Below are 72,089 nucleotides of genomic sequence, written 5' to 3'. Positions count from 1 at the left end.
TATTATTTATTATAGTTTTGGACTGTAGACTAGAACGGGAAAGAATTCCAAGGTTTTACAAATGGTTTTGAAATATATATAAATTTGAGGACCTTGAAACTTCATTAACCTTTTCTTCGATTTTGAAGTAAAAACTAGGGGTGTTCGCGGTCGGTTTGGATCGGTTTTTGGCTAAAAATTCATCCGATCCGAAAGTATAAATGTTTGCGGTTTGGATCGGTTTGGATGTTTCTAAAAAAAATCTGATCCGATCCGATCCAATTAAGTGCGGTTTGATTCGGTTTGGATTTGTGCGGTTTTTGGATTCTAATTCGGTTTGGATTTGTGCGGTTATTGGATTCTAATTCCATAAATGCATATTTATTTCATAATGGCGAATCAAATGCAAATCGTAATGCTTGAAAGACATCTCAACACAAATACCCTTACAACAATTAAGAAAAGTTTTACACTTTTTACAGAACTGGACTTAAGCCTTTCAGACTCGAACAGATCCATTTTTAACTGGAATTCCAGAAGCTAAACTCATTTGCATCAGTTCTGTTCCAGTGAAGATGTTAATGCAAATCCTGCCCTCACACATTTCTTCATTTACCCCCTTATCCTTACACATTAACGTGCTGTTAAATATTTCTGTTTTTACGACTACTGCGTTAGCATTTGAGTTTACTTTTGTTATCATCTACTTGGGAAACCAAAACATGGAAAGAGATGGTGCTTATGCAGATAAACTAGGTGAGGTGGCCCCTTGGTTGGTACTCGATTGATCGAACAAGAATCGCACGACAACACAAGTTATGTTATCTGCACTGCCCCTCTCGCATGCCTCTTGCATCAACCGCTTTGCCGCCTGCTCAGGATCCTGTATCGGCTTTATCATTGCAACAGCCTCCTGTGAAAAGAAAAAGCAATAGTTAGGAAAAGGAAAAACTAGGGCCCAACCACGTTCAAACAAGTGACCTCTTGATATGCAGTCAAATGCTCTACCACTAAGCTATAGACTGGGTTTGTTTCAAGCTTGTAAATTTAATATTATAATTAATTAGTTCAGTTCGGTTTGGATCTGTTCAGAATTTCCAAACCGAAACCAAACCGAACCGATCGGTTTTGTTTTTTTAAAAAAATAAACACACTAAATCGGTTTCAATTTTTTTCGATTATCAATTTTTTAGATCGATTTTCGATTATTTTTTAGATCAGATTATATTTGAACAACCCTAGTAAAAACACATGACTTTAAAATAGGGTTTTACGTCCTACTGCCAACATATTTTCTTTTCTTTTTTTATTATTTAACCCCAATTTTCTTTAACCCTGAATTCCCAAGTCATATTCCTCAAAATATACCGCCAACACCAAAAATCATAAGCAATATCTTCGAACCTCGCCTAGATTTCTGAAGAAAACCACAGAGTTCCTTTAACGGTAACCCTCGCCCTGGACATCTTCAACCGAACTTCTTGGCTCGCACCTCCTCGGATCAGTAACCGGTAAAGTTCTATCGTTACTATCCTTAAATCTTAATGTCCTTGGTTTGCTCGTCAATGTAGTTTTGGTAAAACACGACAAGGGATTTGAAAATAGTTCGACAGAACGTAGATCTGAGAAGTGTGGCCTCCGCCTTTGACTTGGATCCTCATGTCGATGCCGGCCAAACGGTGGCCGCTAATGAGGACTATTGGCTCGAAGGCATTGAATCGGAGGATTTCTGACTCGACAAGTTCGATGGGACAATCGTTGATCTTGATTAGGCCACGACCTCTCTTGTAGTAGATCATGATCATTGCCATCTGCTTTGGAACGAAGGATTGTACGGACTCACCATAGCTCCGTAGAGTTTTGCCAGAAATGAGGCGTTTACTCTTTGGTGAAACTGAATTAGAAAGATGGGCGTGGTTGAGAAATTAATATCAGGATTTGTTTTAGGGTTCTTCAAAATCTAAAACGGTGAGTTTTATTTATTAACATTTTCTTTTTCTTCAAGTTGCATCAGCAGGGGAATTCTTGAACCAAATTCGAGGACAGTGGAGCCCCTCTAATAGGTAGTCTTCATGATGCATTATTATTTTTCATTTTTTTCAAGAGAACTATTCCTTAGTGTTAAAACCCATTGAATCTTGGCACTATTCCTTAGTGTTAAAACCCATTGAATCTTGGCTAAGTCATTCACGCAGGATCAAGGTAATCCTCTTGTATGTATCCAAGCGTATTTTATTTTTATTATTTATTCATTTTTTCAAGAGTATTATCCCTTAGTGCTACTTGTTGACTATGACTGGTTTCATATTGATTACATGGTGGTCGGCGACAGTGATGACCAAGAAGCAGTGATGGGGCTATCTTTAAGTATTTTAGATAAAAGGGATCAAAATATAATGATTGTATAATTTTGTTCCTTGATTGTAATTTATAAAAATATGAACTTTTATTGTAATTTGAAAAAAGTATATGTTATTATTGTAATTTATAAAAAGTTTTACTTTTTTATAGTAATTTATGAAAAGTTCTGTTCTTTATTGTGATTTATGAAAAAAATTGTCTTTTATTTTAATTTGTAAAAAGTTTAAACTTGTATTTGTAATTTGTGAAAAGTTTTATCCTCTATTATAATTTATGAAAAGTGGCGTCCTAAATGTAATTTATGAAAAGTGAAGTCCTTTATAAAAATTCTTCATTTATTTTAATTTTAAAAAATGAAATTTTTCAATAAAGAAATTGTGATAATATTATTATGGTCATTTATACAATAAAAACAATATATTATTAGAGACGATATGAATAATTAGTGATATGATTTTATATTATTTGGTGACGTAATTATTGTCACTAAATATTAATTATAACATGACATTATTTATTAATGTCACTATATGTTTAACAATACATGACAAAAATATATAGATCGTCACATTTGACATTTAGTGACACACCTAGGGTGACGTTCGCTATGACATCAATTTTTGTGTCATAAAATACTAATAGTGACATAAATATAAGATTCAATGACAATATTGTAGATGCCACAAATAAACAATTTTTTTGTAGTGTACAAACGACTAGAAACCAATGAGGGCATATAAAAGGGGTCTTCAAACAGCCAAGAAAAGATAAGAAAGTTATTCCAATAATCAAAGAGCAAGTAGAGCCAAATTTGTATTCCTTTGTGTCTTTCTTACATATAACACTATTCCATTCATTGCATTTTTCATTCTAATGTTCCTGGGTGTGTGTGAGAGCTTCAATTTGCAAACATTCTATCTTTGTGAGGATATTCAAAGTTTTCTCATTTGTATTTACTTCTTAGGAAGGTTGAACAGTTAAGACTCTAGGGTATAAGTCTTAGTGTTGTGTAAGGTTACACCTTGTCCTAAAAGGTTATAACAAATTAGTGAATTTATTGAAATCCTTAGTTAAGAAGATAAGGTAGTGGATGTAGACTTCATTAAGAAAGTTGAATCACTCTAAAATCCTTGTATCAATTTCTTACTTCTTTCAAAAGCTTCCAACAATTTTTTAATTTTCCAATTCACCCCCTCTTGGCCATTTTCCTTGATCGATTGACTCAACAGACACTCTATCATCCATGGATGAGTAAAGACACTTTTCTATGCAATGAGGGTTAATCATGACAACCATTCTTAGTATGTTTAAAACTATGTTAAGAATATATATATATGTGTGTGTGTGTGTGTGTGTGTGTGTGTGTGTTTAAGTTATGCATCGATTGTTAACTACTCATGATGAACTTGGATTGATTGGAAATTTGTTCTTAGTGGGACTTTTGGATATGAAAGGCATGCCTAGGAAATAGTATTATATTTTTTATGAGTAAAAATGTAAGGGTAACGAGGTTAGGTTGGTCATTGAGCTTTTCTCCATGAAGTTATACAAGGTAAGGTTATTGTGTTGAGCTTTGCTCCAAAATGTGGAAGTTGGGACCTATGTGAGTCCAAAATAAAAATGATTTTTATGGAGTCCATTTATCCAATAATTAATTATGTTTCGAAAAAAAATGCCACTGATCTTATATGGAAACAAATGTGTGTGTTATGTGTGGACATTGCAAGCAAGGTAATTGTCCATGAGTGCTTGACTATATGTGATTGGTAGCGGTTAATATGTTGTATTTAAGCATGTTTATATTCTTTAATTTTTGTGAGATTATGGTGCATTAAATGAGCATTGAAGAATGACATTATGGTATGATCATTGAGGTAAAAACAAGTGAGGTTCAACGACATATAGGTTGTTTTCCTTTAGCGTTGACATATGCATCATATTTGAATGTTTGGTTATTAACTGAGCTTTATAGCTCACAACCATTATTTAACCTTTTTCAAATTGTTACTTATGGATTAATTTGAGAGGCAAGGAATTTGGTGGTGATCAAAGCAAGGAGGCCTTTGTAAAGTTATTTGAACTATGGTTTTAATTGGAGGCAACATGAGATCCTTAATTGGGATGTATGTTGACTTGCACTATTAACTCTTTGATAATGCTCAAGTGACCTTAAACAACCTATAATGAACTTTGATTTTTGAATAAATGATGAAATTATGAATTTTTATTTTAAATTATATGTTATGTAATAGGTTCAAGTACGCCTTGAGTGAACAAAAGATGATATATGCCCTTAACAAGTGTTTTGACAATTTAGACAAGTGATAATAAGTGAACATAACATGTTAGGCTTTAGGATGCATGAAACGAACAAAAGTGCCCAAAATGGTTATTTGACTTGTTTTTAAGTTTACTTTCTATGAAAAAATGACTTCGGATGTTAAATACTTGTATGTTATGTTAAATGATGTTATGAAGTATGCTACATATGTATTATGACATGTTCTAAGTGGTTTAAGTGTGTCCAAACATGTTTGTAGACCCTAGGATCTATTGTATGATCAATTGAATGCATGTTCTTGCACATTCATATATAAGTTTCTGTATTTTACAGAAAAAGAACTGATCTCTTCAGGCAAAAGATCGATTATTCCTCTAAAGGATCAATCCCTAGCTTATTTTTAGCTACTGCTTTGCAAAGGATCGTTCCCCCGTGAAAATATTTTGATACCTTTATTGTTTTCTCAATACAAATTGGTAAAATTACATTCATTAAAGACCTAAAGTGTTCCCTAAGTCCTTGGAGGGTCCCTAAACCTTAAAAAATATTAATTTTAGTTCAAAAACTTGATTTTGCAATTAAAGCTTGGTTTTAAGTTAGTTTTGGTTGAAATTTGTTCTTTCACTCTATAATAACAATAATTTGATAATGGAACCTTAACTTTCATGTTTTTGATTTATTTTCATATTTTGAAAAGTTTACATTTTAGTCCCTAAATTGAGCATGCTCAATTAGGTCCCTAAACAATGTCTGTTTAGTTTGAAATTTTGCATGTGAGTAATTAAAGGTTAGGAATGCATATTTTTATGTTTGAGTTCCGATTTTTACATGAATTTTATAATGACATGTGAAATGACTATTTTACCATACATAATTAATAACATTTATCTTGCAATGCATGATTGTATGATTTTCATAAACGTGATTATATTATATATCATTGTTGTGTATTGTATTATGAATGTTTATTATTAATTTGTTCCGCTTAGACGCATGATTAAGGTTTTCAACATGTCAGTCTTGATCGTAATCAAATGTGCACTCAGAATATCCAGGTCATCCTTCGTGGTCAGGTATATGGTGTTACAAATGTACATCATAATCATATTTTATAGATAAAGATAGACATCCACATAAATAAATATTCATAATACTCTCCTTTGGATGTCTATGAAGATAATGGGTCTCGTTAAAATCCTATTAAGATAAAAATCACGTGGGAAAAAATCTTAATGAGGGAAAAAGAGTACACATCTTCAATATGTGTAACAAGTTGTCTCGTTAAAAATCATACTAGGAAAATTCAGTGGGACAAAATCTTGATTAAGAGAAAAAGAGTTCAACATATTTACTCACTTTCATTATTGTATCACATAAGATCTTTGAGTTTTACAATTTAATATTGAATACATTTTTCAAATGTTCAAGTAACACAACATTGATGAATAGATTTTTCAAATTCCACTTGAACAAATTCATCGAATATTCATATTACTTTTCTTTTGAAGATCATGAGAGATGAAACTTTAGGGAAATATGTTTCTTTTATTGTATCATCTTTTCAATTGAGCTATATATTATGTATTATCTTTGTACAAGATAGTTGGCATCTTAACTTGTGGAAGTAAATCACATGTCTTCTGAATATGTTGGGTCAATAGTTTTATCTAAACATTTTTTTAGACTTACCTCATGTATAATAATTATTTCTAAATTATTTGTATATGCATCAAATAATGATGTGAAATCCAAAGATAATGATATTGTAATACTTAGATAGTGATTTTGAACCAATTTAGATATGATGCTTCTAGACCAATTAAAATATAATGGTTATAAATCAACTAAAATTTGGTACTTCAATACCAATGATTTTTTTTCTATTTTTTAAAGAAAAATATATGTATTCATATTTTGATAATCTTTTGATCATTATAGTATTCAATAGTTTTATTCATATCGAATCTCTTTAAGATCCTTTTAGGATGTTTCTATTGATAAAAGTTTATGTTTAAGTGCTCGATCTACAAGTCGAGGAAAAAATTGATTTCAATATTTGTATCTTAAATGTTTAAATATGATTCTACCGTGTGGTCGACGTGTCATCGAGCTGAATGTAATCAAACTCAACAATTTTTGTTGACAGATAACTTTTCTCTACTTAAACTATGCTGTAAATATGACATGCCCTTGAGCTGAATGGAATCGAACTCGAGGGTATTATTGACAGATAGCCCTTATCTCCTTGAGCTATGCTACAAATTTGATGTTCCTTTGAGATGAATGTAATCGAACTCGAAGGTCTTTGCTGACAGATAACAATTTCTTGCCTTGAGTCATGCTGTAAAATTAGATATGCCTTTGAGCTGAATGTAATCAAACTCGAAGGTCTTTTGTTGACAGATAACCCTTCTCACCTTGAGTTATGCTGTAAATTTGATGTGCCTTTGAGCTGAGTGAAATCAAACTCGAAGGACTTGGTTAACAGATAACCCTTCTCACCTTGAGTTATGCTGTAAATTGATATGCCTTTGAGCTGAGTGTAATCGAACTCAAAGGTCTTTTGTTGACAGATAGCCCTTCTCGCCTTGAGTTATGCTGTAAATTTGATGTGCCTTTGAGCTGAGTGTAATCGAACTTGAAGGTCTTTTGTTGATAGATAACCCTTCTCACTTTGAGCTATACTATAAATTTGATATGCCTTTGAGCTGAGTGTAATCGAACTCGAAGATTTTGGTTGACAGATAACCCTTCTCACCTTGAGTTATGTTGTAAATTGATATGCCTTTGAGCTGAGTGTAATCGAACTTGAAGGTCTTTTTTTGACAGATAACCCTTCTCACCTTGAGCTATGCTGTAAATTTGATTTGCCTTTGAGATGAGTGTAATTGAACTCGAAGGTCTTGGTTGACATATAACCCTTCTCACCTTGAGTTATGCTGTAAATTGATATGCCTTTGAGCTGAGTGTAATCGAACTCGAAGGTCTTTTGTTGATAGATAGCCCTTCTCACCTTGAGCTATGCTGCAAATAGAGAAAAAAATGGATTCCCTTTACAGGTCTAAGCCGGTCATAATTCTCAGGTGGTTCCCCTGAGCGGGTCTGATCTAGGTGAGATGATCTTTGACTGACTCCCCTTTACGGGAAATCCCACTGATAAATTCTGTCAGCCAGATATCTTCCGTTGTGGAATTGAAATCTGTCTTGAAAATGCTAACTGGAAACCTGCTACTCATTGTTGATTTGAGTTGAACTGGATTCGTTTTGAATTGGTTCTTGAACCCATCTAAAATTGATTCTGAGATCTGTCAATCTTTCAATATGTCAAGTCAGTTGAGGTGTAACTTCTCACTACTGAGTTAAGCAACCACCATCGATCTTTAAAGGAGCTTTTGAATTGAGTATCTGTCGTCTTGAAGTTGAAACTTGACTCTAAAGCTGCAAAAATTATGTATGCGAAAAATGATAAATGTGATGCTCTTAAGTATGCCTAAGATGCATGCAACATGAATTGGTTCTATTCTATGTTTTGGATGGAGCCTCATTCTGTCTGTCGGTCTTGTACTCGTAATTGATCATGCCCTATTTTCTTCTCGGGTTACAGCCTTTCACATTTGAGACTGTCTTGTTTGAAAATGTTTTTTCTCCTTTCTCTTATTTTAGAAGGAAACAAAAAGATATAAGAATTATGTAAAACATTGCTCCTTAATTCAGGCTTGCAATTGAATCAAATCATGAGTTCAAAGTATATCAAAGGAATCAATAGCTCTTTCATGCTTTCAGAGTTTTAGCTCTTTGACAAATGTCCAAAATTGATGAGTTGATTTTAGGTTGGCTTTCTATTTTCTAAGGTTTTGGCCACCAAAATGCCATTTCTTTCTCGACCCTTTTGAACATCGCAACATGCCCCTATTTCTTGGCTTAGCATTTTAATTAGATGCGGACAAAATGACGCAACTAGCATAATCAATTACTAGACCTCCTATTTCGGTCCTCTAAAATCTTTCATTTGTTCAAGCTTCGTAGGCTTTTCTAATAAAGGCAGTGCAGAAATATCGATCTAAAAATGAAATTCCTGAGTGCTCGTGTGAAATTGACTATAACAGGTGTTCATTAACTCCCTTAGTTAATCTTTTACATAAACTCCTTATTTAATTAGCCATTGTCTGCCTAGCTAGATTCATAAAGCCGGGGCGTTTAACCAATTGCTCTAGAGGGACAACTCAATATCATGGTATAGATTTTATAATCACCTTTATCAGGCTAGCTGAATCTTATCCATAAAGCCGGGGTGTTTAACCAATTGCTCTCAAGGGACAATTCAAGCTTTATTGTATCTATATAATATTATAATTTGGGTATACGGATCCAATTTCTTAAGTTTTTCAAGAAGAACCTGTTATAGTCTAAGTGTTGTTGAAAGTAAAAAATTTCATCTTTAGAGTTTAATTTCCAAGCAACTGACCTAGACTAGATTCACCTACTCGACTATTCCATCTGTAAAGATCATGATCATCACTGAACGTCTTAAACAAAAAGTATAATAATGTCATATGCAAAAGATGCCCCATGTTGTTCGCACCTACACACATCTAAATACCAAGCCTCATTTTTTATTCCCTTATGAGAGGAAAATGAGCGTATCTTCTTGGGTAAGGTCAAAGTCCTTGTTTTACCACTTTTAAATCATGTTACTTTGTCAAAGATCTATAACTCCAATCATTTACAGAGTTTTTAATTCAGTTGATATTCAAAGAATTTCAAGTTTGAAAATTTGATTCATTACTTGTCATCTTTAAAGTAACATAAATTTATATAAATTTCCTTACAAAAACTTGAGAAAAGATGAAAAAAAAATTCAAACAAATTGCCTCAAATAATGAAATGATCTTCCTCACTTAGATGCCCCCAAGTTGTTGAAGTCGATTAAGTTCTTGTTACGCATCTTCTGCACGATTCTCTTGAATGCGTAATAGTTCTCAATAGTGTGGTCTGGGACATCGTCGTGATATTTACAATGAGCATTCTCATCATACCACTTGGGGTATGGGGGCTTCATGGGTTCCACCGGATATGGTTACACTACGTGGGTGTCAAAAAGTTACTGGTAAAGCTCTTTGTAGGTCATGAGAATAGGGTCGAAATGTTCCTTTTCCTTTCTAGGTTCTCTGGAATCTTGTTTAGAAGTACCTGACGGTACAACTGTAGTTGATTTTGGGTTGGAGATTGTAATACCTTGGTTAATGTTGTTAATCTCTCTATACCTCTCCCTCATAGGAGGTTTCTTACTGGCCTCCTCATCCTTAATCTTGTCTTGCTTTATAGTCGACTCGATCATTTCTCCAGCCATAACTAAGTCTGAAAAGCTTCCTGATGTGATTGTAACCAAGTGTCTGAAGTATAGAGCCTTCAGGGTCTGTACAAAAAACTTCCGGGTTTCTTTCTCATCCAAGGGCGGATGAACTTGTATAGCCAAATCCCTCCATTTTTATGTGTATTGCCTGAAACTCTCGTTATGCTTCTTTTCCATGCTTTGTAGCATAACTCGATCTGGCCTCATGTCGTTGACATGCTTGTGTTGTTCCAGAAATGACTTGGATAAATCCTTCCAAGTCTTGATATGGGATCTACTTAGCTGATTATACCATCGAATGGCTGAGCCTGACAGACTCTCCTGGAAGTAGTGGATCAGGAGTTGATAGTTTCCTCCATATCCCGTCATTTTTCGGCAGAACATGGTGATGTGGGCGGATGTGTAGCTATTTCCATCAAACTTCTCGAATTTTAGGGACTTGAATTTCGGAGGAAGAACTAAGTCTGGGACTAGACTGAGTTCCGCAGCATCAACTCCATAGTAGTCATGGTCTCCTTTGACCACTTTCATTTGGTCCTCTAGTTGTTTGATTTTTTCCTCCATCTTTTTTGCCTTGTCGTCCTCTTTGTCTAAATCCAATATATGGTAATAACCCAGATTGTTCTCAAGGTTAGATACATCAGTTTGTATCTTTGCAGCAGACAAGGCCTTCGCTTTTGCAGCGGATGAGTCCCCTTGAAGTTCCAGTAAGATTCCAGGTGAGACAACCACCTGTGGGGTAGGTAGCATAATTACCTCTTTCGATAAACCTGCCCCAGGCACACTAGTCTGATGTAGGCCAACTAACTTGGCAACAATCTGATCAAGCAATGAATCTTGGCTCTTAGTGATTGTATCCAGAGTACTTCGACTACTCTGGTTTATTTTTTTCTTCCAACTCTCTTTGGAGCTTCAACTTGTTCTCCTCGATCTTAGCAATTTTGGCTTCCATTTTCTTCTTCTTGAAGCGGGTGTTATGTGGATGAGGTGTGTCCAATGCTTGAGGTGGTATGTCCAGTGTTCGTTCCTTTTGATGAGACATGCTTCTGTTAGTTAATGTAAATGTAAAGAAATGAAAATAACAAAATGTAAAATATGTTTAAATGAATAATGCATGCAATGTTCGAGGCATTGATCCAAAATTGTGTATGTTATTATAAATAATCCTTATTAGGGACAAAAGTGTTACGTCTTAGGAGATAAAAAACATTTTAAAGGTATAAACCTCGAACAACGTCTGACAGGTTGATTCATCTTTCGTATTTTTCTGTCACCGGTTGAATGCCCTGTCAAACCGTTCTGGCTTATCTGGCTAAACTGTGCAAGTGACGAGCTGCTTGCTCCAAAAAGTCTCGAATGACTGCATCTCCGGCTTTCACTCTCTGCTGAGCCTATTCCTAACAAAAGCATTATTGGAGCCCTTCATCAATAGGAATTATTCGACATTTATTTGTTTGTTTCTTGAATTCGTCAACAATGGTCTCCAAGTTAGCTAGGGTTTCTCCATCTTGTTCTTGTTGTCTTTGAAGGGACTCTCCAGGTCAGTAACCTTTTTCTTATCTGCCCCTGCAAATTTTGCCAACTCAAAAAGTTGACTTTTGGTGTGCTCGGTGTAAATCTCGGTCCCTTCTGAGCAAGACTTTTGTGTTTTTCACCTCTTGTATTATAACCCCTTTGACAATTAATGCTAATTATTTACATTTAACGAACACGTTTTTGGTGGATCAACACCTCTTTTAAATGATGCAAATGATAAAAATGAAATAGACCAAAAATGAAAATAGTTAGTGAGGTAAATCAAAACAATAATGAAAATGAAAATTCCTACCCCACATGCTTATTATTCATACTCGGACATGATCTCTATCTCGTAAGTTGATTTCGAACAAGTCCTAACCACATAAATTTCTAGTTCACATGCTTTGAACATAAAATAAGGCATGAAATGAATTGAAAATAGCCTAGGGTTTGAAATGAGGTTTTGGGGTGGGCTCTAATTCCCTGTAGTCTCCTAGTTTAGGTTCTAAAAAAAGATACTCAAGGTCTCCTTGCTGGTGCCCCCTTGGGCTTGTCAGACCCTTAGTACTAAGCCTATTACAAGCTTATGTGGACTAAGTTAGACTCGAGAGGAAATATTCCCTTATGCCCGCACGGTGAATAAATTCACACGAAGATATAAGGTATATGAATCTGAAGGTTACTTGCTAGGCCCGTACGGAGAATAAATTCTCACGAAGGTGTCGCTTTCACCCCCACTTAAAAAGGGTTTAGAGCTCGGGTATAGAGCATGAGATGAAAATTTTGAAAATCTGAAATCATTGAAAAAAATGTCAGTACAACTATTTATTTGGATCAAGCTATCGCGATCGTCTTTCGGTTGGGCCCGAAATTGGGTTTCGACTTGAATAATTGGGTTAGAGTCTCCACCGATCATTTTAAAAAATTTAGGTAGATCAGACACCATCTTACATGATCTGCGTTTTACCAGAAATGTGTCGGGTTCGGGAGTCGATTACGATCAAGGAAGGGTTAGCACCCTTGAACTGCCCTTTCGGTACCAATTAATTTGTCGGTTGTCTTAATTGCGAAAATTTAAATTGAAATTTAAAAAATACGATTCGAATTGCTTACCTTTGGTTGGTTGGAATTCCTCTAAAAAGTCAAAAATGTTAGGGAATATATATATATATATATATATATACTAAATAAATCAAAGGGAAAAAATCAAAAGAACAGAAAAGAAAAAATAATAAAAATAGATAAGTAAAGATAAATGAAATTGAGTAAACAAAATAATAAGAATAAAAAGAATAAAAAATGAAATAAAATAAGATAAAAATAATGAAAATGGGTAAATTCTTAAAAAAAGAAAAAATGTTAAAAAATACATAAAATAGAATTAAGGATTAAAATGAAATTATTATAAAATTAAAAGACGAAAATAAAAGAAAATAATTTACATTAGTGACAAAAACATAAAGTTTACAACTTACAGGGACTGGTGGCATAGTTTACCCGTGCGCGAAAATGCGTAGAAGACCCTTCCCCAAAATGGCGTCATTTGGGGAGGGGTATAAATATGCCGAAAATGGCCTAAAATTCTCATCCCTCCCCATTTGTTCACTTTGTCCTCTCTCTCTACAAATGAGAGAAAAATCTCTCCTCTCGCCTCTCTCTAAAGCTCTCCATCGATGGCTGAAATTTAGAAATTTACCCCAAATCGTATATCACTAAACCCTCAACCCGAATATGAGCCCCACTAGTCCAAAAAACCTATCAACCGTTCTAGATCTAGGAAAATACCTCTAAAAAATTTAGGAGAATCGGTGACCCTTCAACTTGTCAGTGGTAAGAACTTTCCCGAATCTAGATCGGGCCTCTTTCGATATTCTTGGAAGGCTTTGTTTTGGTTGCTTCTCTTGTGTTGTGGTTTTTCCTATAGTGTGGGTTCGACGTTCTTGTTCTCGTCGTTGGTTATCTTGTTGTGGTGGTGTTTTGGTTCTTGGTTCTCTGTGTTGATGTTGTGTATGGACTCTCTCCACTGTTCTTGGTTCGATCTTGATAGTTCTCGATGATGCTCGGTTTTCTCTCGTTGGTAGTGTTCTCTCGATGATGCTTAGTTGTCCTCTGTTCGACCTCACCGGGGGGGCTTTTTATAGCCCTGGTGTTGGCTATATCTGGTCCCGAAATAAGGGGCTCGTGGCCGTTGTGAGGTCGGTCATCCCGGGATGGGTTAGTCCCGGGATATTGGTCGGCCGTTTCGCCTGGTCTTCAACCGTTTGACTGGCGCGTGTTGTCACGTGAGCCCTTTGAACCCCGTCTATGCGACGCCCTTGCTGATATTATTTTATGGGTTCTCAAACCTTAAACTTTGACGAACTGGATCAGGCCCAAAACCGGCTTTATCTGACTGCCTTTGGACCTAATCACGAAAGAGAAAAAAGAAAGAAAAAATGAATAATAAATAATAGATACTAATAAAATAAATAAAATAAAATAAAATAATATATATATATATATTAAATCATTTTTTTAAAACTATATATTCTATATGTTTTTAAAATGTTTTCAAAAAACTATATTTTATATATGTTTTCAAAAAAAATTTAAAAACTATATAATATAGACATTTTCAAAAATCATTTTCTAAAGAAAGAAAAACAAATTAAAAAATTATACTATATTAATATATATAAATAAGAATAAATAAATAAAAAATAAATCCGAACGAAAAATGGGTTTCTACATATTCGTACCAAAACCATAAATTGTAAAATTTGATTATATATTGAATTCTTTGCTCGGCTGCTACGGGGAAAAGACTGCAAAGTAAAAACAGGTTTAAATTTTATGATTATTATTTGTGTTATATTTAAATTATAAATTTAATCCCTAAAAATATTATAAATTTAAACTTTATAAATTCTGTTAAATTGTCCCTTATAATATTTCTTAAAACCTTTGCTCCTAGCATTTACTTATGTTATTTGAGTTATTTCATATTTTAATATTATTTTTTAAAATAACCAATAAGATCATTAAAATATATTTATAATATAATTATTTAAATAAATTTCAAAAATATTTAATTAAAATTTTATGTATCATATTTTAATATAAATAAAAAACCGTTTAATCAAAAAGTGAAAATAAAATTATATAATCAATAATAATAAATATTAAACTAAATTATAAAATTCAAAACTAAATAAGAGTGGATTTAGGATTAAATAAAATAGTTTAAGAACTAAACTGAAAAAAAAACAACTTGACTATAATATATCTTATATTTATTACATAAAAATAAAAAATAGAATATTATAAATATTATTGCACATAGAACTAAAGTATTAAATTTAGAAAAATAAATAGAAGTTAATTTAGATATAAGAGAAAGAATTTAAGGAAAAATGAATAAAAATAATATTTAAATGACTTAAAATTTCATTTATTTATTTTACTAAAACCATGTATATTTTGTGTTACAAGTATCACTAATTGGATAAAAATATTTAACGAGGTTAGTAATATGAATTAGGGGTGCTTAATGAGTTAACAATTTGTAAGTAATTCGAATTCAATTCTTAAAGTTCGGTTAAAGCTTAACTTGAATTTGAGTTTCACTTGAAATCCTCGAGTTGAGTCTAGCAAAATTCAACTCGACTTGATAAGTTTGCGAATAATTCGTTAATTTTTTTTATATTTTTAGTAGTTATCTTAAAAAAGTATTCCATTCAAATAATTACTATCTTGGTACATTTTACCTATAGTTAGAAAAATAAGATAAAAATTTTGGTGAGTTTAATGAGCAACGAGTTTAACGAGTACGTTTCGAATAAATTTTAACGATGTTAACGAGTAAAGGGTCGAGCACAAGTCGAACACTGCCCAACTCATTTAATAAACACCTAATTTGAAGTGAAATGGTAACAAAATTAAACATTGAGAGGATAACGATTCCAATTCCCCCCCCCCCAAAAACAGATCTTTTAAGAAATAATTAAGTCATTTAAAAATAGTTTTTTAATAGAATAAAATGTTCGAAAAGGTAAATAGTTCATTAATTCATTTAAAAAATGCAATAATAAAAAGTGATTAAATTAAAATAAATAGATTAAATTCATAAGTTATACAGAGTAGATATAATGATCATAAGATTTAAACTATAATAGCTAAAATGTTTTGCATCTCAAAGCTCAGTTTATGCTCAACGCCTTTTCTTCTGCGAAATTGAAAATCCACAAACTAAGAATAGAGAACGTGCGACAGCCTTAATATATGATTAAGAAAAGATATTATCGGTTTTGTTATTATTTAAAAAAAAAAACCGGTAAAATTTTACGTAAAATATTATTATTTCTATCGATTTTGTTATTATTGGGCGTTTTACCAGTTTTGTTAACATATATAATAAAATGCTACCTAAAACATTATTTTTCTACCGGTTTAGTTATTATTGAAGATTTTATCAAAAATGTTAAAAAATAATAATGTTTTAGATAGAAATAATATTATTTTAAGTAATTTTTTTTTATCAATTTTATTAAAAATAATAATAAAACCGATAATATATTTTTTAATTGTATATTAAGATTGTGACACAGTATAACTAGCAAATCTACTTGACAAAAGAAGACCTGTAAAATGCAATCTTAGGTGTCCCATCAATAGGCATGTTACATAGGTGGTGTTTGTTTTCACTAGACATGTTATATAGGTGGTGTTTGTTTTTACTGTGCAACATCTTCAAACCACTTATATCTGCGTCGCGCATACCACGCGCAGACATTAGGCTTCGCAGACTATTTGTTTTTTAGAAGACAGAAGCTCTTCAAACGTCTGCGCGAGCTCTTCTTGGTGCAGACTTGGTTTTATGTCTTCAAAGGTTTTCAAACATCTTCAAGAACAATTATAAAATATAGTTATTTATTAAAATAATTTTAAATAATTTAATAAGGTTATTTATTTTAAAATAATTTATTATAAAATAATTTATTATAATTATTTTAAAATAATTTATTATAAAATAATTTATTTTAAAAATAATTATTATAAAAAATAGATTGATTTATTTTAAAATAATTTATTTTAAATAATTTATTAGTATGGATTGATTTATTTTTAAAATATGGATTGATTTATTTTAAATAATTTATTAGTATGGATTGATTTATTTTAAAATATAGATTGATTTATTTTAAATAATTTATTAGTATGGATTGATTTATTTTAAAATATAGATTGATTTATTATTGTAGTTGTATGGATTGATTTATTTTAAATAATTTATTAGTATGGATTGATTTATTTTAAAATATCGATTGATTATTTTAAATAATTTATTAGTATGGATTGATTTATTTTAAATAATTTATTTGTATGGATTGATTTATTTTAAAATATGGATTGATTTATTATTGTAGTTGTATGGATTGGTTTATTTTAAATAATTTATTAGTATAGATTGATTTATTTTAAAATATGAATTGATTTATTTTAAATAATTTATTAGTATGGACTGATTTATTTTAAATAATTTATTTGTATAGATTGATTTATTTTAAAATATGGATTGATTTATTATTTTAGTTGTATGGATTGATTTATTTTAAATAATTTATTAGTATGGATTAATTTATTTTAAAATATGGATTGATTTATTTTAAATAATTTATTATTGTAGTTGTATGGATTATTTAAATTTCAGTATTGTAAAACTAAAATTATTTAAATCTCAGTATTGCAAAACTCTTTTAAATTTAAAAAATCATACTCCACAATTTCAGATCTAAACGCACTCTCCATTTGAAAGACATATCAAGCACTGATATCTCATCAAGCCTTCAAAATGTCAGCTCTAATGAACATGGAACTTACAATCATGGGTTGAACTAATAAGAGTGTGATGGTAAGGGCATCTCCAACGCTGTAAAAATGTGGCCGATGTCTCTACTTTACTAAATTCATCTCCACTTTGAAGAGAAATGAAACTGCACGCCACCAAAAAAGATTTTTTTATGATTTTTAGTTTTAGTTTTTTATTTTATTTTGTTATTTTTTAATTTCTTTTTCTTTATTACATTATTTTCTATTATTTTCTCTTTTATATTTTTATGATAATTTCTACACAATAAAATAAAAATTAAACATAATATAATATATTCAAGTATATTAAATTACAAGATAGATAAAAATACATTAAAATTATATGAATAAACATACTAATTTTGCTCTACGAAATGCATTAATTGAGCATTTGTGGAATGAATATTCTAATTTAGAGGATTAAAATAAATAATTATACAACTTATGTTTTTCGCATTATTATTATTAATTGTAATTTTTTTATTTATTTGTATTTTCGCAATGTTATTTATGAATGTTTTATTTATGCTTTTTATCTTGATATTTTTTAGAAATGTATATGTTTTATTTTATATTTATAAAATCAATATTATAACAGTTAAATATTATGAATAAAGTAGAGTTGGTGGTAATGTAAAGATAAAGCTGAAGATGAATTACTGTTTTCTTTAAAATAGAGATAGAGATGAGGGCTGGAGATGGCCTAAAACTATATATATTTTAGATTTTCTTATATATTTTTTATTGAATACATATTTTCTTTTGAAATTTTATAATATTGTTTTTTTTTTAAACTTTAAAAATTTGTCTTTATAATATAAAATTATACTCCCATCCCCTACTTACATACCATCTTCACCATATAGTTTCTGCTGTTGTTGCTCAACTTCTTGAGAACCATCCACAACACGTAACAAGTATCCTGTCCGAATCGAAGAATATTCTCTTTTATGCCGGGAGTCATTCAATGGGTTCATGCAGTTGAATTTCACAAGACTGGTTTAAGTATATTACTGATTCATATGCAAAGGACCCAAATCCGAGGGACATGAAGACTGATACTTCCAACTTATTTCCAGAACAATGGTAAAGTCTACTTTACAAACTAAAAGCTTTTTATACATTCGCAATCACAATAGTTGTTTGATGAGTTCCGATGCTACTACGAATATGCTGCTAAACTTGAACAGCAAGTAATTAGATGGCATAACTAGTGATTAAGCAAACTTTTGTTCTTCTCTACATACTATTTACAACTGCAAAACAAAATTAAATTTCCCTGCTTACTCGGTCCTCACACTATTATTATTCACAAAACAACGACTAACCACTTATTACACACAGGCTTCCGTAATCAAATCCGTCCGGCGGATTCGCGTTGCAGCCAAAAAGTTTATTCATCCAGCATTCCATCCTCTGTTTGTTCCACTTCAGGATCATCTAGCTTACTAGCAGCAATCATTCTGTCTACCACAGAAACTCGCTCTTCACTACTTTCCTGCTTTGCCTGAAATTTCTCATCAACACTGGCTGAGTGACGGTCATTAGTTTCCCCTGAATTCTCTTCAGCTCCATGAGCAACCTGGGGAGAATCTTAATGAATCTGTCAATTCAGGTTTTCATTCATTGGCTCAGGGCCAAATAAACAGGAACAGATTTGATCACCTACCAAGATAGTCGACTCTTCAGCATTCTCCTGCTTTGATGCATCGACTTTTAGTGTCTCATCAACACCGCTTAATATAGCATCATTAGTTTCTTTTAGACTTTCATCCACTTTATAATAAACCTGTGGAAAATTTGAAAGAAATCTGTCAGTCCTCATTTCCCTTCAAAGGCACAAAGACCGTATAAAGAGGAAGAGATTTGATGACCATGATGCCATTCAAACTTCTAAAAGCTATAAGCCTAAGTGCACAATAATAAATATACACAATTATCCAATGCAAAGTATGTAAGTAAGATGTCCGGAAGAAAAGGCAACAAAAATTTCCATACCAGAATTGGATTGTTAGTGGGCTGTGATGGATATAAATGATATAATATAATCAGGACCAAGAAGAGACAATCATACCACACATGTGCGAGCTGGTGACAATACTTTGAAAGAATTAGGACGATTGTTGAAATTAGTTTCAGGCACACCCGGAATTCCTTCAGGAGATGTAAAATGATCCACATCGTGAGCCACCTACCAGAAAAATTAATTATAGCATAACCGGGAGATAAAACAATGCATTGATGAGAAAGAGAGGCTTTAGATGCTACTGCTTCATTAGTAGCCGGTATCAAGGTAGGCACACTGGTTACCAACTTACAGGACCACAGGCCACTCCTAGACCCAAGGAAACAATCAAAATTTTGATTTCAAGTCCCAAGAAAGTTCATGAAATTAGTAGCTGTAGAATTCCAATTATATTGGAAAAAATCAGGCCAGATAGCACTTTACTCTTATACTAATAGCAAAAGGCAAGAATAACTAGAATATCAGGAGTTCCTTACTCTTCCATGCCCACCAAATTCCCAAGCATCACTATCCAACGCAAGTCGATACTTCCCTGGCAAGTCACACCCCACTTTGTACCTGCATGTTTCACACAATAGTCACTCAGTTTTAAGGTGCAAGTAGTTACTTCCTGACATATATAGATAAGCAGACTAGTCTCCAGTAAATGAATCCTCGTACAAAAAAGCAAATAAATATATACATTTTCATGATTCAAGGCATACATACCCATCATACGTATTTTCTGGATGAAAGTTGAACACGAAAACAATATCTCCCCTCTCAAAGACGATAACCTAAAACAGGATATCAATATTGAATCCACCAAAACTGAAGTTAAAACATGGAAAAAGAAGGTTATAAGGCAGATAACTAAACAAGGGTGTAGTTTGGTTATCTCTATCCATTAGAGGCAAAAAGGATAAAGAAAAAAGTACACCAGCATGATGACATAACAGGAAGCCTTCCATTGTTTGAAACTCATAAAAGGAAATAATAATCCTGCTTTCTGGTCAATCAAGTATTTTGGTTTTCTGATAGCCATCGAAAATAAACAATTTATTATTTCTAAAATTTAAAATTTCAATCCTAACAAAGTCAAATAACTTTGGTTATCAACAATATGCATGTATTTTGCATCATGAATCAGATGAACTGCAGCAACAGTCTTACTCTAGTCAACAACTGCCATTGTATATTTACCTTGTTTTCTTCATCAGTGCAGCTCACTATCTGCTTTGTCGTTGAAAGGAATGGAAATTTATCATCAAGTGCATTCATAGCCCTATCAAATTCATTCATGAACTGCAAAGCCAAATGCAAAGGGAAAAGTATATGTAAAGATTGCATAGGAGGAGTACCACTCCTGAATGGAGAAAGATAACAATGTAAGACACAAAATGATTATTAGTGAAGAAACTTCAGCTTATAAAATGGATTATACAGATGCCTTCAAGGTTAAAAAGGAAGATGAGAAGTGCCTGTGTTTTCACAATGATCACCAGCTAACTGACAATGATCCATGTTCAACTAAAATGCTTGACCTCTCAACTTGGATTTTGATCCGACTCTTAGCGATGTTATGGTAATGAAAAGATAGTGAGAGATTTAAATGGTCTCTTGGCCTATAGTCACTAGCTTATGCCCCAACACTAAAAAGTTCAAATCTTAGCAAATGCTCCAGTTGCCCACTGGAATAATGCACAGAAACTTTAAGAAATTCAAAACAAGAGAAATGACCATGGACCTTGTATCGTAAGTGATCGGTATCCACCAGGTTCCACTGTCTTCTGCACTTTTCATAACTCCACCCATTGCCTTCTCTCGGAAAGTCAATCCATTCAGGATGTCCAAACTGTACAAACATACAGAAGAGATATCTAGTAAACTTATTTTTTAAAAGAGAAAGCAGACCATTATATTAGAACTGTGAGTTGTAAATAAGATAAGGTTGTTAGAGTTTGTTATTTCCTGTAGATAAATCTAGTTAGTTTAAATTATCCTTATCCTTAGTTTAAAAGATTAGGATTGTATAGTTATAGGACTCTTTTCAAGAGGAAAACTCTTCATACCGGAGTCTATTTAAAGGACTCGTTCTTGTAGAATTTTAAGTGAGAGAATATAAAAGAAAATGAATCTGTTTTTCATCAGATTCAACAAGAACATTGCTTTCCGGACAGGTATAGCCCATCATCTCTTTATTTTTTAGTGTCCTTTTGACTTAAATATCATGGGCAGATCTTCATCGGTTCATCCTAATTTCCTAGACTTAATATTATCTCCAATATCCACCCAAATAAAATATTGATGTACTGTTCAGTATAAAAAAGTTGAGCCAGAATGTTTACCTCATTTCCCATAAAATTAAGGTAGCCCTCTCCTCCTAATGCCATAGTGATAAAATGTATCATCTGCAAAAGAAAATTTTAAAATAAAGAAAAATGTTAGAAAGAGACAATGACAATAATGACTAAATAAATAAAATGATAAAAGCAGACGTAAAATATGATGGCTGAATAAAATAATCAAAGTTCTATCTTTGCAGTTTTTCAGAACAACACAGATCCATGGCTGCTGTAATTCATCAAGGCAATACATTATGGAAACTCAGAGAAAAGCCTCTAAGATTTGAGCTAGAACCAACCTTCTGAAGTGCAATCCCTCGCTCAATGGCCGGAGACGCATCTGTTAAACATGACATGCCAGAGTACATTTCTTTGTCCATCAGGAAAAATGCTATTGTCTTGTCACCTACAATAGACTGCTCCAAACAAGAATAATATCAGAGAAGAATGAAAATTGGAAAATATACAAACATTAAAAGGAAATGAAACATTAAGAAGTGCAAATATGGTGTCAGTTTCAGGTAAGGGGATCAGCTATGATTAACCATTTATGATTTATATCCCTTCGGGCTTTGCTAAGGGATAGAGGAGAAAAATAAGAGGTAGTAAGCATTTTATTACTCAAACCTTTCTTTATGTTATATATCTTTCTGTTATCATCAAAAATTGAGAAAAACAAAGTCCAAAGGAAAACAATTCTAGTGTCATAAATAAATGATTTAACTAAATTTAGAAATAGATTGGTGAGAAAAACAATTCCTTACTGTTTATACCTGATCATGACTTTCGGCATAGGATATACACTTCTCGGTGTATCTCCTATTTGTCAAGTTCCAGGATAAATCCTTCATTGACCACTCTTCATCATTCTTGTTCTTCAAGTAATCAATCCACTTGTCAGGGATGGCCATTGCTAGGCGGAAGTCAAAACCAATCCCCCCTTCAGAGACAGGCCTACCAAGTCCAGGCATACCAGAAACATCTTCAGCAATTACAGTGGCATCTGGCAAGATGCTACGTATCAGAGAATTGGCCAGCATTAAATAAACAACAGCATCAACATCAGTTGCCTCACTGAAATACTCTTTGTAATTCCCTGTGAATGCCATGTTGATTCCGTGGTGATGATACAACATGGAAGTAACTCCATCAAATCTAAATCCATCAAATTTGAACTCCTCAAGCCACCACCTCAAGTTCGAAAGAAGGAAGCGAAGGACTTCCCAATTACCATAATTAAACAGTCGACTATCCCATAACTTGTGGTAACCTCTTTCTCCGGTGTGAAAATACGATTCCTGTGAACTTTGGCCAACATCAAAGCCATTGAGTCCATCAGTGACATTGTTACTTGCATGGCTGTGAACAACATCCATTAAGACCCGTAGACCCATGCTGTGAGCTTTATCAATTAAATATTTGAGGTCCTCAGGAGTTCCAGATCTACTGCTTGCAGAAAAAAAGTTTGTAACATGGTATCCAAATGATGCATAGTAGGAATGCTCCATTACAGCCATCAATTGTACAGTATTATAGTTATTTGCCTTAATCCGGGGTAAAACTTCATCAGCAAATTCTCTGTATGAATTAATGCGTGGTTCTGAGCTACTCATTCCAACATGAACTTCATATATTTTTGGGGCTTTAGGTTTTGGAGGACGAGGATACTTAAACTCATACCTGCATTATAAATGAAGAGTACATTAAAAGGAACAATTTCTCAATCACATAGATTAAAATTAGAAAATCAGCAATATCAAAAGAACAAGGCAGCAAGCTTCCAACCTCAAGCAATATCAAACTGATTTTAGTAATATTTTCTAAATTCTGGGTTAAAAGAAAACACAAGTACTACAATAACCAAAACCCAAGTACTACAATAACCAAAACCCTTCACCACACAGTTGATTTTTCTTCTTCTTTTCCCTTTTTTTCTGGGCCTAAACACAACACTTCTATTGACTACTAACTATATATCTTTTATTTAAATGGAATCATGAATTTAAATATAAATCACATAAAATCTGAAGATATTGTACCTTTCTGAAGGTGGAGGATCCCAATGCACACCATCATATGGTGCTCCAAATGCGTTAGGGTCTACAGTGGCATACTTAATCCAAGCAGGAATCCTATCTACCCAAGCTCCATCACCATGCTTGAATCTGAACTTGACTCTCGAATTATGAGGAATAGCAGGTTTCCCCTCAGCATCCGGAATTTTTATACTCCAAACTCCAAATTGATTTTTTTCCATCTTGTGATTGGAACCATTCCATCCATTAAAATCTCCAACAACTTGAGCTTCCCTGAATGATGCAAAAGACTCTAGCTAGCAATCAAATATATATAAAATGCTAACAACAAAGTTAGCAACTTCGTGTTTCAGAACAAAGAACTTACTGAGCAGCAGGAGCCCACTCTCGGTAGACAATTCCATCATCTTCTTTGTTAAATCCAAATTTCAAATAACCTACAAAAGAAGGTAAAAGCCATATTTCATTTGAACATTCTCATATAAAACATTGATTTTAACACTCAGTAAGTAATTTCATCATGGAAATAGCCTTTGATAAAGGCAAATTAATAAGTGGATAGCAATGAAATGACCTTTTGCAAATTCCTCCAATCCTCCCTCATGCTTTTCAAAGAGAGTTTTCTGATCCACATATTTCTTAATTCTATATTGAAAGTGATCTTTAAATGGTCCGAGTGCAGTGTCAACATCCAAGATACCGATGTATTGTTCAGTGTCTTCCTCAGAGGTTGTCATCGTTGAAGTATCCTGAACCATAACAGCTGATATTGGGGAACCATAGCTAACCTGGGGAGGGGAAAGTAAAGCAGGAACGATTACTTAATCAACACCATAACACTTACAATTCCAAATTTGACAACAAAGATAGCCAAGGAATTCGATCAATTTTATATTTCATCGAGCGTGATTAGATTAGGATTAATATTCATAAAAGGAAAAAAGAACGCACATAAAACAAAAGAAATTGAAAGGAGAAATTGTACCCTTCGATGCACAGAGTTAGAGGGAAACACATGTCGCCGAAGCAAAATTTGGGATCCACGGTGGCATTCAGCGGCTAGTTGATGATTAGTCGTTGAACACTGTGGAAACGTAAACAAGTTAAACGGCCATGGAAGGAGTAGAAACGCCATGCAAATGGTCTAGTTTTGAAGAAATTTGAATAAAAAGAAGTAAAATTACCAGAGAGCGATTCTTGTTCGATGAAGGCGAGAAAGATCGAAAAGCAGAAGGCGTAGCGAGAAGACTCAACGAACCCAACATCTTTGCCAATCCAAGAGATTCAGCCTCTCAAGCTCAGCTCAGCTCAGCTCAGTTCCATTGCCTCTTTCAAGCAAATAATGGTTTCAACAGGGAGCAATTGATTGGCATTAGCGCCAGATCCCATATATATATATATATATTGTTGAATAAAATCTAGGCCGTTGGTTGTTAACGAAAAGTAAGCGAAATATGTTTTGTTCGGTCTAATATCCCCATCTAAATTCAGCAGAAAACAAGTGCTGCAGTTGAAATGATGATTGAGTTGCCTTGCCTTCAAAAAGAGATAAAGCATATACTAACACGTTGCAGCTCAGTTGCCCGTTAAAAATCCAGCGTATTATTTCCTAAAAGAAAATGAAAATTCATGAACCCCACCTCTCTTCTACTGCAGCATCATGAAGAACATGTGATTTGATTTATCACATACATGAATTCAATTTTCATGTATAGTGTTTTATATTTATTTGATTTATGGTAAAGTATATGCATGATCCTCAATTATATATATATATATATATATATATATATTACGTTATTTTGTTAAGTATTTTAATTATTAAAAATTATAAAATAATTTTTTGACTATAATATATTATTTTGTTGAGTTCTTTTATTATTAAAAATTACAAAATATTCATTTGATTATTTATATGTTCTAAACTCGTCATTTTTTATTTAAAAAATTGATGTTCGTTTGAGTTGGACGTTAACATACTAACTGGATATGATAAAATCATATTTTAATGATGTCTACTAACACTCTCGTTGCTTTCAAGCATTGGTTTGATAATATAATGATTCAAGCACTAGCTCAATGACATATTATAAACGGAGAATCGATCCACAAATATAGTTCAAACGATTTTAAGATCAAATTTTATCATATCACAGTCAATATATTAATATTCAGCTCAAACTAACGTCGACTTTTTTAATAGAAATGGATGATTTTAGAATATATAAATAGTCATCATACCATTTTATAACTTTTAATTAAGGGGACTCAACAAAAAGTAACTTTCTATAGTTAGATGACCATTTTATAGCTTTTAATAGTTGAAAGACTCAACAAAACAACACCCTATAATCGAAGATCATTTATGTACTTTACCCTTGATTTATTATGTACATAAATTCAATTTACATGTATTACAAGTGACAACGATTTATTTTGTGAAATAAAAAGAATGAAGCAATAAGAATAAAAATAATAATAAGATATCAGAATAAGGAGAGATAATTGTATTATTATCTCAGTCTGAGTTGTATATAATGATTTCTCTAAACTTCATATTTTTTAAGCATAAAGAGTAGATATCATATGGGACTCTAAATCTAATGGATATTAAAGTCATAATAATAAAGTATATTAAATCTTATCTTATAGATAAGATATCCACAAAAATAAATATTTATAACACTACAACAAAATAGGTTTGTAGCGACATTTTCATAGTAAACGCCGCCAACTTTAAACATATAGCGACGTTTTCAGGTAAAACGCCACAAAATGTGAACACTAGTGACATTTTTTGAAAAATGCCACGACAGACGCATACTTTTGTGGCTTTTTTTAAACAAACGTCGCAACAAACTCGTATTTTAAAGACATTTTCTAAACAAATGCTACAATAGGTATCATATATAGTGGTGTTTTTGTTAAACGCCGTGAAACACTCGCACTTTAGTGAAGTTTTTGTAAACAAACACTGCAATAAGTATTATATATAGTGGCGTTTGTATTTACAAACGGCTTCAAATTTGAGTCTTTTATCGTTCCAACACTTTAGCCATTTTTCATCTTTTTTCTTTACATGTATTCCTCTCCGTCGTTTACCCTTTATCCAATAAGTTGTTGTAGGTTACCGCAGTTGACGCCGTCATGGCTTTCACTGCCACTCCCATATAGTTCTCCTCACTGATCCGAGTCAGTGAATCCATCCTCTCCTCACTTGTTTTGGCGTTTATTTTCATATGTGGAAGTAATCCTCTGCGTATTAACTCAGTATCTCAGTGAGTCTGTTGCCCCCGCGAGCTTCCTCCCTTTCACGTTTTAGATCTGCTGATTCTTTGATGGATTTTGTTTTTGTTTATTTACTTGTTTTGAAGAATTAAAAGTTGGAGCTGATGGATATCGTAGGGAAGTCGAAGGAGCAAGCTTCGCTCCCCAAAGGTAAATGTTTTTCCTAGTTCCTCTGTTTTCCTGTCCTAATTTCTGTTTTATTTATGTTTAATTATTTGGTGAATTTTCATGATGTTTCGTCTGATTTCCCCTAAAATTCTCCTCTTTTTCCTTTTCTTTCGATTCTCTTATCATATGCTAAATTCATGAATTTGAAGAAATCATTAATTAATGCTTATCTAAGTAGGATTTGTTATTGGAATTTTAGAATTAATGCTTATCTAGTACAAGTAATTGAAATTGATTGTGTTTTACTTGTTTTTTTAGCTGCAAGGGGAAAGTCTGCTATGAAATAGCTATGATTTTTTTTATTTCATAATTTTCATATGAAAATCACAAGAAGAATCAAGTGGAACCATAGTGTTATTTTTTTTAGTAATGATTTGTATGTAACAAAAAAAAATGATTAGTTCTTTCGGTTGATATTTTGCTTTCTGAATTTGAAGAAGTTTGTACTCAGTAGGATTTATTATTGGAATTTTGAAATTAATGCTTATCTAGTATAATATAGCAATTTCGTTGCTCAATTCAAGTTTTGAACTATTTATGCCAACACATACTGTGAATGAGTTACCTTTAAAAGTTAATTAGGTTTTTATCCAAATTCAACTACCATAAGGTGAGAGTTTTAATTTCATGATGCTATACGAGTATGATCTGATTAATTGAAGAAATGTGTATCTTTAATGATGTGAATGATGATTTTGTGCTCAACCTATTTTTTTATGGTAGCTTTTTATTGTGAGGACTTTTAAATTCATGGGAGGGATGTCTATATGAACGTTTTTTGTTAAAGGTGTCAACTGATATTTCAGTTTTTCTTTAAAAATGTTGGTTGATTGTTCTACTTACAATCACCAAAAGATGTTATTATGTAGAGCTTCTGTGTAGGGGAGCATTATGTTGGTTGGGGGATGTGATGTCTTTGAGGATCGATGATAGAGTTTATTTAGAAAGGAGTGACTTCAATGCTACTCAAGACATTGTTAATTGCAAAATAGTGAATATATAAACAATTAAACAAAGAATGATAGATTTTTTGGTTTTATATGATGAACTTGAAGTTGCTTGGGCACTTACAAATATTGCTTCAGGTGTTTATTTTGAATTAGGTTTAAGACTTGCAATTTTGAGAATATTGTTGTTTTAACTAGTAATGGTGATAAAGAGCTTTGTAGTGATATGTTTGTATATATTTAGGCAGCGTGGGTATTACGGAATCTTGCTAGAGATTCCCCTAGATGTCATGATCTTATTCTCAATCATAGGGCCTTGATGCCGCTATTAGCACAGTTGAATGAACATTCGAAGTTGTCAATGTTGAGAAATGCGACCTGGACATTATCAAATTTCTGCAGGGGCAAGCCAAAGCCTCCATTTGATCAGGATTTCATCTTTTTCGTGAATTTTCATTTTGTACCCATATTTATGTTGCATCTTTAATTGAACTTTTAAATGTTGTATATCTATTGGCTAGGTGAGTCATGTTCTTCCTGCACTTGAGCGTCTCATTCATTCAAATGAAAGTCAAAGCGAGAGAAGCAACATATCAGACAAAATATGAAGAACTTCAAAATCAACTTGAAGCTATGAAGTAGATGATGCAACATAATCAAGCGAAGAATTCTTCATCCTAGATGATTTCTTATATTAATTCTTTGTTTATTCTAGTGAACAATGTTGAACTACGTTACATTTTAGTTGGATGTTTTTAAACTTTGATTTATTCATATTTTATGTATTTTTACATAATTGGGGGTCATAATTACATTTCAAGGTTGTTATTCTATATTGTTAGAGGTTAAATTTGGGTAATACAAAGTAGGAAAAAACATATTGGAAATCAGTTGTGTGATTAGTGGCGTTTTAGGATGGAAAATGTCACTATATACATAATCATTAGCGATGTTTGTGTCTAAAATGCCGATAAATAATCTGACTTTTTATGGCGTTTGTATCCAAAATGCTGCTAAATAGCATGACTTTTTACGGCGTTTGTCTCCAAAACGCTATTAAATAACCTGATTTTTTGTGACGTTTGCATCCAAAACGCAGCTAAATAACCAGACTTTTTACGGCTTTTGATAACATAAAACGCCACTAACAGTTGCGGAGTTTGTTTAGTCGGCATTTTTTGCGGTAATTTTTTGAGAGCAACGCTTCAAAACGCCATTAGAAACCTTTTATGCTGTAGTGACACCTCCTTGGATGTTTGTGAAAATAATGCGTATCGTTAAAACCTTATAAGATAAAAACTGTGTGGGTCTTAATGAAGGAAAAAAGTACACATATATTTAATATGCATAACATGTTGTCACATTAAAAATCTTACGAGTAAAATCTAGTGGGACAAAACATTTGTTAAGGAAAAAAGAGTATAACACGTATTTACTCTCCCTCATGTTAATATCACATAAGATCTTTGAGTATTACAATTCAATCTTGAATGCAATCTTCAAATGTTAAAGTAAACAATACATTAATGAATATATCTTTTCAAATAACCACTTAAACGAAATCGTCAAATATTTATATTACTTTCTTTTAAATATCATGAGAGAGGAAACTTTAAGGAAATATGTTTTCGTTGATGCATCCTCTTATGAATTTATCTAATTTAAGTACCCAATCTAAAGGTCGGGACAAAACTTGATTTCAAGATTCTTTTTCTCAAATATTTTGTTAGCACTTTCGATCAATCGAAATACACAAAGAATGAGTGAAGTGGCCTTTTAATAATTTTCATGTGGAAGCAACCAAAAAATAAAAAAAAAACTTTACACGACGATTTAGAGTGGTTTGACTTTATCAACCAAAGTCTACATCCGGTATTTTAGCATCCACACTAATGATTTCTCAAATCCACTAGATCTGCTAACCTTTGAGGATAATATGTAACCTTACAACAACACACAAGGTTTATACCTCAAAATCTTACTACACTCTCTCCACAATAGGAGTTACAAATTTATCAACAAAAAAAAAACCTCACAAAGACAAATATGTTTGCAACAAATAAGCTCTCACCCAAATCACACATGAGAAAATTAAAATAACGTAGCTCAAAAGTGTGTTACAAAGAATAGATTGAAAATTAAGCACAAAAGACTTCTTTGATATGGTTCTTGTTGACCTTAAGATGCTTTGACCTTCAATTTATATATTCTCTATCAATTCTAGTCGTTTGGAGTGGTTGAGGATCATTATAGCCGTTATCTACAACCAAAAACAACATTTAATGCACAAGGGTTTGATTATTTGGTGAAAGGGATCAATCATTTTTCAAATAATTCGTCTGTTGCAAGAAAATGATCAATCATTTAAGGGAATGGATCGATTCTTTTCATCGAAGCAACGTTCTTTTTTTCTCTCGAGGTAAATGTGCATGAATGTGAACTTGAAACATCAAATTATACAAATTTTCTTATTGATTAAATTAGTCCATAATTTGCACAACTAAAGTCCAAATCAAGTCACACAAACATACAATGGCTTTAAAAGTGCTACACATGCATATTTTTAATTTTGATACATTTAATCATCATATTCTTAAAATCAACATATATGATCAATATAAACCATGAAAAACATGATTTCACAAAAATAATCAAATATTGCAAATTTAAGGGTAAAATTATCAACATAAGCATATTGGGCCATAAATGTGCAACTCATGCAATAATAATTTCTCCTAACTAATTGCAATTAAACACTATGTGGGGACACTCAATCTTACATATAAACATATAAAAGAACATAATTAACATTAAATTACATTAAATTAAAATTGTTTACCACGTGGATCAATGTTGATTTGTTATGTCTCCCTCTCTTCAAGTGTCATTCCTTAGTGTGTTTAGAGCCTCCAAATTGCTTAACATTGATCACCATAGTTCTAACATGCCTACAATAGAAAATTGTACAAATTTTGGTACCAAAATCTTTTTAAGTCTATTGATATTAGTTTCAAACAATTTAGTTCCTTTAGGTAATCATGAGATAGAATATCCTTATTTTTGTAGCAATGTATCCTTTAGGGGCCAATATACTTTTAATCATTTTCCCTTTGAAAAATTTAAGGGAATTAACACATCTATCATAAAAGTTAACATATCCTTATTTTTAATATTTAGTGGGAGAATGTTTTTAATGCTCAAAATTAATAGCATTTCTAATGCTATTTAATTTTGGTTTAAATGACACTTTAATGCTGATGAATGAAATGACATTTTTACCCACACTATTTAACTTATAAATAATGGGTAAATCTTCTCATTTTCATATATCCAAGTAAATATTTGCTTTGAAACACTCTCCTTCTCCATGGTGTTTTCATGATGTTCCTAGTTCTAATTATGAGTTTTGAGAGAACAATAGTACCATCAAAATCCATTCTTCTTTTCAGGTGTACGAAATTTGGAGAGTCGTGCTAATCTCGAAGAGTTATTAGTTTATTGTAGTGATTACGTATATCAGGACGAATTTGCTTTTAAGGCAGTGGATTACTACGACACAATTATCATTCCTTTTAAATATTTTATTTAATATTTCCTGTTAATGCTCATGCTTCTTTTTGCGGTAGTCTATTTTTCCATCACGTTTAAGGAAACTAGTTCATAAGTTTTCCCTCTTTCTTCAGTAAAAAAAATACAACTATATTTTAAAAACCAAATTTCATTAAAATTGATCGATCACTTCCAAAATCATAATCACTTAGAATTGATTTTTGAAAATTAAATCGAGAATATCAAATTTCAATTGGTCAAACATGAACATAGAAATTTAAGATATTACGATCAGTTTTGGAGAACGAGATTCTCTTAAATTCTCGAATAAATTACCAATGATTCGTTAGTAGTATCAGCTCACTTCAACGAATTTATCGTCAGAAGAATACTAATAGACAATAGAAACACAGTGGAGGTGTTACAATGGAAAGGTTCCAAGAACAACTAAAATCATATGGACTCATCTATGGAACAACTAAAATCATATGGACTCATCTATGGGTTCTCCAACCATCCGTTAAAAATAAAATGAACCATTATGCTACTTGCTACCTTAAGCAATGACAAACAAATCACCACATTTGTACATAATTTCTCATAGTAAACTAACCTTCTATGTAATAATGCTATTTTTTAAAGATCGTTGATGAGAAAGACCAACCTTTTACATACAATTTAAATATTTAGAATAATATACTTATAATAATTGATAATATGATGATTTAAAAATTGATTTAAATCTATATTAATCTCGTTATCCTCACATGGTTGAGATATCTGGAGTTCTAGCAAAACTAGAACTGAATATAGGCGAGGAAGAGGTTTTGGAGACAATGGATGGTTTGGATAATAAATATCTTTCGAACTCTATTTTGAAGGAACATTTCTAATGTGTAGTGTGGTAAACTTTCAATTAATGAGAGCCACTCTCGCAAATGATTGGCACCTCATTTGCGGTATTGGGACAACGGATCTTGGTGAAAAACGAATTTTATTTCGGTTGTTCACAATGGAAGATGCAGATAGATTAAAGGCAGGAGGGCCATGGAACTTTAATAATCATTTGCTAATTATGCATCGTTTGGTTGAAGGGTAAGACCCTCGCTTAGTACCATTATTCTTTTCAAACTTCTAAGTCCGAGTTCATGATGTGCCCTTGGGAAAAATGAATGAGAAGATGGCTAGAGCTTTGGGACCTCTGATCATGTCCGTTTTGAATACGAGAAGCTAACTCTATTATGCTTTTTATGTGGGAAACTAGGTCATGCAAAAAGCTTCTGCCCCATTAGGGCATAACACAGGGAAAAAGACATCCTGTTAAGATGGGACTTATCGATCAGAGTCCCGTCGTTTAGGGCGGTCCCTCAGGCTGGCATCTGGCTTAAGGAGACTAGTCTGGAGAGTGATAAGTTTCCTATTTTTGCTCAAAGTGAAAAATCTGGAAGTGATCAAATTAAGGAGGATTCTGCTCCTAAGATAGGGGAGCTGAAATCCTCTATTCAAAGGCCCAAATTGAGCGGACAACACCGAATATTAAAATTAATATTCAAAACGAGAATTTTAAATCAAATGTTTGGATTGATTTTCGTGGGCCAAGAAAATCACCTAGCTCAAAGGTGGCTATGTGTGACTGTGATAATATAATGGGTCAAGATGATGAGGAAAGCCCGGAAATGAATGCACCAAGTAAGAAACGACCCATGTACTTATCCTCAGGCATAGGATGTACAAGCTCTTTTTGTTTCTACTGATGATGTCCAAGAATCTGTTTAGCTTCTAAACCTCACTCCATTGGCAAGCCTTGTTAAGCAGGCCAACCAAGAGCAATGAAAATCTTTAGTTAAAATATTCGGGGTTTAGGACAACCTCGAGCGATGAGGCATCTCAAACATGCTATTAGATACGTAAACCCATCTATAGTTTTTCTGATTGAGACAAAACTACAGAATTATAGGATAGAAAAGTGAGAAAAAGTTGTGATTTTTTGAACGGTATTGAGGTAGCAGCGGTGGGAAGAAGTGGGGGACTCTGCTTAGCTTGGAAGCATCACTGTAAAATTTCTCTTAATTCTTTCTCCCAAATACACATTGATGTAATCTTTGAAGAAAACCTAGAAGGAAATTGTTAGCATTTGACAGCTTTTTATGGGGACCATGATAAAAGGCGTAAAGAAGCCGCGTGGGATCTGTTACGGCATTTGGATTCTGATCAGTCCACTCCATGGCTAGTGATGGGAGATTTCAATGAGATTTTGTTCTCATGAGAAGCAAGAGGGCTTACTTAGAAAAGAAAGACAAATGGAAGCCTTTTGCTTTGTTCTTTCGGATTGTGCATTAGAAGACTTGGGTTATAATGACAACCGGTTCACTTGGGAAAGGGGAAATTTTGCAACTACAAATATCAGTGAGAGGCTGGATAGAGGGGTCACAATCGATCATTATTAGGATTTATTCCTTCATTTTTGCCTCGATCATTTGGCGCATTATTTTCGATCACTGTCTCCTATTTTATGAAAATACAACATCTTTGGAATCTAAGAACAGAAATTTCAATCATTTTTTATTTGAAGCAGTGTGGCTTATTGAAAATTCTTGCAAGACATAAGTCAAACAGTTGTTGGATAGAGCAAGGGGATTATCTTCTGAAAAACTGAAGTCTGTTAGCCTATGACTCGAAACGTGGTTCCGATGTTTAAGGTGTGAGAAGAAGATCACAAAGAAGACTTAAAGAGTAGTGGAGGATGCACTAAGGCCCCGTAGGGGTCAAGTGCATCTCTATTATTTTGGAAACGTGGTTAAATTTAACTTAATGTTTTAAAGAAAAAAAAAAATTACAATTTTTACATACCCATTATTTTTAAGAAAATAAAATTAAAATTTTGGACCTCCATTTTTAAATTTCTGGATCAGCCACCTTTAAAGAATCGTTTGGATTATCTAAATTCTACCCAGGCCTTTGATGATATTTTTGGAGAAATTATCGACACAAAAAATATCCTTAAATTGCGAGGCAGATCGTGAGGAACTGTTTTGGGAATAGCGTGCAAGGGAAAACTGGTGAAAGCATGGTGATCACAATACTGGTTTCTTCCATAGTTTTTTTCCCAATGAAGATGGCGAAATTGTATAAAAGGGGTCAATGATAATCAAGGAACATATTTGAAATGAACAAAGAATTAACGAAGAAAACTTTGTGTATTGCAAACACTTATTTCAAAAATCTATTTTGCTCTCAAGGCATCAACGAAGAAAACTCCATCCTGGGTAATGTGGGAGTGCGTGTCATCCCAGAAATGAACAAAGAATTAACTGGGGATATTACTCATGAGGAGGTGACTATTGTAATCAAGTCAATGAACCCTCTTAAAACCTCGGGACCCGATAGTCTTGGTGCGGACTTCTACCAAAAGTTCTGGCACATTGTGGGGAATGAAGTTATTGGTTTCTATTCACAAATTTTGAATGGAGAGTTGCAAATTGAAGATTGAAGACACTAGTTTTTATTTCATTTGCTTTATTTATTATTATTATTTTGTTTTATTATTATATTATATTATTATTAAATAATTAATTAATTTTAATACATTGCAGGCCCAAAACCTGGAGCCCAATTACAAATCAACTCAGCCCAGTTTACATGCCCAGGCCCAATCAGATACAAGCCCAACCCGGATCTAACTAAATCCTAAATCAAATTTAGGTTTTGTATCATCTCTTGCCCCAGCCGCCAGCGTCACAGCCGTTGGATCTAGCTATGATCCAACGATCCAGAACCCTCCAGAAGGAAACCCTAGGGTTATGATAACCCTAGGGCCACGTCCCAGCCGCCTCTCCAGCTTCCAGACGTTCCAGCTGCCAGATGGTCCAACCAGTCGCTGCCGACGCTATTGTGTCCACGACGCCAGCCTCACCGAGCTTTCTAGAATCCAGCTGCCTCACCAAATCAATGCTCTATGGTGAGTCACCGCTATAGCTTGGTGACTCACCGAAGACCGCCTTATTATACGGTCTGACGAGAGCCTCTTCGAGGCCTATAAAACCGAACCTGCAAAAACAAAAAAAAAGGACAGCAAAAAAGAGAACAGAAAAGCAACAAGAACACAGCAACCAACAGCAAACATCAACAATCGAAAATAAAAACAGAGAAAAAAAAGAACTTACCCCCGAGATACCAAACGTCACCGAAAACTTTTGTAAACCGAGGTAAACCTTCGGCTTTTGTTTAGATCTACATCTATTGAAAGAGTTTTAGGGAAAAAAGAAACTAGATTTGGGTTTAGGGGAAACAAAGATCGATTTAGGCTATTTTTCCAAACTCCAGCCACCATGAACGGTGGCCGGTGGCGGGGATCGGAGCCGGAGCCGGAGCATGGTGGCCGTCCAGTGGCCTTATCCCTCCGGTGAGGGAATTTGTAGAGAGAAGCCAGAGAGAACTCTGGCTCTCTCATTATTGAGAGAGAAGAAGAAGAGAAGAAATGAGGATGCTGGCCCTTCGGGCCAGTCGTTTAGGGTATTTAAATACCCTCTCCCAAACGACGCCGTTTTGGGGGAGGGTGTTTCTGTAATTTCATAAAGGGTAAACCCCGTCCATAGTGCTCCAATTTTGTATACCTTGCAATTTAGTCACTGAAAGCAATTTTTGCCTATTATAATTTAGTCTTCGAAGTTTATTTTATTTTATTTTAGTCATGTCCAGTATAATTATATATTTAGGGTGAATACTGAATTTAGTCCCTTATAGTTTAGTAATTAATATTTTAATCTGAATAGCATGTTTTAATTTATTCTAATTTGACATTCGAATTTAATATAGTTTTATTTTAGTCCATAAATTAATAAATGAGTAAAATAACATGTTTAATCCCTGTAATTTTAAATAATTAATTATGAATTAGGTATTTAATTCTATTAGGTTATAATTTAGTCACTAATTTCAATTTTTATTTATTTTTTTACAAGTTTTATTTATTTTAAATATATAGTTTTAATTTTATTCATTGTTTAGTTATATGTTAATTTTATATGTTTACTTTTAATTATTATTACTATTATTATTATTATTTAGCCATAAATATATATATTTATATAATAAATAAATAATATTTATTTTATTTATTAAAATCTTATTTAATTACTTTTAACTTATTTTAATCCTATTTTAATATTTATTTATTTTTCAATATTAAGAAAGGGCAATCTTAAAACAACTGGATGTTCATTTTCTGATATTTTTAAATAAATAAATATCCTATTTTATAAATTATATTAATTGTTTTTATTATTTATTTATTTTTTAATATCGAAGAAAAGAACTGTCTTATGGCACCTAGAAGTCCTTTTCTGATATTTCTAAATAAATAAATATTTTATTTATAAATATATATATACATTAATATTTTTTCATAATTATAATTTTGAAATAATAGGATTATAAATTAAATATATTTTGAATTTTTAAATTTCTAATAATAGAGACAATTTATAATTAAAAAGTACCAATTTTGGGCGTTGTAGGGGTGCTAATCCTTCCCTAAGCGTAACCGACCACGAATCCCTTTTTATTATTAAAAAGAACGAATTTTTGGTTAAAACGCAGATCAGTTTATCTTTTAATCGATGTTTTCTTAAAAACTCTTTTAAAGGATGATTTTTAGGTATTCGACCTACCTGACCCAAAAGGCCGATGGCGACTCCCAAAATATTTTTAAATCAAAAATCATTTTTTTATTCACATTATTTTCCCGCCGAGTAAAAAATTCGTGCTCGGACGAAAACCGGTTACGACAGCTTGGCGACTCCGCTGGAGACTGGTTAAGCTTTAAAATCAATTATAAATTGTCTCTATTAATTATAAATTAAAAATTCATATATTTAATTTATAATTTTTTCTTTTCAAAATTTATATATACTTATTATTTTCATAATATTTATATGTATATTATTTTTTAATATTTCATTTTATTTGCAAGTATTTTATTTCATTGTTTATTTTTCTGTCAGAGGTTTGAACATTTCTCCTCACACACAAAACACTTGTATTGCATAACATAAAGCTCTATAATTGAGTTTGTCCCTTTTAAGTGGGAGTGAAAGCGACGTCTTCGTGATAATTTATTCTCCGTGTCAGACCTAGCAAGTAACTTTCACGGTTCATATGCTCTATGTCTTCGTGAGAATTTATTCTCCGTGTCAGGCATAGAGAAATGTGTCCCCTCGAATTGAACTCGATCTGTTTAAGTCTGTAATGGACTATGATTGAGGGTTGACAGCCCAAGGGGGCATCAACAAGGACAGTTCGGGTACCTTTACTCCTAGAACTGAAAACCTGCATATAATAAACCCTAGAAACTCTCCCGATCTGAAACCATGCCAAAATTTTGTCAGTAGGTATACACAAAGGAGAAATAAGCTCTAGCTTTTAATTTATTTTATTTCCTTTTCTTTTTCCTGAATAAATGCATGCGAACTAGAAATCATGCGGTTAGGTTAAATTTTCCAAACAAAGCATGGAACTAGAAAGCATGAGGTTAAGATTTATACCTTGATAAATAGAAATTTTCTTTCCATTAATTGGTACTAATTATTCTATTTTTGTTTTCTTATTTTTCCATGCATGTTACATTGCTCTAATTTGTTTATATTCTTTTGTTTGCATTGCACGATCATGGCATAATCAAAAGGTGTTGACTTGAAAGACTGTTCATCAAATTGGAAAGAAATCGTAAATGGACAAAAAGTTTTATGATCAAACAAAATATGATGCGGCCAAGGAAAGACATCCTGAAGAAACCACGAGGATTGAGGGAAGTTCTGTACATAGAGAACCGATTATATTAGTACCAAAAGTATTACACAAAGATCCTACCAGATTGATACCAAAAGCAGTCTATGGTAAGAACAACAGTCAGGGCATTCAGAGTAGTGGAGGTTTTTATGAAGCTCAATCATGTTATTTGAAGGATTTGAACGACCAAAACAAGAAATTGAGCACAGAAATGAAAACCATGCATGAAGATTTTCAGAAGATCAGTCAAGCCTTTCGAAATGTTGGCCTAGGAAGCACCCCAGAAGAGTGGATCACAGGGGTCACCAAGCTGAAAAAGAACTGCAACATATATGAAGATCTTGTTCAAGAACTTCTTGGACATAAAGGATCTCTTACAAAGGAAAATGAGCAACTCCGAGAAATGTCACAGAAGATGAAAGAGAAATGTCCATACAAGCAATATGGTTCTTAAATGATAGATTTAGCTAACTTTACAAGGAGATGAAGCAGACTGAAGACTCAACTTTTGAGCATGAATGGAAGCTAACTGGGCTTTGGAGAAGTTAGAAGTGAAAGATATCCCTATATGTAAAGTTTTGTTTGATGTATCAAAACTTTTATGTTCAATGAAATATGTTCTAAGATGATCACTCTTGAGTAAACACCTTTTCATACATGCATTTGCATTTTGCATCTTTGCATTTTTCATTGTGCATTTATACTCTTATATTTTCTTTTGTACTATACAATTTGCATTTTTATTGTTACATTCATATATTTACATTTTCATTTACATTTGCATTTTTTACGTTTGTATTTACTTTTGCATATTTCCATAATTACATTTTATTTCAAACTATTTTACATGCATTTAATCATGACAACGTGGAATAATTAGTGGAGAATTCCATGACAGAATCAAAGTGGAGTTAACTTGGTCTTCCTAAAGAAGGATAATAGCCATGAATGAGATTTTAGCAAGGGTTGGTAGAATTGAGAAATTGCAAGAGCAACTTATCAAGACTCAACAAGAAATGACTGATCATGCAAAAAAGTTTCAGGATGATTCAAAAGAGCAAATGACCAAGCTGATGAACCTGATGAATGTTGTGATACATGGAGAGAAACCCTTAGAGGATCCTATTGTGAAAGATTTGAATAGGATTATGAATAATGTAGTTGATACAATGGAAACAAATGACCATAACTTTGCCAAGGAATGTGGAAATTCGATAAATCTCCAAAAATTGGGTATGACCCCAGAAGATGATACAAAGATCAAGTTGAAGAGAAACATAGAAGAAATTTCAGTACCATTGAAGAAAGCTAAACAAAACAAACATCTAGATCGTAAGTCAGAAGGTCTTCAAGAAAGCAAAGAAAATAATTGTAATGTGACAGTGATGTCAGGGGAAATTCTACCCAAGTTTCCTTCAGTTTTATGCAACAAGTTATATCCTGAGTTACTCAAAGCCCATCTTATTAGCCCATATCAGGCTAAGCCTTTGTTTCCTCCTTACCCGAGATGGTATAATGAGAAAGTCTTTTGTGACTATCATGTTGGAATCCGAGGACACTCCATTGAGAATTGCGGTAACTTCAAAAGACAAGTTCAATACCTTTTGGTTCATAAAATCATAAGAGTGGATGTTAACAGTCAATCCATTTTGATCAAACAACCAGGATTCAAACCCCAAAATGAAATTAACACGGTCAAGGCAAATGAAGATCATACAGCAGAAGATATTGAAAAGAAAAAAGGCAAAATTAAGGAATATGAAGTATGTATGACAGATTCAACTCCTGATACTTCTCTGATACTAAAGAATGAAAAAGAAATGAAAAGAGAGGTAATTCGAGATTGGCCCACCAATTTAAGAATAAATGGGAAAAATGTAACTCTGAAGAAACCTCAAACATTTGTATCAGATGTTATGAGGACAAGTGAAGCAATGGGCAATATAAAGAGTCTAGTGAATACTACTCCAATCACAACTGCAAGATGCATTCAGAATCAGAACAAAATTTTCATCACCAAAGGAAGCTATTCTGAATATAAAATTGAGCCCAATTTCCACTCGGGGAAGAAGAAGATGATGGTAGAGACTGATCAGGAAGAAGCAAAGATTTGTGCATTTGAGAGTTTATCCAAAGAATTTGACACAAAAGATGATCAAGAAATGGGGGGCAAATGAGGACAAAAAACCTTAGTCCTATTACACACCTAACATTATAATGAGGCATGATAGATAAACAAGTGGAAGTTGATATCTACCACTGTAGTACCTTTCTACTTTCAGCATCTTGTTTGAACTTGTTTTTTGTTCCCTTTCTCCGCCCTTTGTATAATAAATAAATTTGTGTTACTTTTATGGTTATGAGCAAGGACTCAAGTTTTAACCTTGAGATTCTTGAGTATCAAGTAGATTAAATATTCTTTTAAATTTTCAAGAGTTATAAATCTTTGGCAAGTGGTAAAATTATATCTTCCATATCTCATTCAACGCCAATTACTCGACCCTTACCAAAACCAAATCCTGACACTACATTTATCTGAGACTCTGAAGTAATGTCTCCACCTATTTTTGAGACACCTACTCCAGATGTTTACCTTTTCGGGTAGAGTTAATTGATGATACTACATTCCACCATATATACGACTTCAAAAGTCACACATTTGTCCTTCCAAATACAAAACCACCATAAACCAAATAACCTCAAAAGAACCAAACTTTCAATTATCCGTGAATCTTCCTGCAAGAGGAGACGAGATGAGGCATTATGGACCAGCTTATCGAAGATAATTTCGAGTGATTGGAGCATACTCAGAGAAGAAAAAATGATTGATTTAAATAAATATATCATGCATTAATTACATTTTTTCATGTAAGTAAAGTTAATCTTGAATATTCATCCCCTTGAAGATACCTCTTTTTACAAGGACTTCGATGTATGAGATGACTAAACTTTGCGCTTAGTTTAAGCATGCAAACTCATTGACATATCGCCCAAAGATGAATGAGGCTGTTGAAGGAGAAAATAAGAACATTAAGATAATCATTACAAAGATCACTAAAACTTACAAGGATTGGCACGAGAAGCTACCTTTTGCCTTATATACATATCAAAATACTGTTCGAACATCACTGGGGCAACACCTTATTGTTCAGTCTTACCAATTTGAGATACCATCACTTGGTATCTTAAAGGAGCTAAAATTAGAGGAGGCTGAAGGGATCTAAGCTCGGTAGATACATTAGAAACGGATGATGAAAGATCACATCCGAGAGAGTTCCAAGAGGGTGATCTAGTACTAAAAAAGATCTTGCCTATACATAAAGGTTTCCGTGAGAAATGGATGTCTAATTGGGAATGGTCATACGTTGTAAAAAAGGCTTTTTCCGGAGAAGCGTTGATCTTGGCAAAAATGGATGGGAAAGTTCTGAGAAACCAAATAAACTTAGATTTTGTCAAGAAATATTATACTTGAAGAAGAAAAAAGGACAAAAAGGAAAAAGAGGTGTTCAAAGTAATAGAAGTCTTATACTCATCCAGCAAAGAAAGAAAAAAAAATCCAGTAAAGAAAGAAAAAAAGAAAAAAAAGATGAAAAAGGAAAAATGAGAAAAAAGAAAAAAAGGGGAGAAATTGAATCAAGATGGGTGACTATAGGGAGCCTCAAGTTACAAGATGGATCAAGTACAATTAATTCAGATATTCATATTCAACAAGAAGAGCAAGATGAAGATATGAAAAATGGAAATGAATATAAAATTTGGCAGTCTAGAGGGATCCAGATGATGGAAAAATCCCCAACAAGGCAGATCCAAGTCAAGCAAAGCAAGATTGAAGGCATCTAAAGAGAATATCTTCAGATTTCATTCCGCCTCTCAAGATTGATTTTTATTTGCAAAAATTGGTTTTTAAAATCTTTAATGCATGATATGAAAAATGATAAAAGGGGGTTCAAGATGTAAATTTTTAAATAACATCTTGAAACCAAAGGAGGATTCGAGTTGAAAACCTGAAAAGGCGGCTCGAATATTGAATGGTGCAACAATGACATAATAGATGATCTTAAGCTCTTAATAAAGCACTGCACATCCCAAAAGACGTTCCTGAGATTCTGGAATCAAGAAGTATCTCTACAAGATGAGCATAACAACCATTTATTCAAGTTAGTTGAAGCCCGAAGCGACATACTGAACCAACTTGAAAGAACCTACTTTACCAAAATCAACCTACACCTCAAATCAGTCAATAATTTTGACACTTGCCATAGGACTATGATTTTTGAATGATTTAAAAGTGTAGTTGATTTATTTGATATTCATTAAATTCATTGTTTATGATTTGATTATATTGTGAACCTGAAAGGGGTAATACTTTACAAAATTCTTTCATTTTTCAATAAAGAAAGGAGAAAAAACATTTTCAAACAGGACAGTCTCAAATGGGGAAGGTCCTTGAAGCAATTGTTGCTTATTCTACCTCTATTGTAGAAAAAGAATGAACGAGGCCAGAATAATGAAGCAATTCACATTTTTGAAGGCAAGTGGTCCAAGAAGCCAGAAAGTCTGGAGAATTGAGCTTGTGACACTCTCCTATGACATTATTAACAGCTCATCAAGAAATATTATCGTTTATCTCATGCTGAGGGCGATAAGCATCACCAGACAGATTATTTTCCCCAACCATCAATTCATGTTCTCTAGAAGATTACACCATAGAGCCATGAATAAGTCATTACCTGCACTCTGGTTATACCGTGATGTTGGTTCAAGTCTTGATACATCATTGCTACTTCTTCTATGCCGATCATTTTCTTTGTCAAGATGATATCCATTATGTCCTTCAGAAGATTGCTGAATTTGAATTTGAGGACTTATGAAACATAATAAGACATTGGAACAGAATCTACCCTTATAGGCCTTTTATATAGGGTAACATTGGTTACAAGATTCCAAAAGTTGAAGATAATCAGTTTTACCGTCAATTAAACCGTTCCATGATTCGAAAAGAGTGGGATATATTGGAGCAGCAGAAGAGACAGTTGTCGTAGCAGTCATTGCAAGAAAATGCACCAACAAAAATCTTCTAGTTCATCCTGATGATGTTTATTTCTTCCTGTAAGGTTGTTATGTTTGATGCCACCGACAACAAGGTCGAGTCCGTTAAATCTACTCATCAATTGCTCCAACTGATTATCATTCAGTACTTGCTCATCTGTTTTCAAAAGTATGCCAAGATAGTAAAAGGCAAATTCTGCATCATTGATCCCAGAGAAAAGAGACAGGACATTGATACCACCATGGAACATGTCTCTATACAGATCCTCATGTATGGTTTTTAGGGAAACCTAGAAGCATTTCCACCTCATCAGGTTCAAGTGGAACAATTTTATTCCTTCCAACCCATACCAGATTCCATTTTCAGCACTCATAAAGAACATACTTCTGGACACTCGAAGGTGACTCATCATCATAAGCTTCAAGAGCCTTACGTATCCTTTATGTCAATTTGGCACTTCCTGTACATGTTTGTAAATAGTTCAACTTTATCCCAGGAAGGTCACCAGTTTGTTGTCAATGGAAAAGCATCATGTATAGTGCAATGAGAAAGTAGAATAAGAGGAAACCTGTTCTCAATTGGCAAATTATGAATATAGACCTTTTCCGTGCAACAACATGAAAATACTTCGAATATACAAATTCTGGCTCTACATCAGTACTGTGACATTTCAGTCTAAGCACTAACTAGAGCAAGTGTCACGTTCTCGTAGTAGAAATAAGGAGGCCCAATAGCATCTAGTGGAAATGTTCTTTGAGTTATCTGATCTAATTTGGTATGAACCCCAAAACCAATCATTGGATTTGAAAGATGAATTTGCTCATAGTAGAAATAAGGAGACCCAATAGCATCTAGTAGAAATGTTCTTTGAGTTATCTGATCTGATTTGGTATGAACCCCAAAACCAATCATTGGATTTGAAAGATGAATTTGCTCATAGTAGAAATAAGGAGACCCAATAGCATTTTCTAGAAGTGTTATTTGAGTTATCTGATCTGGTTCGGTATAAACCCCAAAACCAATCATTGGAATTGAAAGATGAACTGCATGATCGTCTTCATTAAGAAGCTTCTTTTCAAGCTTCCTCTGATTCTTCCTTTTCAAAAATCATAGCCCAAGTTTTGCCTTTGCTTGTAATTGGGGTCATTGCATAATGACTTCATATCTTCTACTGAAAGAAGTGCATCAGCAGCCTTAGCCATTTGAGCAGCACATATAAAATCTGTCAACTCTGTAATTGATGAATTAGGACCACATCTCTCTATGGCTATTGAAACCTCAACCTCTGAATATCCTATTTTTGTCAAGTATAACAGTTTATTCTCCTTATCAGAATCAGAATTCAGGATTTCCTCGGTATCAGAAAGAACTATCAATATTTGTGAAATCATCCTGAAAGATCGCTTCATAATCAGATGAGTAGTTATCAAAATCAACATGTTGCATGGGTGTGGATTTTCAAGAGCCTATATATGTAGTCTTGCTATTGTATCAGATTACTGTTCGCATAAATTGGTTTCTCTCCCATAGAAAAGTATATTTCAGAGATAGCCTTCACTGAAAGATGATAAGCCACTGTATCGGCCTGGAATGGATTACCAAGCGATTTATACCGCTCTGTCTGACTAAATCCCTCCAGATACAGAAAATGGTCACCTCATTCAGAAGACACATATCTCAGACGTTTCTGTCAGAATGATTGAGTACTTCTTAAGTTTGTGACAACATGAAGAGAATTTCTCCAGTTACTTGACAACACTGCTGTTTAGTGACACCAGAATGAGAGTATTCAAGATAAACAGATTTGGAGTATGAATAAAGCCACAAGTATCCACCACAGTGCATTGTCAAAATTGAACCTTGTAGGGATCATGATATTCAAGTCAAACAGACGTCGAGAGTAAACCAAAAAAAGAAAATTAAAGCATCTCGAAAGCCCAATTCAGACAGATCTAGAGGGACATCTTGAGGGCCCATTTCAACCAGAAATAGAATATTGGGGAATTTTGAAGGCTCACAGCAATATTAATATTTGGGCATTCTTGGAGGCTCATCTTAACAAGAAATAATGTGAACACATTTTTAACATCTGTATCAGCAAATGTTGGGGCATTTTGAAGGCTCAGATCAGCAAGAAGTAAATGATAGGGCAGGCTGAAAGCCCATTTCAATCAGAATTAGGATTGTTGATGCATTATTGAATATTTGTATTAGCAAATGCTGGGGTCATTTTGTGGTTTAAGGGTATTTCAGTCATTTCCTTCAGTCATGTATTTTCATTTACTAAAATTTGTCTGAACAATGCAAACATAAATAATACTTCGATGTTTTAGCCTTTAGTTATTTGCTTATAAAATGATAATTCTAGGTATTATACCTTCTCGGATATAATATTTGATTATCAGTGACTTTCTGAACATATTAGGATTTTAACAGGTGAATTAACAATTTATCGGATTAAATATGAATTCTCAGGGTACCTTTACTATGAGGGTTAGTCTGGACCATTTTTACCCTATAGGGGCAATTTCATAAATTTATAATCAGGTGATTCTAGTATTAAACCTTTTAACGAAAATACATGAGTTTTAATGAATGTGCATGCTTTCGGAAGAAAGAAAAGGAGTTAGTTCATCCTAATTGATAAATACACATGTCTTTAGATGAAAAATGATGTGTTGGTTTGGTTTTGAAACTTTTTGAATACTTATGTCCCTTCTTGAATGCATATGACACACCAAAGGCTGAAAAGACTTGCATTACTTCATGTTGGCCCAAAAATTGACGAGCTTAAAGCTTTGGACGAATGGTTGTGATGCCTTGGATGCTTGCCTCATGTCTCTTCATGATTTAGACATCTTTTGAGCAAAAACTCTTCACCAAAGTTGCACCACTTGAAATAGAGACTCTTCATGAACAATCACCTTGATGAAAGGTCACAATGCTTGGAGGTAACTCTTCATGAAAATGTATTTTTTAGGATGAATGAGATAAAAGTGAGTTGGTCATAGGTGCATAGAGACATGATGAAGTGTTTGACAGCTCTTTGTGAAAAGACATTTCCCAAAAAACTCAACTCAACCTAAGCTCTGATATCACTAAATGTAACACCCACAAACTTATGCGGGTGACCCGATCTGATCCGATGTGTCCATTAGGGTCACCGGAGCGACCCACAATAAAAATCCTGGAAAATTTAAAAAAAAATTAAAATGTGTACAATCATAAAACAATTTATAATTAAAATACAAGTTTAGAAAAAAACCATTCATATATTACAGACATAATTAAAATCATACATGTTCATAATCAGTATAAAAATCAAATGTGACCTACATGCCCCCTAATTACACTTGCATCGTACTCTGCAAGCAAAGCCGAATGGAACTCCCAATAATGAAGTCGATAGTTGAACTGGATTAATTCTTTTAACCTAAAATAGAGAGTCAAAGAGTGAATTTTGAGAAGATCAATAATACAGAACTACCAAGTGATTTTGAAGGACATGCAAATAAAATGAACACCATAAATTTTCTTTATTGACTCAGTCGTCTACATGTTTTCGCAATGAGTTGAGGTTTCATTGATATTTTATTGAGTAAAAGCCATGCAGATTTCAGTTCTTAGAAAACATTTAGAGTATAAAGTTTAAGGAGATCGAAATATGATGTCTAGTGTGTTCCAACCAAAACCACTGAAAATGTACATATCTTTATTAAAACATTACCAATTTAAAACATATTTTAAAAGCCATAGTAATACCCTCCAACCGAACACAGTTATGAAGTTCCCCAGAACTGTATCTATAAGGACTTACCCTAAGCACACAGCAGATGAGCCACCCTAAGGGAGTACCTTGGGGCCTATGGGACTACCCAAGGGTCTCCTTAGGTCCATAAGGATTTACTAGCTTGATCAGAGCTAAACCTCCATACTCCAGAATCCTACCTATACAGTATCCAATATAATTCAAATTTAACAGTAAACTGTAATATCAAGATTTTGATTCAGTAAAATCTCGTAAGCGTGACCATGAAATAAATCACATAACTTCCCTCCACTAGTACAACATATGTAGTCCCATGATTAATCCAAGGAAGTGCCTTGGGGCCTCAGAGCCTACCCAAGAAAGTTTCCCGGGGCCTTAGAGCCAATCCAAAGATTACTTTAGGTCTGTAAGGATTTACCAGCTTGATCAGAGCTAAACCTCCATACTCCAACCTATCCAGATAATGTCCTAATAAAATAGTTCAAGTAGTACCCAGTAGATTTCATGATCCATAAATCAGGAACAATCATATTTTCTAGTGAAAACAAGAATCCATATAACACTTTTCAGGTAACCATAATTCATAAACCAGTAAATTTCATGATCCATAAATCAAGAACTATTATATTTTCTAGTGAAAACAAGTAACTCGAGAACATATACCATGTAGCCATAGTTTATAAGCCAGTAAATCAATAAATCAATGATTTCAAAAAATCACATTTAAAAAAGGTAAAATACTTATATGTCACATAAGAAACACACTATAGGATCCAGATATTCTTCAGAGCTACTTGGTAATCAAGAAGGTATTCATAATCTTGTGCATAAGAGTTACTTAAGATTTCAAGTATGACAAGAGTGATTCTATTATTCAAATAAACATGGATATTTAAGACATTTTGGTTCTTGGAGAATTCGTAATAATTTAACTCAATAAGGATAGAGCAATCATTTATGGTATTCAAGATTATATATTGAATTATCAGGATTTTGAGTCTAATCAAACTATAGATCCCAATACTACGATACTTGTCAATCATTCAGATCGTGATATTTCACTATTATTCATTTTTTTATTACTGACTACACCAGTTGATCTAATTAATATTAGAATCATCCTTGATCAGATCTTGAGGAGACGAATAGGTATTCCGTTGGCATTTATTTTATTTTCACGTTGTAACAGTATCCAAAATGTTTGATGACTTGGGTCGTGCTCCATAATATTTAGAGGCAGTACATCATTTAGGTTCATCGATGTTCCCATAGTTTATCCAAAGACATTCACTTGATCCAAGTCATAAAGGTATTTAGATCATCTCGATATTCAAGGTTATTTTAGTCATTTGGGGTCTAGACTCATTAGTTATTTCAAAACTCTAGGATAATCCATCATTTAAATACTTCAATGACGTGTCGCACTTCCAATAATCTAGTCTTCAAATGATCATTCAAAAATAATTAGATCGTCGTATTAAGAATTTCCAAATATAGGAGTTTATTTTTGGGGTTTTTTTAAAAATAAATCAAGAATTTAATTGGTGAATCCAAGGTTCAAGTGAATCAAAATCTAAGTTCTCAGGTCGTTTCCATTATCATAGTCATCCGTAGTCCTTTTTATGCTTTAAGGGTATTATCGTCATTCCATTCAATTATGTCAGTGGCATTACTTTCGATAAATTAGACTTCAAAGTATTCTAGTTCCTTTAGAGTTTAGGGTATTTTGGTTATTTGAAGGTTTAAGGTTATTTTAGTTATTTTATAGTTCAAAGAAATTTCGGCAATTCAGATCAATCCAAACATATGTACCTTTTTGGTAATTTGGTCAGATATATTTGTTCATCGTTATTTTTCGCTCTTAGGGGTAATTATGGTCTTTTTACAGTGTAAGGGCATTTTGGTCAAATCACAATTCAAAGTTATTCCAGTCTTTTTCTTTCGTCTAGTCTTTCCATTTAATTCAATTTTTCTGACTAATTCAAACAAGAATAGTACTTCCAATAATTTAGTCTTTAAGTACTTGCTGATAATCAACAATTACAAGTTGTGTACCTTTTTTAATGTTAGGATCCGATTATTAGTGACTATCCGATCAGATCGTGAATTTAACAGATAAAATACTGATTTATCGAATTAAAATACAATTTCTCAAGGTAGTTTCGCTCTCAGGTCAGTCCGGGCCATTTTTACCCCATATGGGAAATTTTGTAAATTTTATAATTAGGTGATTCTAGTATTAAACTTTTTAATGAAAATAATTAAAATTTAATAATTCTGAAGTCATTGTCTCTTAAGATTAATCACTGTACTTGAAATCATTTCATACCAGTCTTTCAATTCCTTTTTGTAATTCAATTGAGTCTTAACCAATTTATCACTTAAACCGTATTCGATTCGAGTCCATCCATAATCAAACATTCATAATAGACCAATCATATACATCCATGCATTTATCCATTATCAACATGTTCCATAAAGCATGCAAATAGATAGTAAAATATTACCTCAATTTTTTTGCTCCATCGATCGAACATTTAAACTTCATTCGATCACTCTCGAACTTGAATTCAACTTCCAATAATTCCTCAGATACATAGCAACCGAATTTACGTCAGAAACTTAACTTAATTGAGAAACCAAATTGAATCTGAAGCTAAAACACTGAAAAACGAATTATCGAGTGTGAATTTGGCAAAACGGACTTCAGATTTAGATTCAGGGCGTCAAAAAACATAAAATATAACTTTTTGAAAATGTTGACTTTTCGGTCAAAGTTAACGGTCAAAGTCAACAGATTGAATTTGATGAGTTGACTCAACCGATTTGAGTCGGTTCAGACCGGTCTTTTTAAACCAGTTCAGTCCGACTGAAACAGTTCTAGAACCCTCCTAGACCAATAGGAGAGCCACACGTGCACTGTCGGCGCGTGCGACGGCGACGAGGCTCGCTTCCACCGGCCAATTCATCCTTGGTCTCATACACACTCGAATTCATGCATTATTCAACCAATTTCACAACAAAACTTGTTGAAATCACCCAAAAATAATAGAACCGATCTTACCCACGGGTTGGGTTATGAGTGCCCAGGAACGACAAGCACAACCACATCGGCGGTGAGGTGAACCAACGCTTAAATCGACGACAATCGACAAAACAAGATGGCGCAGTGAGTGTTGAAAAAGTCAAAGCTTCATCTACTAAATTCGCATCAACCGGTGGCTATTTTTGGTAGGGGATATGGGGGTTTTGGTCGACGTGAGGCGACACTCATGATGGGGGTGACAGTCCGTCGAATGGCGATCGGACGACGTTGATTCGACGGAGGCTGGTGAGGTTTCGATTGGGGGTTTAAGGATTTTGGTTTTAATTTGGGGATTTGCTTGCTCGATTGAGGAGGGGTTTTATTTTTCACTAACCAAAAAAATGGTAAAATTCAGGTTAAGTCCATAAACTTCCTACAAGTTCCAAAATTGAGCTACAACTTTTAAATTTTTATAATTTAGTCCTTAATTTCTCCCTTGTTACGACTTTAATCCGATACTTAAAATTATTAAAATCTAACCCCTAAATTGGGGTATGACAAGGCACCTATTCGTAAAAAGGAACGAACTCTAAAAAGTGACTTTGTGTAGAAAGCATGTCCTTTAATGGAGAATTGCATCCGTTCATCTCCCCAACTGATTTAAGTAGCCTATCTAGCTCAAATCTTCAACTCAATACAATTATGAGCTTCATTTGATTCCATTATTGATTCCATTAGCTTTGAGCTTCATTTGATAGCTTAAATCCAGCTCCCCACCTCATGGTCGAATCTACCTATACACAAAGCACAAAGGATAAGTTAAAGAAATGATATAATAAAGCTTACAACATATAATGAAGTCTAGATGAAATGAAATTATAAAATATAAGAATAAAGCCTAATGTGATGAATGCATACCAAACATATAATAACATAATATAAATATGTGGATTATATGCATGAATATCATATGGCATACCATTCATAATATATGATGAATGAAAACACATAATAATAATATCCTAGGAAATGATATGCAAGCATGTCATATATGTGAATGATATGGATGACATGATATTCTAAGCATATAATAAGATATAAATACAAAGACATAAACAAATAGAATGCATAAAGGATATAAAATAAAATAAAGAATGAATAAACTATATTCAAGGAAAATGTCCAAGGTATGTGAAGTATATGTGAAATGATGGGGCTGGTTAGGATCACATCACTCAGGGTCTGGTTAGGATCACATCACTCAGGGTCAAGTATCAATACCCTTATGAGTATCGATGCAAAAAATCGCTTTTGTTGTTGAAAATGTGGCCCAATATTGATATTGTATACCTTGAGTATCAATATTGTAGGGGCAATATAGATACTCTCCCCAGCAGTATCGATACTCCCATTTAGAAATCCCATAAATTCATCTCAATTTATCCAATATCGAAACTCCTATGAGTATCGGTACCAAAAGTGGCTTTTGTTGTTGAAAATGTAGCCCAATATCGATATTGTATACCCTAAGTACCAATACTATAGGGGTTGTATTGATACTCTCCCCAGCAATATCGATACTCTCATTTGGAAATCCCAAAAATTCATCTCAGTTCATCTAGTATCGATATTGTTCATCCAGTATTGATACTCAAACCCATAAATGTCTTATTTAAGCTCGGGAAACATCAAAAAATCATCTCAAATATCTTAGTTTAGTTCCTAATCATGTGCTAAAGCTTTAGGAAGTTACTTAGGGTCTTAAATTGGCATAAAAACACCTTTTTTACATCTAAAACATTATTTAATCATGAAATCAAGTATAAACGATCAAATACACAAATCTTAGCAATTTCTTCATATTTATGAAAGCCTTAGCACTCCAAATGATTAGATACACTGCTTTGGTTAAAGAATCCCGAAATGAAACTCATTTAGCTAGTAATCACTCTCCACCAAGACTTCGATGATAAAACCCTCACTTTTTATTATGGAACTTAGGAGAGGAAAAATGAGAAGGAAGAAAGAAATGAAGAGAAGAAGGAGATGAAAGAGATAAAAAGCTTTCACATTTTTAAAGTGGGATAATCGCACTATAGGTCCTTCCTCGTATATCTACAAATAAAAAACTTTATTTTTATGGCTAATTGGGCTCAATTCCGACTTAATTAAGCCCACACTCAGCCCAACAATTTTAATTATGAATTTCACGAGGTCCATTTACCTTTCGGGTAAACTCAAAACTATTAGCCCAAAATTTGGGTTGTTACAAGATGCTTGAAGGCAAAATTCAAAAGTAAGAAGAGGCTGTTATCTTTGTTTTGGGTTATATGAATGAACTCAAACCCTTAATGGTTCTCTCATTCATCATAATCCTACTAAGGCAGTTTCTGGGATCCCCTATCTAATCCACTGGTCAAACTAAACGTGGACAGTAGCTACCTTCAAAGTACCCAAAAATCTAGTCAAGATGTGTTATCAGAGTTTCAGATGGCCAAGTTTTGGGAGCAAGTTACAGAGTATCTTACCACGTTAATTCTACTTTTGCAGCTGAAGCTCTTCCCCTCTTACGTGGTCTTCAATTTGATTAGGATATGGGTTTCCAGCAGATTATTATGGAAGATGATGCTTGATCTATTATTGAGACAACCAAAGTCGTCGATCAAGAGCTATCTAGAATTAGACCTCTCATCTTAGATATCAAACAGAAGGTGACCGAATTTCATAAGTGTCATTTCCAATTTATTCTAAGAACAACGAATCAGGATGCCCGATTCAAATTACTTACGATTGATTGATTTGAATACCCTTAAAAGATAAAAAAACGTTAGATTCGTAGCGTAGTATAAAATCGAATTAGGATAACAAGTGTGCAAATGTGACAATAATAAATAAAACAAGAGAAATGTAAAATAACAAAACACGTAAAAAATAAAAAAAATAAAAAAAAATAAATAAAATGAATAAAATGTTAAAAAAATGACACAGATAAAGGGAAAAAAATGAATGGAGTAAAAAATAAAAAAAAGTAAAAGAAATTAAAAAGGAATAAAAATAATGTGTACATATAAAGTAGTATTTACTAAAACAAATAAAAATAATAAATATATATAATACTAAGTAAAACAAATAAAAAATAAAGATATACATGATATTAAGAAAAAAATAATAGAAAAAAATAAAATAAAGTAAAAATATAATATAATATAATATAAATAAATAAATAAATAAAAACAAAAATAGAATATTAAGAAAAAATATATATAAAAACGTATAAAATATAAAATTAAGAAAAAATATATATACATAGTAAATGGAGAAAAATTAATACATCTATATATATATATATATATAAAATGATATAAGATATATATAATATAAATAATATAATATAAATAAAATAAAAAAAGAATATAGTAAATAAATAAAAAAATATAATTAAAAATATATAAATATGTGACGAAATTAATATAAAAGTAAAATTAAAAGGTAAATTTTAAGGTAAATTAAAGATTAAGATTGACTTAGGGGGAATATTAAAAAAATGAACATGCCTCGGGAGTAGATCTAGATTCGAAACTTCGAAACCCCACCCCTTTTTGGTCATCGGCGCAACTCACGCTTTGGGTTATTCAAAACAAATCTCAAGAAAAATAACATGCACATACGAGAAATGAACGAATCAATGTAAAAAAAAAGATGATACATTTTATTTCCTTTTCGAATCGTTTACAATAGCTTTGCCTTTGTATTTTTTCCTGCTTTCATCTGTATCTTCTATGTAAATCCTTGTGTTACAAATGGGGAGGATTACATGTATTTATAGTGGAAAAAACTAACTAACAATAGAATCCTAATGCAACTAGACTCTTTGCTCGGTTGTTGCACATTTGTTGGTATGATTGTTGTTTTAAAAGATATGGTGGTGGAATAGTCCTCTTAGAAGATGAACTCTTGTTAGTTCTATCTTTTAAGAAAATAAGTGTATACAGTAATTAAAATTTTATATTCAATAAATATCTCACGGCAGATTAAGTCAATTTTTATTTTAATTTAAATACTAATTTTGATAGGAATACAATGATTATTTAGTCTATTTCAACGACTAAACGTTACATTGGACTCGTTACATAGGGTCCTATAACGTGGAAAATCAATTAATTTTTTTAATATTCAATATGTTCATCTATTTATAAATATAGCATGTGATATGTCATAAGATTTTAAAATTTAAAAATTTAAAATTTTAAAAAATATCACAATTTTATTTTTAAGAGTATTCATAGGATGATATTTTTTAATATAAAATGTCATGATTATAAGTTATTTTGTGAAATTATCTTAATTAATTTTTATATGTTCATATTTTTTTTATTTCGTAAAAAAATATTTATATGATAAATTTTACTCTAATATTTTTATAATTTTATCTTATTATAAAATATTTTAAAAGTTTTATTTTTAAAAAATAGTACATGACGTGTACATCTTAAAGGACATGATAATCGATAATCAATATATAAAAAATAATATTAATAATATTTTTTTAAAATTACCAAAATAGTATAACGATGATAATTTAATGTGTAATTTTCCATTGAGATTTTAACCGGACATTTACACGCAGATCAGAGTTAAATCGAAGTTACTGAGGCCTACGTATTATCCTACTGAACTCTACAAACTTGTCCTCGCCATATGTAGGGAATTACAATTATAACCCCAAGAACTATGCTTATTAGAAATTTAAACAACTCACCCGGAAAAAATATTTCTGTCAACGCTAGGGTTTTCTATTGGTGCGAAAGCAGAGCGGACGAGCGAGAGAGAAAGAAAGATAAAAGGAAAAAGGTACGATGAGCAGGAGCTTGGGCATACCGGTGAAGCTACTACATGAGGCTTCTGGACACGTAGTAACGGTGGAGCTTAAGAGCGGAGAGCTGTACAGAGGAGGCATGGTCGAGTGCGAGGATAACTGGAATTGCCAGCTCGAGAACATCACTTTCACCGCTAAAGTACATCCCTTTCTCACTTTACCTTTTTCCTTTGTTATTCAGTATTGAGTTTGATTCATTAGTTTCAGTTTTGGATCTTAGGAATTTTGGGTTTATGCTCGCTTCAGTTGGTGATAAACATTACGCTTTATGTTTTTGATTTTAGATTTAGGCATTGCTTTCCGGATATCTGGAATTAAGTTTATAAGTGAATTAAGCCTCAGGAGAGAGGGGAAGGGAAGGATGGAGAGTCTAGGGTTTGAAAATTGACAATGTTTCTTAGAAATCTCTCACTGCTGTATTTGAGTTTGCTCGTGGATTTTTCTTATTGACTGTTGTGCGGTTCTATTTAGGTTGTAATACAAATGTTGGGTTGTTACCTGATTTAATGAAGCATCTCATTTCCTGAGTTCTTGCATCATTGTTTTTTTTAAATAAAACTAATTAGAAGTTGAATTAGTGAAATGAGAATTTAATAAAACCATGGTTCTTTCTCAGAAAATTCATTGTGATTTGAGTTCATATTTTTTCATCACCTTTTTCAAAAGTAGATATATTATCAAAAGCTTCTTGTTATTCCCCTTGGCTCAAAGTTCTTCTTGTCTTTCATCTCATATTACCTCTACCTGTAACTAATTTTAAACTGATGGATTGACTTGGCTTCAGGATGGAAAGGTATCACAGCTTGAGCATGTGTTTATTCGAGGCAGTAAAGTCAGGTATCACGTCTCTCTCCCCCTTGTCCGACCATATCTTGTTTTTATATGCAGCATCTGATGGTTATAATAAGATGGTTACTAATAGTTCTGCAGTTATATTCAAATCAGGCTTATGCTCATATTTTGACAGGTTTATGGTCATACCTGACATGTTGAAGAATGCTCCCATGTTCAAACGCCTTGATGCTAAAATCAAGGTATGTATCTACTCTCAAGTTATCACTTTTCTTACATTAGGAACTTGTTAGATTATTTCTGACTTTGTTTCATAATGTCTTCAAGGGTAAGAGCTCATCTTTAGGAGTTGGCAGAGGTAGAGCTGTTGCAATGCGAGCCAAAGTAAGTTTACCTATGCTGTAATTAAGGAGGAACCCAAGAATCATGCTGTTTCTTTTTTGCTTATCTAATTTTAAATTTCCTTGTCTTGTAAGCTTCATTTCCCAAATTTTGAGTTCATTTCCTTTTGCTTTTACAGGCTCAGGCTGCTGGGCGTGGCACTACAGGCGGCAGAGGTGTTGTGCCATCTGTTCGTAGGTAATCTTGTCTTGTTGAATGGTTGCCAGTCTCTTCTGTGAACTGCAGCATTGATCATTATAGGTCACCTGAGGAATTGTTTTGTTTAGTGATCAAAGCTTGTACTGGTATTTGATGTAAAAGGATCTATACTTTTGTTTTGAAATGCTAAAATCTTTTGTTTCTAATGGTTTTTTTTATAAATGAGGCAGGGTAAATTATAAATCATGCAATCTGATCCAAGAACCCGTTCCTTTTTTTCTGAATTTTGTTCCTGCGTTACTGTTTGTGATCATAGGGAAAACTGCAACTGTATCTTTTGTTGCTTTGATATTTTTTTAAATTACTTGTCTGATACCTTGGTTTGACAAATATGGACATAGAGAATTTGATTCTCTTGTGTATGAAAAATTTCGGGAAATTTTGAACACGTTCACATCCAACAAATCCGAGTAACATCATCTGAAAGGGTACCTTCATTGTCATAAGTCTTCTAGATTAGGGTATTTTCTTTTTGGTTGTTCATCGGCCATTTTATCTTTTATTTGGACGTTAGCAGAGATAAATCGGGCAATCTTACGGCCTTTTGGCCTTCATTGTGTAGATGTAGTACTTCTCATGAGGAGCTATACTTTCTGTAACTTAATCCCGTAGTAGGTCATAAATAGTTGTCATATTTGGTCTAATCTAATTATGACGCTTGTGGGACGTTCACTGTATTGTAACTTTTTATCGGGTATTTATGTAACAAGATGTGTAGTGCAGTTTTTTTTTGGTCTCAATATTTCAAGCGGATTAATTATTTAGGGTATTGGGTCAACATGAATTTTATTTTGAAAATTACGACATTCTCTATAGTAAACACTAAACTCATCACACCAAACCTGAGGATATATGTTGCTCTTGGATAATGTTCATGTTTTGTCGATCGTACGCCGGTCGAATGATGAATGGAAAATTCGTAAGCGCAGGATGACATATAGAGAGCCGCATCAACGGACCGTGATATATCTGTAGCAATTCGGTCTATTTTCGGCCATATTTGTGTGGCTTTAAGTTGTATCCGATGTTGATTGAAGCCCTGGTCGAATGTTGGCGGCCCGAGACGCACGCGTTCTATTTACTGAGTGGTGAAGTGACGATTACTTTGGAAGACGTCGCTTACCAACTCAGTGTTCCTGTTAATAAAGCCCCCGTGGTGAGTCAGAACATGTACGACCTCGCATCGTTGGTCTACAAAGTTTTGGGAAAATGGTCACCATTTGACGTCATCGATAGCTTTTGAGTAAGGATAACATGGTTAGAATCGGAATTCCAAGTGACAGACATGTCTATCGAGGAGGAGGTTATTTTCGCGTCTCGAGCATATCTTCTTCAACTGATCGAAAGGATATTATTACTGTTGGCCATGACCGTTACCCATACAGCTGTTGACCAACGACTACTTTTTTGAATTTGAAGAAAGTCGTCATATCGACGTGATAAATTTCACTTAGTTTTTTTAATTTATACTTTTTATCTCATTTTATTTTTTGTAATTTAAAAAATATATTTTTTAAACGGACTCGTCTCGTTGAGGTGACGAGTTATGTTAATGATAATAAAATATGGCCCATGTGTGACTCATTTCACGGGGATAATTAAAAATAATATCTTCAGACGAGTTTGGTGTTCACTGTATAGAATGACGTAGTTTCCAAAATAAAGTCAATGTTGGCCCAATACCCTAAATAATTAATCTGCTTGGGGTATTGGGCCAAAAACACGTGTAGTACAAGACTTCTTACCCGCATAAGAAGGGTTTTTCCAATGCCCTCGAGTAAATTATTTGGACCAATAGGTGAATAGAAATTTTATTTTGCAATTTAAGACGTTTGATACAGTAAACGGTAAACTTGTCATGTCGAGGCGATGAGATTGCTTGAAAATATTTTTATTAGTATCAGGTATGTGGACCCTATATGGAGAGAATATTTTAATTATTCATTGGTATTCGTCACCTCGACGTGATGCGTCCATTGAGAATTTAATTTTAACTAGGAAAATTATACAGTGCATGTCACACACCGCATCATACCACTAAAGCATTGATCTTGAGTATCTTATATGAGAAACAAATCACTTAACCATTAAGCTAAACTAGTCATTTGAGTAAATTTCACCACATTTTGAATTTAACTTATGTAACAATGTCACCATAAAATAAATATTTTTCGATGATTATAATATTTAAATTTGGGACACTTTAAATTAATCACCAGAAGCTTAGTCATTCAACTATAGTGTAATTTTTTTTATTATACTGCACTTAATACTTATTTATATCATTATTAAATAAAAAATTAATTTTTCACTTTATTTAGAAATAAAAAATAAATAATTTATATATTTTTATAAAAATTATATGAAATAATTATAAAAAGGTATATTTATATTATTATAAAATATTTATTTTAATTTTTAAAATCTAATTAATTAATTATTTGAAATAATATTATTTTTAAATTATCTATTTAATTTTAAATAATTTAAATTTAGGGAAAATTATACATTTACTGTCAAACTATTACTTTTGTTCCATACAATATTATTTAATAGATAATTTAAAAATAATATTATTTCAAATAAATAAGTAACATTATTTTAAAACATATATAAATATTTTTAAAATATTTTTAAAATATTATAAATAATTTTTATAATAATTTAATATAAATTTTATAAATACATAAAATTAATTATTTGATTATTTTTTATTTCCAAATAAAATGAAAAAAATATTGTTTAATTTAATAATGATACAAGTAAGTATTTAGTTTGATGTAATAAAATATTATAGTTGAATGACTAAACTTTCGATCATTAATTTAAAGTATGATGTATTCTAATTTCATAATTATCGAAAAATATTGCTTTTGTGGTGATATTATTATATAAGTTGAATGACTAAACTTTCGATCATTAATTTAAAGTGTGATATATTCTAATTTCATAATTATCGAAAAATATTGATTTTGCGGTGATATTATTATATAAGTTAAATACAAAATATGATAAAATTAATAAATGATTAGTTTAATTCAATGGTTGAGTGTCTTGCATTTCATTTAAGAGGCCTAGGTTATATTCATGCTAAGAGCAAGAATAGTTTCTTTTATTTTATCCGGTGAAAATTTAAAAAAAAAATGACATGTCATGCAACATCACATTATCGTTAATAGTTAAAAAATAAAATTTAAGTATTAAAACGAAATAAAAATGATAGTGTAAGTACTAAACGTATAATGTATCCTTTTAATATTTACTTAATAGGGACAATTTAACTAATGATATGTTTCGGTACGTCACTTTAATGATATATTGTGGTGTGCGACGTGCGCTAAAGACTCGTCCATATAACTAACTATTTTTACGTTTATATAATTGTAAAGCAATTACATCTAAACAAAACAAAATTAAAAAGCAGAGAGAGGTTAATTCCATGCTTATGACATAACTTAGTTGATTGCACCATGGCTCTAGTACATTTAGGTTTAGGGTCTCTTAAAAATTTTAAAGTATTATATATTTTAAATAATTTTATATTTTTATTTTTAAAAATTTTATAAATTCATTATTTTTTTAAAATTTTATTCTTCTTAATATAGATGATGTGTCCATCCTTGTATAAGATATTTTCAGTAACTTAAAGAATCATTTATTTTTTGAAAAAAAAAACATTAGTTTGTCTAGTTTGCACTATAATCAAGTCAATCCATGTACATATCGACAGTTACAAAAATTATAGAAATATATTTAAGTATATATTTATTTTTTATTGAAAAATAAATTTTTTAAAAAGAATATAAAATTTTAAACATCATATCATAAATTAAAATAAAAAAATTAATCCACGTGCTTATTGTATGATCGTTAATCTCTCCATCAAATACTTTTTGTGCAATTTATAAGTTCGAAAGAACAAGTAATGTTCTTGCGATGCACATCTTGTATCATCACGCCTCTGTAAGACGTGACAGTCTTCCCATCCCCCCAACCATTGAATCTCGTGACACTCTTGTCACGATCCACCGTCACAATTATTCACCATATCTACTTCACCCATTAGGGTATTCGACGTAAAATTATACAATTAAAGAATGACTGATATTACTTGTTACGAAATCAATACTCTTTTCTCAAAAAATATATTTGATATTTTGTATAATGCCATCATTTATAAATTTAATGACCTTCCTTTTTTTATATAAGATTCATATCCTCTATCCTCTCTGAAATGTGACAATAGATTCACGCTAAAACAATTTTTATCTTTATTTTTTTAATAGTTTGGCATGCACCGTACACACTTCACATGTATATTTGAAATAGGAAATCAAAGAAGAGAAATTGAAGTCTATGGAGGTCGAAATCCTGCCTGTCACCATGGTGACAGAGACGATGAGATAGGATGGAGAAACATCAAGAAGCAATAAAGGAAGCAAACCCTTGGGAGAAGAATCGAATCAAGAAAATTGTTCAATGAAATTCTGGCACGATACGGTAGCAAACTAATTTCTTTTCTCTGGTTTGTTTCAACAGTCAAAAAGGGTGGAGGAGGAAGAAAATGAGGAAACTGAAGAAGAAATTGAAGAGAAAGACGACAAGGTTCCAGCTGTAAAGACTTTTCCGGAGTTAAAAGAAAAAATTAGAAACCCTGGAGACAAAACTTAATAGTCAAAATCCTGGAAAAAATAGTAGCTTACAAAATGTTGGTTTCAAGGTTGTCGTATTTGTGGAAACTAGAAGGAGACTTTGAATGTATTGACCTAGGAAACAGATTCCACATAATCAACTTCCATAGCATAGAAGACAGACTCAAAGTTCAAACAGATGGGGCCTGGAAAATCATGGATCATTACGTTACGGTTCAAAAATGGAAACCAAATTTCTTTACAGCGAAAGCCAACATTGCCTCAATCCCAGGCCTGCCAATTGAATACTTCGATGAAGTGGTTCTGATGGAAATTGGGAAACTTGTGGGTCAATAGTTGAAGATTGACTTATACATGGCTTGGTCGACAAGAGGTATATTCGCCAGAATTTGCGTAGAGATTGATTTGAACAAACCTCTCATTTCTAAATTTCGTTTAGGAAACAGAACCTACAACATTGAATACAGGGGGCTTCACACCATTTGTTTCCAATGTGGATTAGTGGGACACAAAACACAAAATTGCCCGCTAAAACACAATAAAAACTCACAAGAGATGCAAGAACAAGAGAATACGAACTTAAAAGATAAGTAAGAAGAGGAAAATAAAAGTCAAGAAGTTCAAGAAAAACAAGAAAACGCAGAAGATCAGGGAGTACAAATTTCAAAATAATACCAAAAAAGATAAATATGGTATGTGGATGATAATCCGAATGAGACAAAGAAACACTAAGGGAAACTCCTAAAACAAATACAATATCCAACAGGATAGAAAAAACATTAATAGATTCATAGTTTTAAGTAATAAACCACAAACCAATACCTCGAGAGAAGGTAATTACAACCACGAGCATAACACCGTTGGAACCTCGAATTAAACAAGTACTAAACCAAATGGTTAATATGGCAAATAAGGAAATGAAAAACGGTACACATGAAAAGAAATGATGGAGTTCAAGTTTAGCCAAGATCAACACTTAAAACGTCAAATCCAGAACAACAATAAACCGGGGAAGGACATGGACACTAATGTTGGGAATCATGGTCTTTCCCTCTTCATGAAGTTAAGATAGACACTTAAAGATTAAGGATAGTAAAGAGAACACAAGAGTATAATTATCCAATTTGGAGATTCTTCCACTATACAAAAGAATAGTAGGATTACAAGGATGTATTCAAAAAAATTGACTTACACTTGGTGGTTTACTCAAGCTTGAGGATAAAGACTTCCCAAGCTATATCTCTTCTCTCTCAAAGAGGCTCTCTAACTATCTTAGTATTTTTGGATTTCTTAGATGGTTTGGAATGAAGTCTCTCACCCCTATTTATACTACTCCGCCTCCACAATGAATGGTGGAGATTACTTACATCCAAGGGTGGAGATTAATTATCTAGAATGCTCCACACATTCTATGAAACTCTACACTCTTCCACTTCCTTCTATATTCTTCCATACTCTTCCATAAAGTTCCATACATCTCTAGAATATTCCAGAGGATTCCACACTCTTCCACAAGCTTCTAGAGAGTTTTACACTTCTTTATAGTTCTCTGGAATGTTCTAGAAATTTCTACACTTCTCTAGAAAGCTATAAATATTTTTACAAAATCTCCAATTAAAGAGAGACCCAAAAAATCTCCCCTCTCGACTTAATTGGGAGATAGTAGCAATCCGGCACCGTGACAACAATCTTCAAACTTCTTTGTCGCTATTACCTTGGTCATCATGTCTGACCAATTCTCATATGTGTAAACCTTCTCAAGATGTATTTCTTTTCTTCGAGAACTTCTCGGATCCAATGATATCTAGTGTCTATGTGCTTTGTACGGGAATGAAATATTGAATTCTTTGCAAGATAAATTGCACTCTAATTATCTTACTTTAAGACATGCCTTTCTTGATCTATTCCCAGCTCCAACAACAAATTTTTCATCCACAACTTCTCCTTGCAAGCTTCAGTAGCTCTGATGTACTCTGCCTCAGTAGTGGACAATGCAACACACTTTTGCAGCTTTGATTGCCACGAGACAGCTCCCACTGCAAAAGTAGTTAGGTATCTCGATGTTGATTTTCTTGAATCAATATCACCAGTCAAGTCTGTATTTGTGTATCCTTCCAACACAAGTTTTCCTTTTCCAAAGCATAAACACCTTTTGGAAGTTCCTCACAGATATCGAAGAATCCATTTGGCTGCAACCCAATGTTCATTCCTTGGGTTGGCCAAGAAGCGACTCACGACTCCAACTGCATAGGCGATATATGTTCTTGTGCATATCATTGCATACATGAGACTGTCTACTACAAATGAGTATGAAATTTTCTTCATTTCCTCCATTTTTTTCTCACTTGTCGGACTCTGCTTTGAACTCATCTTGAAGTGTCTAGCAAGTGGTGTATTAACCGACTTTGATTTGTGCATGTTGAATCTTACCAACACCTTCTCAATGTATCTCTCTTGGGATAGCCATAACAATCTCTTTGATCTATCATAAGTTATTCGTGTCTCAAGGATTTGTTTAGCCGGTCTCAAATCTTTCATGGCGAAACTCTTGCTTAGTTAGCAGGAGTATAAGAAAGTCGCCACTTGCATACCTTTTCGTGAAGACACAATGATCATTTTCTGTCTTTTTGAAATCATGTTCTTCCATGAAAGAGTCAAACTTTTTGTACCATTGCCTTGGTACTTTCTTAAGCCCGTATAGACTCTATGTATATTTCTTCCTCTAGATCGCCATGTAGGAACGCCGTCTTGACATCGAGTTGTTCAATCTCCAAATCTTGCACATTTGCTAAGCCAATGATCATTCAGATGTATGACATCTTTATCACGGGAGAGAATATTTCTTTAAAGTCTATACCTTTTTCTTGTCTGAATCCTTTGACGAGCAACCGAGCTTTATAGTGAGGCTTTGAGCTGCTATCTTCGGTCTTGATCCAATACACCCACTTATTCTTCAAGGATCTTCTCCCTTTTGGTAGCTCCACAAGTTCATAAGTATGATTCTCATGCAAGGATTGCATCTCTTCTTGCATAGATCTTCTCTATTCTTCTTTATGACTATCACTCATTACTTCTTTATAGCTTTGAGGCTCCCCCTCATCAGTGAGCGTAACGCACTTATCTGTATTATACCAAGTGGATGGTCTTCTATCTCTCGAGGATCGTCTCAGCTCTGGTGTTGTTGGAGAACTAGATTGAGGCTCTTCCTGAGCTGGTTAATCATGAGTCTCCAGGTTTCTTTGCTCTAACATAGGCTCATGATCTTCAACATCATTGTTTTCTTGTGTATTATTATCCTCAAGTCGAACTAGAGTAGGTTCGGTGTTCTTCCTGCTTCTTAATCTTGCTCTTTTTGAATTTTTTATATCTTCAATTGTTTGGTCTTAGAAGAAAACAACGTCTATGCTGAAGAAAACCTTCTTATTGATTGGATCCTAAAGTCGATAATCAAATTCATCCTTATGTGAACGAAGGTAGATGCATTTCTTCGTCTTTGTGTCAAGCTTGACTCTCTCATCTTTGGGTATGTGAACAAATGTCCTGCACTCGAATACCTTGAGATGATTGTATGAAGCCCTTTTTCCCATCCATACTTCTTCTAGGATGCCCCTGTTCAAGGGAATTAATGGTGTGAGGTTGACAATGCTAACCACTGCCATTATAGCTTCTCCCCAAAATGATTTGGGTAACTTAGCATGAGAGAGCACATATCGAACTCTTTCTTCAATAGTTCTACTCATTCTCTCAGCTAGTTCATTCAATTGTGGTGTCTTGGGTGGAGTCATCTCTAGTCTAATGCCATATTTCTTGTAATATGCTTCAAAAGGACCTCCATACTCACCTCCATTTTCATATCTTACACACTTGATCTTTCGTCCAGTCTCACGCTCCACTAGGGCATGGAATTCTTTGAACGCGTCAAGCACTTGATCCTTTGATTTTAACAGGTGCACCCACACCTTCCTTGAATGGTCATCAATGAAGGTGAGAAAGTACAATGCACCACCTATTGATCTCTTGGACATCGAACATATGACGGTGTGTATGAGGTCTAGGATGTTTTTTCTCCTTGTGGGTGGAAAAGATCTTTGGAAAGTAACTCTGTGTTGTTTTCCAGCTAAACAGTGAGCACAATGATCAAGTGGTTTACCTTTAACGTCAAGTAGAAGTTGTTTCTGAGTGAGCAAGTGAAGGTCTTTCTCACTAATGTGCCCAAGTCGTTTATGCCATATCTCCACATCTTCAGTGGTGATGTTTACCTCTCCTTTGTAGAGCTTAGTTTGCATCACGTACAACGACCCTTCCTTATTTCCTCTAGCCATTATTAGGCTTCCTTCGGTGAGATTCCACTTTCCTTCACCAAAGTAATTTATTAGACCAACATCATCTAGCTTCCAGAAGAGATAAGATTGAGGCGGATGGACGTAACAAGCCTCACATCTTTTAAGATAAGTTTACATCCAGTGTTTGTCATCAGGATGATATCTCCTATCCCGATGTTCTTACTCCTGTCTTGATTTCCCATTTGCACTGTACCAAAGTCACTGCTTCCGTAGGATGAGAAGAAACTTCCATGTGGAGTAACATGGAAGGAAGAACCAGAATCGACAATCCATGAGCTATCATCATAAGAAATGTTTAGACTATTGCATTCATCAACGAGATATATCAGATCCTCTTTTGATACTACAACAGTAGTACTATTCTCTTCTTGCTTCTTCGTTGGGCTGATTTGGTCTGGCTTAACATTACCAGCCTTCTGGTCTCTCTTGAAGGATCAACATTATATTTTCTTGTGGCTCATCCTTCCACAATAGTAGCATGTAATCTTCGAGTGTGACTTAGATCTACCTCGATATTGATGCAGATCTCGACTTTTTCTACAATCACGAGTTTCATTCCTACCTCGATTCTCAATAATATTAGCTTCGGGATGAATAGATTCACCTCGTTTCATTCTCCTTGCTTTTTCACCAAGGAGACTATCAGTAACGGTATCCATAGTAAGCTTTCCTTCCGGAGCTGAATTACTAAGTGTAACAATAGTGTGTCCCAAATTTTCGGTAAGGAACTAAGGAGTAGAAGGGCTTGCAACTCATCATCAATTTTAATCTCGATTTTTGTTAATTGATTTACGAGCCCCTTGAAATTATTTAAGTGCTCAATCATACTTTGACCATCCTTATACTCAAATTTCACTAATCGTCGAACTAAATTGGCTTTGTTACGAGGCGTTTTCTTTTGAATCATGAACTCAAGCTTTGTCCATAATTATAAGAATTTGTATAAGTAGAAACATGCTCAAAAAGGGTTTTATCAATGTACTTATGGATCATAGTAACGACCTTCCGATTTAGTAGCTCCCATTGAGCATCACTCTTGCCTTCTACCTTGTCTTTGTATATGATGAACTCATACAAATACTTGTAGTACATGTGGTCCTCCATCATTGGCTTCCAATATGAGTATTTATTGGATGTGAACTTGAACATGTCTCCATCATGAGCGACATTATCCTCTATCTTGAACTGCACGAGCTAATTATGGCTATGGATATACCTGTCTCTAATACTACTGTTGGGAATCACGGTCTTTCCTGCTTCGTGAAGTTAAGATAGACACTTAGAGATTAAGGATAGTAAAGAGAGCACAAGAGTATAATTCTCCAATTTGGAGATTCTTCCACTATACAAAATAATGTAACATTACAAGGATGTGTTCACAAAATTTGACTCACACTTAGTAGTTTACTCAAGCTTGAGGATAAAGACTTCCCAAGCTATCTCTCTTCTCTCTCAAAGAGGCTCTCTAACTCTCTTAGTATTTTTGGATTTCTTGGATGGTTAGGAATGAAGTCTCTCACCCCTATTTATATTACTCCACCTCCACAATGAATGGTGGAGAATACTTATATCCAAGGGTGGAGATTAATTATCTAGAATGCTCCACACATTTTAAGAAACTCTACACTCTTCCACCCTCTTCCATATTCTTCCATACTCTTCCATAAGGTTCCACACATCTCTAGAATATTCTAGAGTATTCCCCACTCTTCCACAAACTTCTAGAGAGTTGTACACTTCTCTAGAGTTCTTCGGAATTTTTAGAAAATTCTACACTTCTCAAAAAAACTATAGAATTTTCTACAACCTCTCCAATTAAGGAGAGACCCAACAGCTAAGAATAGAAATATTAGAAAAGGTAAAGGTAAATCTGTTTTATATTCTGTGAAGAGTAAAGATTCGACCATGGAGCCCGATCCTGGAATAAAGCCTAGTGATAAGGTAGAATGTTGTATGGTCACTCCAATCGAAATGATGATAGCAAGAAACGGATTCTCAAGGACAGACTCCGGTCACATATATTGATTCAGGGGTGATGGAAGAAGTCCAAGTGAAAATAAGGATGAAGATGCCAATCCTGACTTGCAATAAATTATTACTGAAATCAAAATTATCCAATGAAGCTTATTACTTAGAATTGCAAATGTGTTGATAATAAAAACTTCCTTAGGAATTATAAGGATCTTATCCACGAAGTTAATCTTTTGGTTATTTGTCTTTTGGAAACGAAAGTGAAAGAATGGGCAGGGCATCTTCTCAATAAAAATCTTAAGTTCAGTACACACTTTGAGGTTCCAGCTCAGGGACTCCGTGGCGGTCTGATTATGCTCTAGAATTTTAACCAGATTGATTTCAATAGCATTAATACGTCGATTCAAGTTGTTTATGGGGGGTTCAGATAGAATGAGAAACGCTAGCTTAACTCCATAGCTTACGTTCAACCTCATCCTAATAAGAAAACTTAATTTTGGGAAAGTCTGTAGGCTTACGCTAGTTCTATTGATAAACCTTGGCTTAACTCCATAGCTTATGTCCAATAAAGTATATTTTCTTATGAAACTCATCATGTCAACGTGATGAGTCCCACGAACAATTTTAACATTTTTTGTAAATCACTAAATAATCTCGTCCCAGCGATATATGACTAATATTTTAGTCTGTTTACCCAAATGGGCCTAAAAACCCAAAATGCTTTCTTATGCGATTTTTTGGATCAATACCCTAGGCTGGTAAATTATTTGACCTTATAGACCAATAGATAATTTAATTTGCAATCTACGACATTTGCTACAGTAAATGGTAAACTCGTCACGTCGAGATGATGAGATTGCTTGAAAATATTTTTTTATTGATCATGGAGTATGAAATTTTCTTCATTTCCTCCATTTTGTTCTCACTTGTCGGACTCTGCTTTGAACTCATCTTGAAGTGTCCAGCAAGTGGTGTGTTAACCGACTTTGATTTGTGCATGTTGAATCTTACCAACACCTTCTCAATGTATCTCTCTTGGGATATACATAACAATCTCTTTGATCTATCATAAGTTATTCGTGTCCCAAGGATTTGTTTAGCCGGTCTCAAATCTTTCATGGCGAAACTCTTGCTTAGTTAGCAGGAGTATAAGAAAGTCGCCACTTGCATACCTTTTCGTGAAGACACAATGATCATTTTCTGTCTTTTTGAAATCATGTTCTTCCATGAAAGAGTCAAACTTTTTGTACCATTGCCTTGGTACTTTCTTAAGCCCGTATAGACTCTATGTATATTTCTTCCTCTAGATCGTCATGTAGGAACGTCGTCTTGACATCGAGTTGTTCAATCTCCAAATCTTGCACATTTTCTAAGCCAATGATCATTCAGATGTATGACATCTTTATCACGGGAGAGAATATTTCTTTAAAGTCTATACCTTTTTCTTGTCTGAATCCTTTGACGAGCAATCGAGATTTATAGTGAGGCTTTGAGCTGCTATCTTCGGTCTTGATCCAATACACCCACTTATTCTTCAAGGATCTTCTCCCTTTTGGTAGCTCCACAAGTTCATAAGTATGATTCTCATGCAAGGATTGCATCTCTTCTTGCATAGATCTTCTCTATTCTTCTTTATGACTATCACTCATTACTTCTTTATAGCTTTGAGGCTCCCCCTCATCAGTGAGCGTAACGCACTTATCTGTATTATACCAAGTGGATGGTCTTCTATTTCTCGAGGATCGTCTCAGCTCTGGTGTTGTTGGAGAACTAGATTGAGGCTCTTCCTGAGCTGGTTCATCATGAGTCTCCAGGTTTCTTTGCTCTAACATAGGCTCATGATCTTCAACATCATTGTTTTCTTGTGTATTATTATCCTCAAGTCGAACTAGAGTAGGTTCGGTGTTCTTCCTACTTATTAATCTTGCTCTTTTTGATTTTTTATATCTTCAATTGTTTGGTCTTAGAAGAAAACAACGTCTATGCTGCAGAAAACCTTCTTATTGATTGGATCCTAAAGTCGATAATCGAATTCATCCTTATGTGAACGAAGGTAGATGCATTTCTTCGTCTTTGTGTCAAGCTTGACTCTCTCATCTTTGGGTATGTGAACAAATGTCCTGCACTCGAATACCTTGAGATGATTGTATGAAGCCCTTTTTCCCATCCATACTTCTTCTGGGATGCCCCTGTTCAAGGGAATTAATGGTGTGAGGTTGAAAATGCTAACCACTGCCATTATAGCTTCTCCCCAAAATTATTTGGGTAACTTAGCATGAGAGAGCACACATCGAACTCTTTCTTCAATAGTTATACTCATTCTCTAAGCTAGTTCATTCAATTGTGGTGTCTTGGGTGGAGTCATCTCTAGTCTAATGCCATATTTCTTGTAATATGCTTCAAAATGACCTCCATACTCACCTCCATTTTCATATCTTACACACTTGATCTTTCGTCCAGTCTCAGGCTCCACTAGGGCATGGAATTCTTTGAACGCGTCAAGCACTTGATCCTTTGATTTTAACAGGTGCACCCACACCTTCCTTGAATGGTCATCAATGAAGGTGAGAAAGTACAATGCACCACCTATTGATCTCTTGGAAATCGAACATATGTCGGTGTGTATGAGGTCTAGGATGTTTTTTCTCCTTGTGGGTGGAGAAGATCTTTGGAAAGTAACTCTGTGTTGTTTTCTAGCTAAACAGTGAGCACAATGATCAAGTGGTTTACCTTTAACGTCAAGTAGAAGTTGTTTCTGAGTGAGCAAGTGAAGGTCTTTCTCACTAATGTGCCCAAGTCGTTTATGCCATATCTCCACATCTTCAGTGGTTATGTTTACCTCTCCTTTGTAGAGCTTAGTTTGCATCACGTACAACGACCCTTCCTTATTTCCTCTAGCCATTATTAGGCTTCCTTCGGTGAGATTCCACTTTCCTTCACCAAAGTAATTTATTAGACCAACATCATCTAGCTTCCAGAAGAGATAAGATTGAGGCGCATGGACGTAACAAGCCTCACATCTTTTAAGATAAGTTTACATCCAGTGTTTGTCATCAGGATGATATCTCCTATCCCGATGTTCTTACTCCTGTCTTGATTTCCATTTGCACTGTACCAAAGTCACTGCTTCCGTAGGATGAGAAGAAACTTCCATGTGGAGTAACATGGAAGGAAGAACCAGAATCGACAATCCATGAGCTATCATCATAAGCAATGTTTAGACTATTACATTCATCAACGAGATATATCAGATCTTCTTTTGATACTACAACAGTAGTACTATTCTCTTCTTGCTTCTTCGTTGGGCTGATTTGGTCTGGCTTAACATTACCATCCTTCTGGTCTCTCTTGAAGGATCAACATTATATTTTCTTGTGGCTCATCCTTCCACAATAGTAGCATGTAATCTTCGAGCGTGACTTAGATCTACCTCAATATTGATGCAGATCTTGACTTTTTCTATAATCACGAGTTTCATTCCTACCTCGATTCTCAATAATATTAGCTTCGGGATGAATAGATTCACCTCGTTCCATTCTCCTTGCTTTTTCACTAAGGAGACTATCAGTAACGGTATCCATAGTAAGCTTTCCTTCCGGAGTTGAATTACTAAGTGTAACAATAGTGTGTCCCAAATTTTCGGTAAAGAACTAAGGAGTAGAAGGGCTTGCAACTCATCATCAATTTTAATCTCGATTTTTGTTAATTGATTTACTAGCCCCTTGAAATTATTTAAGTGCTCAATCATACTTTGACCATCCTTATACTCAAATTTCACTAATCGTCGAACTAAATTGGCTTTGTTACGAGGCGTTTTCTTTTGAATCATGAACTCAAGCTTTGTCCATAATTCATAAGCATTTGTATAAGTAGAAACATGCTCAAAAAGGGTTTTATCAATGTACTTACGGATCATAGTAACGACCTTCCGATTTAGTAGCTCCCATTGAGCATCACTCTTGCCTTCTACCTTGTCTTTGTATATGATGAACTCATACAAATACTTGTAGTACATGTGGTCCTCCATCATCGGCTTCCAATATGAGTATTTATTGGATGTGAACTTGAACATGTCTCCATCATGAGCGACATTATCCTCTATCTTGAACTGCACGAGCTAATTATGGCTATGGATGTACCTATCTCTAATACTACTGTTGGGAATCACGGTCTTTCCTGCTTCGTGAAGTTAAGATAGACACTTAGAGATTAAGGATAGTAAAGAGAGCACAAGAGTATAATTCTCCAATTTGGAGATTCTTCCACTATACAAAATAATAGTAACATTACAAGGATGTGTTCACAAAATTTGACTCGCACTTAGTAGTTTACTCAAGCTTGAGGATAAAGACTTCCCAAGCTATCTCTCTTCTCTCTCAAAGAGGCTCTCTAACTCTCTTAGTATTTTTGGATTTCTTGGATGGTTAGGAATGAAGTCTCTCACCCCTATTTATATTACTCCACCTCCACAATGAATGGTGGAGAATACTTATATCCAAGGGTGGAGATTAATTATCTAGAATGCTCCACACATTTTAAGAAACTCTA

At 33.4% G+C, this 72,089-nt stretch overlaps 2 protein-coding genes across 3 annotated transcripts; one reads left to right on the top strand and one right to left on the bottom strand.

The window, feature by feature from the left end:
* Positions 1–18,513: 18,513 nt before the first annotated feature.
* On the bottom strand, positions 18,514–25,102 carry LOC120191328 (1,4-alpha-glucan-branching enzyme 1, chloroplastic/amyloplastic-like). Of its 2 annotated transcripts, none has more exons than XM_039194300.1 (15): positions 24,910–25,102; positions 24,711–24,809; positions 24,300–24,513; positions 24,093–24,162; positions 23,729–23,998; positions 22,463–23,369; positions 21,989–22,105; positions 21,693–21,755; positions 21,092–21,199; positions 20,548–20,649; positions 20,074–20,141; positions 19,842–19,923; positions 19,414–19,530; positions 19,009–19,128; positions 18,514–18,932 (listed from the first exon to the last, which is right to left on the bottom strand). In XM_039194300.1, exons 1-15 carry the CDS (start codon positions 24,988–24,990, stop codon positions 18,807–18,809), a joined length of 2,544 nt encoding a protein of 847 aa, XP_039050231.1. In that variant the 5' UTR covers positions 24,991–25,102; the 3' UTR covers positions 18,514–18,806. The 2 variants fall into 2 exon arrangements, with proteins under 2 accessions (XP_039050231.1, XP_039050230.1); XM_039194299.1 differs by having other exon boundaries at positions 18,514–18,921.
* Positions 25,103–55,075: 29,973 nt separating this feature from the next.
* LOC120191242 (small nuclear ribonucleoprotein SmD3b-like) lies at positions 55,076–56,735 on the top strand. Its single transcript, XM_039194214.1, has 5 exons — positions 55,076–55,322; positions 55,968–56,020; positions 56,151–56,217; positions 56,303–56,359; positions 56,496–56,735. Exons 1-5 carry the CDS (start codon positions 55,164–55,166, stop codon positions 56,556–56,558), a joined length of 399 nt encoding a protein of 132 aa, XP_039050145.1. The 5' UTR covers positions 55,076–55,163; the 3' UTR covers positions 56,559–56,735.
* Positions 56,736–72,089: the final 15,354 nt, after the last annotated feature.

Source organism: Hibiscus syriacus, unplaced genomic scaffold (genome assembly GCF_006381635.1).
Source record: "Hibiscus syriacus cultivar Baekdansim isolate YM2019G1 unplaced genomic scaffold, ASM638163v2 tig00116965_pilon, whole genome shotgun sequence".
Lineage (NCBI taxonomy): Eukaryota > Viridiplantae > Streptophyta > Magnoliopsida > Malvales > Malvaceae > Hibiscus > Hibiscus syriacus.
Note: the sequence above shows the minus strand (reverse complement) of the source record. Positions and strands in the feature narration are given on the sequence as shown.

Excerpts from the sequence above, each read along its gene's own strand:
- LOC120191328 (XM_039194299.1), bottom strand. The coding sequence starts at position 24,990 with ATGTTGGGTTCGTTGAGTCTTCTCGCTACGCCTTCTGCTTTTCGATCT. Across the intron at positions 20,142-20,547 it reads GCACTGATGAAGAAAACAAG|GTTATCGTCTTTGAGAGGGG; the intron begins GTAAATATACAA and ends ATCCTGTTTTAG. Across the intron at positions 18,922-19,008 it reads CTGAAGAGTCGACTATCTTG|GTTGCTCATGGAGCTGAAGA; the intron begins GTAGGTGATCAA and ends GATTCTCCCCAG.
- LOC120191242 (XM_039194214.1), top strand. The coding sequence starts at position 55,164 with ATGAGCAGGAGCTTGGGCATACCGGTGAAGCTACTACATGAGGCTTCT. Across the intron at positions 55,323-55,967 it reads ACATCACTTTCACCGCTAAA|GATGGAAAGGTATCACAGCT; the intron begins GTACATCCCTTT and ends ACTTGGCTTCAG. Across the intron at positions 56,218-56,302 it reads GCCTTGATGCTAAAATCAAG|GGTAAGAGCTCATCTTTAGG; the intron begins GTATGTATCTAC and ends AATGTCTTCAAG.